Raw genomic sequence first — 60,948 nt, 5'->3', positions numbered from 1 at the left:
AGACGAGATATGTATGCTTATATATGATATGTATGTTTATGTGCATGCTTAATTTTCATTAAAATATTTTAATAAAAATGTTAATATAATAATTGTTTTATTTATTCAAATATATATTTGCTATATAGGTTTTTTTTTTTTTTGGCCTGTTTTGGTTTCTCCTAGTAAGTTACAATAAAAGTAGAGTAATTTTAGTTTAATAGAACCTGTTTTTACTATAATATTTAATTAAATTGTTTTACATTTTCATTTTAGATTCATCTTTTTTTGTAGTTTGTTTTTTTTATATGCATTTATTTAGCATTTATTCATTTTTATTTCAGTTGTAGTTGTTAAAGCACATAAAGTTAAACTAAAAATAAAATTAGAAATGTTTGCTTTGACAACTACCTGAAAAAAAGATTTTATCTTATTTAAATTTAACATTTATTTAAATTACCTAAAAAAATATTTTTAATGCTTTTAATTTTAGTCTGTTTTAGATAACTAGTCTAAAATAACCCTAATAATGAGGGATATAAACATGTTAATGCTAGAGAGAAAAACAATGGATAACTAACATTTATACATGTAACAACTGAATGTGTTGCAAACTGTCAGGCACATTTTAATAATTAAATCTCACTGTTGTCAGAACGTACTAGTGTTATAGTCATGTAACTACAACTGATGAGCTAATCCTGATTACAATTGCAGACCGTTTGTGACTTTACTGCTGAATACCGCTGCTGTCCTTTTAATATGCGTGTAATGAAACTAAATTTGAAATTGTTCAAAGGAGAACCACTCTACTGGTCTTTTTGGAAACATCAGAGCGTAAAGAGGACACACACATTCATTTGCCAATTTATGCATGCATTCATTGATCCTCTCTGACCCCCTCCTCACCTGTAGAGATGAAGCCTGGTGAAAAGGGATGCTTATGGAGGGACACGGACAGGCAGGCAGACCTCCAGGGATCAGCGCTCCGGAGAGTGGGAGGACAAGATGAGACGATGGTGTGCAAGACGTGCATCTGAACACGTGTGCATATGGTACATGTTTATCTGTGATCATCAGACCACCCCGGCCACAGTAAGAAAACCGTAATTGTGTGTATATTTGTGTGCACACATGATGGCAATATTCCTCCCTTTGAGTGACTATGTGTATAACCTCCTCCCCTCTTCCAGCAGAGGCACACCGGGGTTTCTAATTGTGTTGGTGGTTCTTCATTAGAGCCTGTGTGTGTGTGTGTGTGTTGGGGGTTGGGGCGTGGGTGGCTGGTTGAGGAGCTGAGGCTCTTAGGACTATGAGCTGCGTCATTAACGAAGGCTGGGCCTCTCTGCATGCAGCCAGAATGTCAGCCGTACCTCGGTCATTTGAAACATAATAAGCACAAGTACAATGAGTGCAATGCAAGCCTGCAGGGGGAGGGGGGAAGTGGAGGGAACACAGCCTGTCTCTTCAATTGGACTGTTTTTTTTTTTTCTTAAGAGGATTGATTAGAAGATATAATAACCTAGCGAATAATAACTGGTAAAGATGATCTCCCCCAAGACTGATGGAGACCAAATTAATGTGGTGATTTTGATTTAATTGTTATTTTTCTATTAGGGTGCATAAAGACATAGGAGATGTCCGTCTAGAGCGGGAGCTGTGCTTGCAGCTATTGATTTTTTTTTTCCCCTCCTCTTTTCTTTCTCACCCCTCTCTCTTTCTCTCTCCAACACAGATTTTAATCATCTCCGAACACCACATTCCCTAATACCATTAACAGCACTAACCTTCCTGCGCCACAAAAGCGTTTAATTTCCAATGACACAATTTTTTCTCCAAGAGACTCAAATAGTGTCTTTACGCAATTTGGTGGCCTTAAGGTTTTGCTTTCTGGAATAATTGAATTGCGATCCTCTCACTTAGTCTTGCATAAAATCGCAAGGCAAAGAGCAAATCGGTGCAAAAGAGACAATAGTTTATTCACTTTGCCTTATTAGCCAGTTTTAAAAAGAGTAAAGAGCGTTTTTTCTCCCGACTGACTTTGCAGGAACTGACGCTCACGTCAGAATCTGATAATTAGACTAGAATCGCTTCGAACACCGATGCGACCAGAAATGTTTCTGTTAGGTATTCAAGCTGTTTGTTCCTCTGTTAGCGCCGCTGTTTGTATCCATAAATAAAAGATGACCTTTAAATGTTTACATAATTTATACAGCCATAAATTCTTAATATATCTGACTCCAAATGAGAGAGCGAGCTGCTTGATTATGGTTCATAGTCGAGTTAAAATACAGGCTGTCTGGTGTGATATATACACACACCTGTATGTGAGTCAGCAATGAAAACCATTTTTATATTTAACTAGGGGAAGAGGCTGTCTCTTCTGCCTACTCGATGATTAAGCATATATATATAGAGAGAGAGAGAGCAGTTTTAACACTGGGAAAGTGTTTAGTTATATTTAGAAGACATAAAAACTAATCTTGGCTTTTAAAATGAACATTAATGTTACAGTGGAGCTTAGCAGGTTACAGCGTATTACATCATTCATTACTAGGATATAAAATGAAAACAAATTACTCTGTAGTTAGCTGGTAAATTTATCAGAAACTGCAACATTACGTGGTTTAAATTGACTGGTTGAATGTTAGTCTGACCTTGCTGATGTAAGTGTGTGATTCAAATCAAACGCTTCAATCTCCTTAAGAAAATAACTCGAGAGTCTATACATTGGTGGAAAATGTATTTAGGATTGAAGAAGGTTTTTCCTGTCTCTATCCCATGTGGAATATTCCCTGCATTAGTCGCTCAGAACAACGAACATGTCAAGATAATCACTTTTGTGACAGGTGCAGCTGACAGCTGCAACACAATAACCTGCATTGAAAAGGGAAAAAAGAAGCCACATATTTGTATCATGAAAAAATAAATAAATAATGCAAGACGCAGTTTCAGTGTCAGCCAAGAAATATTATCTATTACTTTTGCACCCCGGTCATGATTATTAGTGCGTTTAGCATCATTATCATAATGGCTGCACATGCGCTGACCTTTGACCTATGGATGTAATGTTTCTGCAAAGGAATGCGAACAGATGCTAACCTAATTTTTTCCGTTGTTTACTGTAGGTGCATCATTTCTATGTGGGGAAAGTCTTAATATGGCGGCGATGAGGTAAACAGATAGGAAGTGATGGAGTGGCAGACCCACGGGGGATAACCACATGAGGGGCGACAGACCACTGACATCAGCCCTTGTTCTCTCGCTCGCTCGCTCTCTCCATCTCTCTCTTCCCCACACACACTCATTTCCAGTAAGGGGTCATTAATGTGAGGGAAAAAAACGAATCCAGTCATGGCTTTAAAATGGAGTATCTTCTCATAGAGATGCAATCATTCCTAACAGGTCTGAGTCAGGCTGGAGAGAACAGCACAAAGAAGCTTTTAATTCCTCCGTTTAGGAAACAAAATACATCATTTTATCATTAAAGCACTGTTTGGAGGGGAAAATGGTACTTTTTAGATTTTATTTGAGAGTAGCTCCCTTATGTGGTAGCAGGGTTCAACTTAACCCGACCAATAAACCGAGAAAATTATCCGCTTTTCGTTCTCTTCTACGCATCAGCCCTCTGATAAAACTACAGCAGCGGTTCCAACATCCATACAGTAGTTAAATGTTCACATTTAACAGTCGTAATTGACATTTTCCCTCGCTCCCTTCAGAAATGATATATCAAAGAGTGCATCAGCCGCCGGAGGAGGAGAGAAAACATTAGGAGGATTAATAAAGGGTGGGGGGGGGGATTGAGCATTCACCAAGATCGGTAAAATAGGATCTGTCAAGCAACCCTGCAACATCCATCCTGAAGGGGAAAAAAGGCAGAGGTACATTTTCATGGATGGAAGGAAGGAAAAACAGAGGACAGCTGTGCGGCTGATCAATTTCCCTAGATTAGCTTTCAGCGACTGTGCCCGCTTCCATTTGTAAAGATAATATTATTTAATAACCCTTTTGGGTGACTATTTAAATGATCATACTGCCTTCAGTGCAAGGCGCTAATGGAAATATTTTACATAAATTCCCTTTAAAAAATGACGCCTTAAACAACAGTTGTAAGAATTATTCTGAAATTAAAGGAGTGTGCATAAATGATTCTCCCTGGCCTTGACTCGCTGTTCTCAATTACATTCTGCTCAACTGGAACAATGGAACGATGCTAGCATGCCGCTTTATCGCGCATATATATGCACTGTTATGAATGTCATGTGGAAGCTATTTATGGCCACGAGCATCGGTGCCAAGGGCATAGAAAACAGGGATGTTATTGAATCAATTCAGAATGTGCAAAGGAGCAGTGCGGCGATAGATCACTTGAAAAACGATAGCTTGGCTTTTGTTGTGCGCCTTCAAAGACAGACATCTGAAAACCCCAAAAGAAGAGACAAAGCTGTAAGCGTTCCCCAGTCTTCTTCACCTTCTACAAACTCTTTAATGATCTCATTTCAAAACACCTTCCTGCGGACCTCCCCTTTCCTGTCTGGCTAACGCCAAATTGCATAATGCCAACTGAACGCTTGCATTTGTTCTCCCTTTCCCTTCTCAGGAAATCTATTTAAATTTTCAAGCCAACTGTCAGTCCGAATCAAACCTTGATTTATGCAAAAACAACGTCTGCTTTAATTAGTCATTCCGCCTCACTGCTGTCTGTGCTCTAGGCGGCAAGCAGGGTCAGACATTCAGAGGAACCTCCTTTTTGTATGATCGAAACTAGGCCATCAGCAACACCATGATAATAGCCACGTCTCAACACCCCAGCAACATGCAAGAGTGTGTGTTCGAGTGTGTTTTTATCCCCCATGAGCCATCCATCCCCACTCAACAGGGTGGTTTTGGGTGGAGCACGGATAATCACAGCAGTCACTATACACCTGGAGGACTGGAAAATAATAAACAACTACCAGGTAGTTTTTTCCCGTCAGCTCTCTATACTCTCCCAGGCACTCAAGAAAGAGAGAAAAAAGGAAAAGGAGAAATGTTTACGCAGAAATGTTGCATTAATCAAGAGACAATTAGCTGGAACACACCACATTATGCACTTGTGCTGGATTAACGTCCGTGATCTTCAAAACGAAAGTAAACTACACCATGTGTTTTTGCTCGTTTTGGATTGCGACACTTCTTGATTATCCCAATTGCAATCACGTAGAGCAAACAAAAGTGGCTGAAACCTCATGCTAATTTCACAGACTGACATTTCAGATGGAAAATGCACTAAACAGATGCTCAGAAGAGAGCGACTCTCTTGTCAGATGTTTGGGGAAGTGTGTGTGAGTAACGACAATCACATGAATGGGAGGGCAGACAAACTTATTCTCACGACCATTTCTATTTTGGGGTCTGTGCGCTGCTTTGCTGACTGAAGTGACATTGTGTTTTTTGTTAAAGCATGACCCTCTGAGGTGCGTTCATGTGCTGTGAACCTTGGCCAGGGAGAAAAAGCAAGAGGTTTGGAGACCAGGGGAAGGCGTGGGAAAGCGACTAGAGACGAGCAAACGGAGGCTGGTGGAAAAGCAGAGCGGTCTGCAGGCATTCCTTTGTGATTACACATCTGAGGAGAAAGAGGCCAGACATTCTTTCAGCCATGTCTGAAGCTGCTGACTTCGATCGCTTCACTGTTGTTTTTTTCTTATCAGTAAAAAAAGAAACTCAGCTGTGAACGTTTTATTTGGTGACTACAGACTCTGTTTCCTAATACAGAAGCATGACGTAGTCTGAATCAGCCCCCTTCAACTTTTGTGCTATGATTAAAAGTACCAAAAACTTTAGCAGGGAGTTGAAACTTATGTCCTTGCTCTGAAAAAAAAAAAGAGATTTCAACGCCGGGCACCAATGTGCAGTGCTCCCTTCCTCTTTTGCAAACATAAACCTCAGAACCCTTCCTTAATCCAGTCATCCACTGGTGGGAGGCCGAACATGACAGCAGACAGACAAGGCAAACACTGGTGGGGGTGGTGCTTGTGTTCCGTCTTTGTTCTTATGGTGACCTCTTCATTAATAGGGCCTTTGTCACCATGTAAGGATTAAGAGTGAAAGAGAGCGCTTCCTCTGTTAGGCCGGGGTAAAATCTGTCTCCTAATAAAATGCTCTTCCATATGTGTATATCAGGTCATGTGGCAGTGATCTTTTATATTTGTTTTAAAGATCTCATCCTGCTCTTTTAAAACTGGATTTGAGTACACAGTGGTGGACTTCTGTAAAGTAAACCAGTTATTAAATAAAGTAGTTCTTAAGTAGCTTATCTCTGGCTATGATCAATGACCCAATTATAAAGAATTAATTGAATATTCCCAAGAAATGAAGTCAAAAAGCCTGCTGTTTAATTAATTTAACTGTTCAATCAAAAAATGGATGCAATTGAAAACGCATTTTGTATCAGCTATCAGTCTTCCCAGACTCATAAATTGATTTTTTTTCTTCTTTCTAAGCTTGTGTGCATAATGACAAAGTGTTTGCCGCAGTTAATCAAATAGCTTTATGAATATAGTTAGTGTATTTTAAGACATTGTAACTCTTAAGGCAACGTTTTTTGTTTGCGCTGTTCAAATTAATGTCGTATAATCACACTTCGCGATATTTTAATTACCACATTGATAGAACAAATGCCATGTGGCTGTGAGCAAACACAAGTGAGACAGTGCGGTTATTACTGTATCAGATGCATTATGCCGCCCTCTACTGGAGAATTAAACAAATAGCCGGAAAAGCGGATATAAAAACCAAAATAAATCACAAATGCCATTTTGTTCAAATTGTTCAGGTTAGTGTTTTATTTACTGGCTAGATATTTTACTTTTACTTACATTTGAATGCTACAAGACCACAAGAACTTATTTCACATTGCTGACTTTGTATGCCATCTGCATAAAAAAAAAAAAAAAAAAATTATGGTTTATATTTCTTGTGGAAGTTGTTTACTTTGCACTGAGGACATAATAAAATTGAATGCATATATCAATGAAAAGGTGTGTAAAATACAAAATAGTATTTATAATTTATATTATCCCTGTTTAAGTGATAAAGAAGACCTAAATATACAATTTAAGCCATATCTTATAAATATGTGACTCACTCATTTTAGAAAAAAATATGGTTAAATAAATCATTGGGACATAAAAAAAATCACTGTATAACAGGAATGACCCATATATATATATATATATATATATATATATATATATATATATATATATATATATATATATATATATATATATAGTATCCGTTTTGATGTAAGTTTAAATGTTATTTATAAAATTATAAAAAGAATACACCTAATTAACCAAAACGTGATAAGAGTTAACTAAAACGTAAAAATAAATGTAAACGGTTTCAGGGAATTTACTTAGTATTTATATATTTGCCATCATCTGTAAATGCTAACTTGCTGGATAGAAACAGTGGAGATGTTTTAGAGGCACCTCTAATTTTAACAACCTGTAATTTACCATGGACAGTATCTATGTAGTTTACCTGCAGCATAGTAAATGTTAAAGCCAAAAGAGGGCGGGGCGTATCTCGCAACACTGTCATTCATTGGCTGGAGCAGCTGACAATCAGCCGCCGTGAGTAACGTACACGTTTCATGCGGGTGTCCGATTACACTTTGTACCACGTGACCCTCCCTATATCAACACACGGACGCCATTAATATTAAAAGCAGAGAGACGGAAAATCAGAGGTGAGTTCGCACGGAAGTGATGCCGATAGGAGCATTTTAACACGCAGAAATGGTTGCGTTTTAACGGGTAGCGTTTGCTAAGTGTTAATATAAACGCTTACGATTTAGCTGCATTCTCATACCCAGCGAACTTTATTCTTATTGTAGAAACGAAGTGTCCTGGCTAACAAAAACAAGGCCTAGACATCTGGCAGAGTGCTGGTTTATTAATGCGACTGACTCCTGGGATCACATGCAACCAAGAGCGTCTAGTTTAACGGGTCAGTGGCGCGTGTCATGAACATGGCCTTTTTTTTGAATGCATTGAGTTAAATCCGTCTGATTTATTATAGCAAAAGCTTTTGTAAAGGATAAATACTCCCTGTTTACTTCCTCTGTGAGCCATTTGTTTTTGAATGTTCTTGTAACCCGAGAGCTATGCTGAGCTAATGCAAATCACTGACATCTCACCCGTCTGATGTGCATCAGCTGTGGTTTACAATCGAAATTTAGCTGTTTGTGTCCTGTCAAGTTCAACAAGAAGGACTTGAACGTTGTGCCCTGGAGGCCAGAGAGACATTTATTAGGTCATTGTTATTATAAAAAATTTGGACCATAAATGTAATCTCGAATCTATTTCAAAATAGTCAAAATTTGCATCCTTTTACACTTAAAATATTGGAAGTACTAACAGATGCACATGGATCATGGAAGAGTGCTAAACCCATTTAAGATGAGGAAGCTGCATAGACATTAAAATGTCTCATTTTATCAGTGTGCTGTTTTGTGTGATTTTTGTTGAGTCTACAAGCCTGGGTTTAACAAAATGTTCCAGCACTGGTTGCATAATCTGCAAACAAAGCCACAGGGTTTCACACGGGTGTTTTTGTTCTGCTTCTTGTTACACACACGTCCTGATGTTAATGTATTTCTAATTCTGCTTGCTTGTCATTCACCTTTTGTACCTTTTTCAAATGTTTAGCTATGAAAAATACCCTGAAAGAAAAGGGACTCTCATTTCCTCGGTCACGTCTTTCGAAACCCAAGAGTTTATTACTTGTGTCAAACAGAAAAGGAGAAGTTCACTAGCCTGTCTTCGCTTTTCGTTTTCATAAAATGCATGTGAATAGTGGCCATGGCACATTTCGGTCTGGTCCTCAAACAAAGCTGTCATATATTTTGGAGCCATAATGCAGAAGTTGTTAGTTTGTGCTGCTCTTTTTTTTTTTTTTCTCTCTCTCACTTGTTGTATGGAAAAGAGCAGCACAGATATTCAGACGAAAGTTTAAAATGGTGCAAGAGATGGAGCAAGTCACTTCATATGATATGATGTAATAAAATTGTTGCTTTAAGTGTCTTAATTGTTGCTTTAATATATATTAATTGTTGCTTTAATATATATGTTCTCAACAACATTCTGTATCTAGACTAGCATGTATTTCAAGTACAGGCAATAGCCCCTCTCTCACTTTTTCTGTCTGACACGTGACTGAAGCAGTGCTTTGGTGCCTTCAGGTTAAGTTTAGCAGTGTTCTCACTGGCAAAAGCTTGACATACAGCAGAGAGCTTTCATTGCAGCAAGGTGCTATTTTAATACTCCGCTGTAGAGCGGTGGGTATTTCTAGAAGGCTTGATGAAGGGTGCTGTAGAAAGATGTTTACTGATATAAAACTACAGGCTGAGGTTGTCCATATTGTCTGTGTGCCGATGCCAGTGGATTTGTATGCCAAGGTTTACCTATTATTGGTAATGTCAGGCATTTAAGACTGTGCACTGGGCCAATAGACTGATAACCAGTTTTGTTTGTTTCTTCAGTGTATTTCTACTCTTGATGGCATTAAAAAAACAGTTCAGATTCACAATTTTGGCATTTTCATTTATACTTGTAGTATTTTGAAGGTTTAGTCATTGAAAAAAGTAGACCTTTACTCATCCTTATGATGTGGACCCATGACTTTTTCTTCTTAGAAACTAAAGCTTCTTATTTAAATGGGATCATTCACCCAAAAATTAAAATGTTGTCATTTACTCACCACCATTTCATTAAACCCATAAGACTTTGGAATATAAATGATTAAATTATTTATAATGGATACATAATTGTTATCCATCCATTTTAAAGCCTGCAACCAAAATATGCTCAATTAATAAAGTACATAGAGATTGTAGAACTAATCCAAATTAATTGAGCGGTGGGAGTCTTAGGAAAAGACCCAATCATTTTGAAGAACATGCATAATTCTGTTTTTTTTTTTTTTTTTTTTTTTCCTTCCAGACATTGCTTCATGCACATCAAATACAGTAAACTGAAGCTCAATCACAGCGGCTTGCTTGTGTGATGCACAAGAACAAATTTGATTGGTTTTCACATTTGAAAACCAAAAATGTTTGAGCTTGTTTATTGTTTACCATATTTGACGTGTGCTTAAAGCGTTAATCAATGTATATATGTAAATAAACGCCTAAATTAAATCAAAATATTAAAGTGCTGTAAGCTATTTGTATGGTCTACTTTTTTTGAAGCATACAAATTTTGGTTGCATGGACTTTGAGGGCAAAAACTGCTTGGAGAATATTAAAAATATATTTTAATAATCTATGAAAGGTGAACAGAAGGTTTACAGGCTTTGGGAGCATCATTCGTGTGAGTAAATGATGACAGAATGTTCATTGCTGCATGAAATCAACCTTTAATAATGTGCTAATAGTTCTTTAACATGTAATTATGATGAACGCGTCTGAAGCAGTAAGGAAGTAAGTCATAAATTGGAACAATGCGATGTTGAGTACATGACACAATCTTTCATTCTTTTGGTGAACAGTGTCTCTAAAACCATCATACTGCTGGAGGCAACTTATAATGCTTGACTAAAGACACACCTGAAACATCTCATTAGCAGTCCTGATTTAAATGGAATTTTGCTGTGACTGCTGTCATGGGTGTGCGAATGTAACGTGTGTCTTTCTGTCTCTCAGGGTGCGCTTCAGAGATGGATTCGAAGTCTCGGCGGTTTCCGTTTGCTGTCTCCAGCTCTTCCTCGCTGTCATCGCCGTCCTCCCTCTCCTCCTCATCTTCAGCGCTCAGTGCAAGTCGGCTCTATGGCAGAGGGAGCGTCTTGGGAAGAGATTGCTTTAGCAGAGAAGCGTCTGTCAAATTAGACTCCGACTATCAGGTATTACAGAGACGCATTAATTTCTGTAGTCCACAGCTAGGGCAGCTTAAGTCTCTCTCGGTAGAGGACTACCATCAGTGAATCGTCAGCCCCTTTATTGTTGAACCTATCACCCAGAAATCCATATTTTTCTATACAACGCAGCATAGTTGAAGGAGTGTTTCGGGTTCAGTACAGGTTTCGTAGTTCTGTCGACCAACATCTTTGGTTTAATATTGATTACCGCAGAAAATAACTTGGACTCTTTCGTTTAGAAATGGAAGCATGTGGGGCAATGATATGTACCCCTAAGAACCCAAGGATCGATTATTCATGTCTGTATGAAGCCATTAGTTCTAAAAAAACTGTTAAGACAAAATTTGGATACACAGTTTAAAAAACATTGCAAAATACAATAATATGCAGTTAGGGTTGTCTAGTTGCAATAATTTAAAACGCGCTTATATTAGAAAAATGTAATGTTTCAGCCAGTAATAGTCATGAAAAATAATAAAGATTTGTTATTTGAGCTTAATCAAATACTGTAATTTTTATAACAAGGATATATTATAATTTGGTGTGTGTGTGTTTTATTTTTGTTGAATGGGGAAAAAAATATTAATGAGAGCTTGACAAAACGGTCAGAAAACAGCTGGAAAAGATTCTGATTATTTTTGTACAAATTGAGGTTGGCTTTTTGCCCAATATCAGGGTTGCCAGATGGTCAAGCAAAAAAGCTAGTAGCAAATCTCTGAATTCTGCTCTTGCACTCAGATGCATATTTTACAGTCACTTATGTATTATTCTTTCTATTTTTATACATTTGTCTGTTTTTATAAAGGTTATATTATTTTTGTAATATTTTAAACGTTTAACCCACTCCAAAATGTTGTCGTTTTGTTTTTGCCTTGTTTTTTTTCCCCAGATTGAGATTTAATATTTGACTAGTTTTTTTTGTTTATAGACATGTATATGTTATAATAGAAAAGTTAGATAAAACTTGGAAGCTAAAATTTGTAAAAGATGCAATTTCTTTTTTTTTTTTTTTTTTTTTTTTTTTTTTTATTACCAGAAGTGCAGATACATTTCAGAGTGTCAGCTGCTGTTACGTGTGGCTTTTACCCATATTTAGTGAAAATTAGGTGTTTGATTGCTTTATGGTCTCTGGGGGTTATCAATAATAATATTGATTTTAATATTTAGTGTAATTAACGGTTTTAATAGTTTCTAAGCTTTTTTTTGGTCTCTCTCCAATATGTAGCAAAATATTTACAAACTTTTTTTTTTCTTTCCTCTCTCTCTTCCTCCCATAACGGTGTAAGTTGATTTTGTTTTCTCCAGCCCTTCATTCAGTAAAACTTCATGAAGATTCTTGAAGCACGAGAGCGGCACTATGGAGATCAGTGTTCGGTCTCTGTTAGCACCACATATTCCACATCACTGCTGGGGCTCTGGAAAGGTCTTCGTGTTACACTGCTTTGGTTCACTGGGCTTTTTATAGTGCACACTAGAGTCCTGGCCCTGGTTTAACCCGTCAACATATCAAGGTCTGCCTCGCTAGATAAAATGACTGAAACTTCCAGAGTTGTTTTTGACTCCCATAGTGTGTTTTGAAGATCACATCTAAGAACTTGGCTACATCACCACATTAGTCATTGTTGAAGTGCACATTAAACGGCATTAGCCGCCATCAGCTCTGTATATAGTTTTCCGTGGGGGATTTCTCAAGATGATAAAGCAAACCACCCATATGCTTTAGGAAGAAAACTATTTGCAGAGGCTTTGTGCTTGGCTGTTAAAGTCTGAATATTTTCCCATGTTTCTCTTTAATGATGTAGAACAAACCGTTGAAAGACTCCATAATTCTTGCATCTCTTCCTGTCACATATTTTAAAGTTCAGAGGTTTTGTTCATTTCTCATGTTTCCTGTCTTTTCTAGAGCTCCCGTCTGCTGAGCTCACAAAGAGGTTACAATTCAACTGAAAGCCGTCACTCCAACTGGAAGCTCTCTACTCCTGTCTCTCTGTCTTCATCATCTTCCTCTGATCGAACGTGGACAGAATCTGCCAGTGGGGATCGAGGCAGACTTGTAAATATTCGGTGTATAAATTTTATGTGTATGCAAGTTATATAATGGGGTTTTATTATAATAATAATAATTATTAAATTAATTGCTTAACATATTTTTTAAACCATGAGAAAATGTCTAATGCTACGGCATTGATATAAGATTGGATGTCCAGTTCTCTTTTAGTTTTATAAAGTAGAACAACATAATTGTGTTAAGTATGACATTTGTTGTGATGTTTACATACGTTCATATTTCTGTAACCATTTTATCAAAAAATCTGATTTGGAGTCCCTTTGCGACGTGAACGGTCCATGAATCTTGGAGTCCGTTTAGTAACCATCACAGACCTGCGTGACCTCTGACTTCCTGTTTTTGCATTTTAGACGGACTCCGAGAGAAGACCGGGAACCTACTGTGGACTTCTTGGCACATCCCAAGACACCGAGTCTAAACGAGCAAAACTTTCCTACACAAATAGAGCAGCGTATTCTCAATCTCCTTCCACATCTAAACCTGCCAGCTCTTACTCAACTTTAGGAAGTACGTCACGGTAACAAGTAGTTGCAAAAATATTGCTGTTGCCATAGTTAATATTGGGTGCCTGTATGGATATATGGTGGAATAACGCATTGATCTTGTTTAGATTCTTCATGGAAATCCTCCATCAATCCTTTATCTAGATCATCCTCTTCATCCTCCTCTTCATCTTTGACAACTCCATCAGAGTGTGTTTGGGCCCGCAGAGATTTGGAGAAGAGGGGGGATTCAGGCCGGACCTCACTGGGGGACTCTAGTTACCGGCCTAGTGGGCTGACCTCTTCACGGTGTATGTGCGCACACATATTCACATTTAGACAATCATCCACTACCAGTCTAGTCCTGCTGTTGTAGTCCGTTTTCTGTACTGGTTCTAGGCAGGATTGTACGTCTTCAACACACTTTTTCAAAGTATTTTTATAAAAATGTTTGTATATTGCCTAAGAATTGCATTAAAAGTTAATAAAATGCTTGCTTGAACTTTATAGTTTATTAGTTTGTTCATATTGTAATATGTTATGTAAAACTCCGTACAAAGACAAAAAAAAGTGATTTGAAGTGAACACATGGGAAGTTAATGCTTTATTGCAAACTTGTTGCAGAATTCACTTTTTTTTTTATTGCTGATATCTTGGCACTTCTTCTAACATTATTATATTACATTGTTATAATGAGCACTTTTTGGAAATTGTTTAAAAATGCTAGTGTGATCTGAGGCGTTTTGAAACAAATATTTTTTTCGGGATGTATCCAAATGAATGTGGACTCAGCCTATTACAGTGGCTTTCAGCCCTTTACCTGGAGAGGAGTTAAAAATCTCCTTAAAGGGATAGTTCACCCAAAAAAGAAAATTTGATGTTTATCTGCTTACCCCCAGGGCATCCAAGATGTAGGTGACTGTTTCTTCAGCAGAACCGAAACTGTTGCAGTCTATCAGTCTTATAAAGTAAGTGAATTGGAATCATGGCTAAAACGGACACAAGAAAACGAAAAAAAAAAAAAATGCACAAACAAAACCAAACTGAACCCTTTGGCTCGTGATGATACATTGATTGTTCAGTGTCTTTACAAAAATGTTTTTTTTCACGAGCTGCAGGGTTTTGGTTTTGTGTGTGTGTGTGTGTGTGTGTGTGTGTGTGTGTGTGTGTGTGTGTGTGTTTTTTTTTTTTTTTTTTTTTTTTTATGTTTTAGCCGTGATTCCTATCCACTTACCATATTTTTCGTACTATAAGTCGCACCTAAGTAGAAGTTGCATCAGTCCAAAAATACGTCATGACGAGGAAAAAAAACATAAGTCACACTGGACTATCAGTCGCATTTATTTAGAAAGAGAACCAAGAGAAATCCTTACCACGGTAATGTTTTCTGTTGGTTCATTTCTCTTGGTTCATGTCAAATTAATTTTGATAAGTTGCACCTGACTATAAGTCGCAGGACCAGCCAAACTATGAAAAAAGTGCAACTTATAGTCCGGAAGATACGGTACATTATAAGAGTGATAGACTGCAATCTCAGTTTGTGTTGTACTGAAGAAACAAAGTTACCTACATCTTTGATGCCTTGGGGGTAAGCAGATAAGCATTAAGTTTTCATTTTTGGGTGAATAACCTGATCAGCTCATTAGTAGGGACTGTGGTCTAATGGTCTCTGGTCCAAAACCACTGGTTTAATGCATTATTGTAGGCCATCATGGTAACGCTATCTTTCTTTTTGTCCTGCAGACCGTTCGGAGCATGTTACCTCCAGCTATGCACAAGGTGCTCGACCCAAAGAGAGTCAGTATTCATCCCACAGAGAGAATGGTTCATCTAGTCGGCGTATCTCAGCCGATTACCTTCCTTCTCTGGAGCGCAGCTCCTACAGGCTGACCTCAGATTACCAGTCTGGTCCGTTCTCTCTTGATACACCCCGTTCCAGCTCTAGTTCCACCAGAACCTCCGCCTCCGTCTCGGATTCATCCCAGCGCTCATCCTGGAGCTCCACCCCTTACACACCCCTTACTGGCTGTAACTCCAGCCCACCGTCCTCTAGCCCCACCCCCACTCCGCTTCCTGCTCAGAATGGCGGTGACTCGGATGGCAGGCGAACAACCAGGCGTCTACTATCCCGGCTTTTCTCCCGACGCTCCAGTCAGGAGTCAAACTCTACCGTCAGCTCTGCCTCTGATTCTCGGTCATATGACTCCAGTCCAGATGAAGCCCCACCCTCTGAAGTCCCTCCTTTAGTCAGCAGAGGAAATTTGGAAGCAGAGTTGAGGAACTCTGACCCTGTTCAGCCGTTTTCATTCTTGCGCAGACGTGGACCATCTCTCGCTCCCGTCCAGGAAAGAGCTGATGTAGTAGAGCACGAACAAGAACCACTCAGATCTCCGACAGGCCTGTCCTGGCTGAACTGGAACCGCTGTACCCCACTGTTCTCTCGTCGCAGGAGGCAAGGGCGTGATGAAAGTGCCCGCATGGACCCTCATCGTTCACCCCAATTCCCTCTTGGTGAGCGTGATGGCCATAAAACACCTGACCAGGGAACTGATTGTGAAGATGATGATGACGATGATGATTATGAGTCCTCAGAGGGTGCCACAGCATCACCCTCTGCTGGAGCCTCTGGTCTCTCCGTGTCTTTACTGCAGGACGGAGCCCGTCTAGCAGGATGGAGCCAAGGCATGGGAAGGGTGATGACCAGCCCACTCTTCCGTATGCCTGAGAATATTATGATTGGTGTGGGAGTGGGATCAGATGGGAGGAGTCAAACTAATGAGCAGGTGAAAGACAAGCCTGCCCCCTCCAGAGACCCAGAGAGACTGCGAAAGATTCAGGAGAGGTCAGAGGGTTATTTTTTTTTTTACTTATTTAAAAAAATGTATATAGCACTACTAAAAGAACCCCAAGGGTTACTCGCAGTGCTTTAGATAAAAGCAAACAACCAAAACACCATCACACACATATTGACCAATCTAACAAACACAAATAACCTACGGTATAATTTAAGTAACATAAACTGCCACCCCAAAGTGAGTTGTCAGCAGTTTTTTTTAAACACTGACTGAGATTTTCCACGATCTCTGGGCCATTACTGCAAAAGCCCTATCGCCTTTTTGATGATGAATTGTCCTCTGCACTACCAGAAGTTTAGTTTTCTGAGCGCAAGGCTCTAGGGGGGTTATAAGGTATCAAGAGGTTTGTGAAGTACAAGTTGCTGGTTGTTTAATAATTTTATATACAAAAGTTTAAATCTTATTAATTCTAAGACAAATGGAGCCAGTGCAAGTTTGCGAGTACCGGCGAAATAGAATCCTATTTCTTTACCCTTTTTAGAAGCCTCTCCACCTCATTCAGAACAGATCGTAATTGAGGCAAGGCTGCAACAGAGATGCCCTTGTACAGCGAGTTACAAAAATCTAATCGAAAGTGATCGTGATCGAAAGTTATTCATACATTTGTTCTAAGTCATCATTTGACTCAGTTTTTTTCTTTAAAGGCGCAGATTATAAAAGAATGCACGTACCAAAGAATTTATTTCCATTTTTTAATTATCATCAATTTGACCGATGTTTTAAAATATGGTGCCAATGGGATTATATTTAAAAGCGATTTAATATAATCTTTTGGCTGGTCAAAAACAATAACTTAAGTCTTTTCTTCATTTTGCATTAAAAAATTTGCCATCCAGTTTTTTTTTTTATATTGTTTAAACACGAATTTCATGATCTATCATATCGGAAGCTGCACTAAGATCCAAAAGTACTGCAATAACACGGTCTCCCTTATCTAGCATTAAAAAGATGTTGTTGAAAACTTTCAGTGGTGCAGACTCTGTAAGGTGTGAGCCACCTTAAACCCAGATTGAAGCATTTCTAAAATAGAAATTTCAAAGAAAAATTTAAAGGGGGGGTGAAATGCTTGTTTTTTAACTCAATATCCTGTTAATCTTGAGTACCTATAGAGTAGTACTGCATCCTTCATAACTCCAAAAAGTCTTTATTTTTATTATATTTATAAGAGAAAGATAGTCTGTACCAATTTTTACCGGAAAAACACGAGCGCCTAGAAGCGTGACGCGTGGGTGGAGCTAAAGAATCACGAGCGCCAGTAGGCTTTTGCGTTGAGAGCGTTTGGAAGCTGTGACACAGATCCAGAGGCTGAAATTTAACGAGAGCAGTATCAGCAAAGGCGTCTCTGTGGTATCTACTGAAACTGTATATATTTGCTTAGCGGTTTGGAAAATGACTAAGTTCCACTTTATGTCGTCTTTTTTTTTTTTTAAGCTGTACATGTGGAAAGTGCAGTTTGATGACAACATCGCATGTTGTTTACTTGATGTGCTTACGCGCTGATAGCTAAGTTAACAACACAGAGATATTTGAAGCAGTTTTACTCACCGCCTGCGGTTCCAACACACGATCGTGACCCTTTTTCGTTGGGACTGCATTATCCTTAAGAAATAAACGATGTGCAAATCCGTCGTCAAACTGGGCCTTGTTTGTAAAACAAGCATCTTCGAAATGCAGGGAACAAACAAAAACACTTGCACAACTCCGTTGATGCTCTGTAAAAATAAACTCCATCCACTGGTCCCTTAATGCTGTTTCTCTTTTGGTAATCTGTGCAGGGTTGTCTTGCCCTGGCAACCAAAAACACACTTCTGTGACATTTCGCGATGCTCTCGCTCTGATCAGTGATTTTCTGTGCTCAGCCTCTCAGTGCACTGCTATACGGGAGCGCACGTTCTTCCGGCAGAAGTGCCTTAGGACCCATATAAGGAAATTCCACTCCATCTAACGTCACACAGAGCCATACTCGAAAAATAACTTTTCGAAACTTGTGACAAACCGGAAGAGGTATTTTTGGAACAGAAATACTCCTTCAAACGTACAACTTAATTTTTGAAACTTTGTCCATGTTTAGCATGGGAATCCAACTCTTTAACAGTGTAAAAAACTCAGTATGCATGAAATAGCATTTCACCCCCCCTTTAAGTAATTGCTACAAAACCACTTTTCAAAAACTTTTCATACAAAAGGCAGCTGTGAGAGAGGTCTGTAGTTCATCTCGTCCGGGTCCAAATTTGGCTGTTTAAGCCGAGGTGATTTAACAGCATACTTTAAACCTACACTGTAAAATGTAATAAGATGACTTTACTTAGAAAAACTTAGGAAACCGATTGCCTTAAAATTAAGTGTTAATTTTTAAGTTTTCATAACTTTAAAACGGTTTGTCCAGAAAACTTGTAAATTAAGTATACTTGAGTACAGTTGACAGTTAACTTCTTATTAGTGTTTATTGTTGTAAAACATTTTTTTTAAATTATTTTTTTTATTGTCTACAGGTAGTACAGGGTACCAAACAAATTCAATTTCTTTTTTTTCATAGGATTAATACTTTTTGAAGCCCAAAAATGTGCAATGCTATGTGCAAATATATAAATGAAACTCTCTCAAGGTTCCGGACTATTTGACAGTCTTTGAACTGAAACTAAAATTTAACACAAGCTTAAAGGGATATTTCACCCAAAACTGTTTAAAGTTTAGCTTCTTCCTGCTCTTACATACCTGCTTGAAAGTTTCTAGTAATCCTAAAGATCCTGAGCTAGCTGCTTCAGTTGTGGTCAAGTAGAAATGGGTCCAAATTCTGAATTATTGGGCACCCCCTAGTGTAGTAGGAACAGATGTTCATAACTTTAATTTGCTGATTGTAACTACACCTTCTTTCTACTTTTAGTCTGTTGTTGGAGGACTCTGATGAGGAGGAAGGTGATCTGTGCCGAATCTGTCAGATGGGGGAGCAGTCGAGTTCCAACCCTCTGATCGAACCCTGCAAGTGCACCGGCAGCTTGCAATATGTGCACCAGGACTGCATTAAGAAATGGCTCCACTCCAAAATCAGCTCTGGTATGGATGTCTTTTCCTTAGGGCATGAGTAAATTAGGTGTTTATATATTGTATTCTTCATTTGTTTGATGTGCACTGAGAAAGGAACCGCTTTCAGTTTCAGTCGGACAAGGAGGATTTAGGGTTCATTTCCTGCAATTCAGGACTACTGACGCATAACACCATGTGAAAGCTGACTGATAAAAAGCACGTTTGAAATGTCAAGTTGTGAAGAATCTCATTTGTTAACCGTCTTATGAACTTTTCTGAAGAACTTTTGACATTGAGGAAGGAGGCTACAAGCCATTATGGAAGACTGCTGTGGTAGTGCATTGTAGAGCTCAGAATGACTAGCATAATTATGTACCAAAGTATTTACTTTGAGAATACTATAGTTCTACTGTTTCCCAAGAGCAGCATGGTATTACCAAGGTACAGATAAACTGGAGTTAAATAACTTGAGGGCTACATTTGCTAATGAGATGAATGCAGCTATTTTTCATTCATATTGAGTACATGTGCACTTTCATACACAGGTTCTAACTTGGAAGCCATCACTACCTGTGAACTTTGTAAGGAAAAACTGCACTTGAACATTGAGAACTTTGACATCAATGAGCTCTACAGATCTCATGAAAGGGTAAGTGTCAACCCAATATGTATACAATAAAGCACATTGTTTAGATTTCCTTCTTATTTTTGAGGTCAGAACATACTTGCCTTTACACAAATTTGTGTGGTTATGGTTTTTAAAGAATCTCCGAAGAAAAATAATTAAATGTATGCATTTAGCAGACGCTTTTACCCAAAGCGACTTACATTGTATTCAGTCTATCAATTTTTACCTATCATGTGTTCCCAGGGAATTGAACCCCCAACCTTGCGCAATGCTCTACCAATTTTGCTACAGGAACACCTATACAGGATATATATGATCTAACTATGTGCGTGTATTGTATTATGTAATTATTACATGGAATTAAGGACGGTTCACACCAAAAAGCAGCACTTCTGACACTTACCCTCACTTTTCACAAAGAAAGGAAGTCAAACAGACCTTTTTGTATTTGCTATGGCATTTATCAAACAATGCTGTATACAGCAGTTCAGAGGCACAAGAATCCGTGTTGGATTCTTCCTCTTCTATGTACTGTCGCTTGGCAAAATGCTCTTTTTATAAACCACCTAGTCTCGAGTAGCTGTAACTGAAGGTCTGGAATCTATTGTAGCTTTCATTTGCCAAGGCCCACCCATGAGGCCGTTTGGCCTACATGTCAAACAACCAATCACAGTTAGTTTCGCTCATCATTGTGGAAATGTCGCCACAATAACAGACAGTGTAAAACTCTCGGGACCTATTTTAAAGATTCTATGCCGCAAACTTTTGGAAATCCAGCATTTAGTTGATCCTTATAAGTGCTCATCACCGTTGTAAACACAATGGCTTTCTTCTTTCATGAGGGGGTTTGGCTCCACAGTATTTTTGTTTCCAGGTGGAAGCAACACACACGTGTCATGGAAATCCTATAGAATTCAACCAATCTCATGACTTCGACACTCCTGAAGTTTCCACTTTTGTGTCCCATATACATCAGACGTTTAGCCAACGTGACGTCTGAGGCTGAGACTATAAACCACCAAGTCACCATAGTTTTAATTGCGACTTTATCTTGCGTTTTGTTTTTCTTCTCCTAATCGCATGATATAAACTCACAATTATGTGACCCTGAACGTTTGTCTTTGTGTAAACGGACTTACTAAGAGACATTCACAAAGAATGCATTCTTGCATTTAAAAAAATGTGAGACATGGGGTCAAGGAATGAGGAGAAAAATTGCTAATCTAGTGTGGTTTTTTTATCTATCTATCTATGTATCTATCTATCTATCTATCCATCTATCCATCTATCCATCCATATCCCTGTCTAGCACATTTATATAGGAAAACAATGAATCGGAACTAGTATTTGCTAAAAATGCCATCACTGTTAATCCTTACTGAGTCTCAAGAATAAGGAACATCTTCAAAGATTTTAAGCCACTAATGTCACATCTATCAGTTACATTAATTTATATTTTAAATGTTATCTTTAGTTTCATATTTGTGTTTGATTCCTCAGTCAGAGTATGAGTTCATCAGCTGTGGGCTGTATCTGGTGGTGCTCCTTCACCTGTGTGAGCAGAGGTTTTCTGATGTCCTGGGTGCAGTAAATGATGCTGGGGTAAGACTTCTACATCCTTTCCTCTTGCTTGGTTCATTGTCCTTTAGTTCATGTCCAAGTTCAGTGCATTGACTCGTGTGGTGCCACTCAATATGGAAGTGTTCATTATAAACTGTTCAAAACGTTCTCCCCTCTCTCGCTTAGTTTTTCAACTTGGCGAGAACTCTACACGAGCACATGGACAATCTTGAAAGTATGTTATGAATTCTATTTATTTTGGTACTGCATCATTAAAACCCCTAAATCTTGTCAGTTAATGTATATTAATGTTGATGTAATTGATTAAACTTATTTTAAATGCATAGGTAAGTATAGATAATAACCTAATGTTTGTTCTGGTGCTTGAATTACTTAAGCAAAAATTTGCATTTGTTTAAAAAATAAAAATAAATAGTTAAGTGTAAGCAAATGTTAAGATTTACTTGCATGGCATTTATTACATGTTTTTATTTCTTGGACTTACATAGTGAGTCATAATTGGCTGTTGAATGCATAGAAGGAATAACCAGTGTCTCCTTGGTGTTAAAAATGCTTGCTTATGTTTATTTCTTCACCAGAAGGTGACATCTGTTTTTTTTTTTTTTTTTTTTTCTCCCTGTTCCCCATCTGGTTTTTAACGTTTCTGCATATCTCATGTTTGGACTCAAAGGTTCATACGCCGAATCTGATGAAGATGAGGTGGAGAACAGCAGACCATCCATCGACTTCTGTGACTTGGAGGATGATGATGAAGAGGAGGAGGTTTAATGTGTTGGCAGGGATGAAGGGGGCGTGGCTTAGCAGTCTGTCTCAGTCTCCTCCCACTTGCTGTTCTTGACCTGCATCCTCCTGCTTGAAGTGACTTTAGCCAATGTGTGATTGGCAGTGTAACCAATATTCTTAGCCTATCACAAGGCTTTCACAATATGCAGATAATTACAAAGTTTATGGGAGCTGTTTGGTTCCTGTTATGATTTGAATATTATTTTTTTTATTTTATTTTTTGCATCCGGTTGGTGAGCATTCTAAAGCTTTATTCAGTAAAAAAAAAAATTTGGTGAACTGATGACCACCATGAGTGCTTCAGCTATGCTTAGAAGCTGGTTTGGGGATAGAGAGGATCTTGGAAGATTCATACTCTTAACATGGTGCAGTTGAGAAATGTTAATCCACTCATTTATAGGGCTGCTTAAACCGGAGATGATGTTTGTTTTCAGTATCATTGATTTTAAAAAGATAAGATCCTTCATTTCCTGGTTTTATGTTATTAATCCACTTGTTGTTTTTTTGTTTGTTTTTGGAAATGGGTGAGTGAGAAAATGTGGTCACTTTTCTTTCAAGACTCTCTTTACAGAAGACCTTTTCCACAGTCTGTTTGTATGTTGTCCGTTATAACAGTGTAATTCGCTTGAATTATTACAATAAAATGGAGGTATTTAAGTACCTCAAAGAAAGTCTATTTTGTCCTTCAGATGTCTCGTTAAAGCTAACGAACAATGATTCGATTCATGAAAGTGGCTATGAAATGGCTTTTATATATTTGTTTTAAGGTAAATGTTATTCATTTTTGTCATTAAATAATTCCTTAACTTCCATTTGTGGTATTTCTTCAGTTTGGTGGCTTTAGAGGTGTGTGTGTGTCATGCAGTAATTGTTCGACTACACTTGTGAGGACCAAATGTGACTCTGGCCTGGACAACAAAACCAGTCTTGAGAAGCACGGGGTATATTTGTAGCAATAGCCAACAATACATTGTATAGGTCAAAATTATCGATTTATCGAAAAACATTTAAATATGGTTGTATCTCATCCGAATGTTGTCCTATCCTAACAAACCATACATATAGAAAGCTTGTTTATTCAGGTTTTCAACAAAGGAAAAAAATAATTACCATATGTCTGGTTTTGTGGTCCAGTGTCACAAATGTCCTCACTTTGACAACCCACAGGACATTATACTGGTAATTTTACCTCACTAGTTAAAAAGGCTTATAAATCAGTTAAAATTTGTTTTTGTTAATCTAATGTTCTGCACGTGTTTCTGTGATGGGTAAGTTTAAGAGTAGGAGTTAGGTAAGGTGACCGAAAACATTAAACTGATAAAAAAAATAGTTTAAGTCTATGCAGTGTCAGTGTCCACACCAATGTGCAAAACAAACATGAGTGTAGGCTATGTATTAACGATAACTATTTTTTCGAGACATGTATTTTGCTCACATTTTAAAATATATTATATAAACCAATTAAAATACTCTGGTAAAATTTTTTACCTAGGCCTGAAAAGAGCACTGCGTAATTGCGTGCGCTTAAACAAAGAGAAAAAAACATTTGAGCCAGCAGATGGCATCGCGTGAGCTATGACGCAACACGCGCACCCGTCAGACTCCCAACAGCTACCTCAGATATCCATCGGTCCATCCGAGAAGCATGATGTGACCGTGACATACACAGCCACTTAAAGACAGAAAGGCAACAACATTCTCCTTTTCCGTGCCACTGAGTGCAGTTATGTCTGAGACGCCATGTCAGTTCTTTTGGGCTGTGTGCTCCTCGCCGCGCTACTGATTTTCTGCGAGGATGGGTACGTGAGGAGAGCGGAGGGTGGGGTGCTGGCCTCTCTGTCGGAGGAGGACAATGCCAGAAACACACAGACGACCCCGCTCAAGGGACGGGGGGATGCGACGGTGCCGCCATCAGGTAACGACCCAGCATCTAACTGGGTTCATCCTCAGCATCAGCTCCGCATGCGGCGTGCTTGCGAATAATAGGGATTTTTAATGATGGGGAACATGACAACAAAGGACAGGGGTGCGCTGTTGACCGCTGTGCTTGCTGTCTCATAACATTGGTCTATAGCGTTCATTATGTGTCTATTATTTTTGAGCCTGCGGAGCGCTTCTACAGGCCCATTTGTAGTGAAGTCACCTATTTCAGACAGCCATGCCTACATTAAAGGTGAATAGATGATATGGTTTAACAACATTACGATGGTTATCTTGAATGTGCAGATTCATTATGCATTTAAGGTGGGATTAATTTAGAGCTACAATCATCCTAGACCTCTCTATTTGAGATGCTCTTTAATGTCAGAGGTTTCAAACTTTTTGATGCCAATTACCCCAAAATTACTAAAATGTGGGGCCACTATATATATATATGCATTTGAGAAAAAAAGAAAAAGAAAATAGTATACACAGTTTAAAAATATACACAGTTTCCATTTACATTGCACACATAGATCAAAATAAATTATAGATCATTCAATACAATTCAAAATAAATGTTAGTAATTCAGATTATTTTTATACTTTTTTCCCCCTCTAAATTTCCTGCCGACCCTTGGGGAATCAGCTTGAAAGCACCTTCCATTGCCTTTCACAGATGGGTCTAGAACAGCACTAAGTAACACCTAATTTCATAACATCAGTATTACTGTGTGCTATAGTAGCAGATTTCCTATTACACATTTTAAGTGCCAGGTCATGGTTGTATTATAGTAATCTAGTTATATGTAATAGTAATCTACTAGCTGCGTTGTTTTATTTGACTAACTTCTAGTGTCTGTCATTGTGTAATCCTGGTTATATTGTTGTTTTGAGGATCTGCACATGAGAAAAGAATGAGGGATTGACTTTTCTTTTTTTGCATTGAGAGACATTTCTAAGATGATTTTCAAGGTTTCTCAAGCCTCAGCTTTTCACTGATGTGTTCGTCCGACATTTGCCACTTTGCTCTATTTTTAAGTCGCTCTGCCTGAGCCGTGGGTCCAATGGTCATTACTATTTCAAGGCAAAGATTTTACTGTCACCAACCAATTTCTTTTTCAGTGTTGGCTGCATTGGTTTTTAGCAATTGTGTTTAGCAATAGCAAATGTGTTTAGCAATTATAGTTCAGTTACTTAAATGAACTTATAAACATTGGTGAAAGGGGTTAACCTTAAACTCCATTTAATTTGTTTAATAAAAAAAAAAAAAAATCTTATCTTTGAATCATAGTACATGGCCTCGAGGCAAAATTTTGAACTCAAGCAACCAGAATATCCTATGCTCATTTTTATGCACAATATTATTTTTTTATTTATTAATTTCCACAAAAACCTGACATTAGCTCTGTCTCCAGAGTCGCTCCTGACCCTGAAGATTTGGGTTAAAGATGCATCTAGCCAGAGGTTCCTGAAAGGGGCTCTGGTGGGGGTGTTTTTGAATGGATCCCAGATTCACTCCAGCCAGACTCTGGAGAATGGAGAGGTCACGGTCACTGTCCCATACCACCTTGGCCTGACCCTCACTCTAGTGGCCAGCATGGAGGGTTACGTACTCACCCAGCTGCCTTGGAAAACCACCAAGATACCCAGTAAGTTCATAACCTCAGTTTATTATTTGTTATGTTATTAGGATATTGTGTATTTTTATGATTTGATGACATCAGGCTATGGTTTTTGTTATGATGTATTTAATAGACATGTAATAATTATATGTATTATTTTATTGTATTTTTGAGTTTCCTCTTAATATCTGCATATTTGAGCAAATTATGCTCAATAAATACCTCAGTAAAATTAATAAATAAATAGTGAGAAAAAGATGACAGCAGCAAGAAAGCTGTGAACCATGTGACCTCACCCTGGCTCTTGCTTGTTTTATAGCACCCAGCTAGAGCTCTAAAAAAATTACGGACAAAATCAATTAATGTCACTTTATTGTGAGAAACTTGGCTGCTGAAATGAAGTCTGAGTGGTTTTTTTTATGCTATTTCCTAGTTTTTTCTGTTATTACAATGTCCCTGCGCCCTCAAACTCAAGGGAACATCTGGCTGTTTGATGATACTGTGCTGATAACTCGAAAAGCATCTGGTATGTCAGATAAAACATCCTTATTACTTATTATTTTATCCAATTATCCGTACTGCTATTTTTAAATTGAGCAGTTTTAAAAATGTTATAATCTATAATTTAATGCAGTACCTGTATACATCTGTTGCATGGAGCCCTACTCTGAATGTAATACTACTGTTGTAATTATCTACATATTTTCACATTACAGATCTGTCATTTCAACCAAGTGTACAGTTTCCCAAAAGTCTCCTCAAACTGTCTGAGAACACTACCATCTCCATGTTGTCAGCCTATCTGACAGTTCCAACCCTGCCTGCAGAAAAAGACTCACATTTCTTTACTCTAAACCTGAGTGGGAAAGGAGGTAAGATGAATAAAAAAAAAGCATAAATTATCTTTTGCATCTGACTACATGGCGGTGCAGGCAAATTTAAACAGTTGTCCTGTGTGTGTTTCACTGAATGATCTGTAAGTGAAGGGGAGCATATTGTAGGGCAGCTTTAGTCAATGAAAGCTACAAACTCCATTACTGTTTAGAATCGATAATGCATTCACTGGTTAATGTTATAGATTACTTGTTATTGATTATGCAATATAAGGCTGCTAGGATAAACAGGAGCTAACATGATGGCACATTGTACACATAATATCGATCCTCTAGAGTCTAGACCAAACGCCTTCACACAGTTTTCTAATGTATTTTTCTGCAGATTGTAAAATTAATCTCAGTTATCATTGTATCCCCAATTACAGGTTATAGGAATGTCAAGTTAAACCCATTGGCTATGATCAGTGCCCAGTTAGTGTCTAATGGAAAAGAGGTTGACATCGAAGGACCCATTCAGCTCAAAATACCCCTTCCCTACAACACCCACATTCGACCGTCTGACTCGCTGACTGCGTGGACCTTCGACATGACCATAGGTGATTAAAAAAAAAATTCATCATTTAAAGACTGCAAACTTACCCATTCAGAAGAAGCTTGTCAACTCTTCCACTGTTTTCTTGAAGTATGAACTAACATCATTACAGTCCTTAAGCAACACTTAACAATTTATGGACCCTAGTGGGGGCTAGTGGCATATAAATGACATTGAATGGAAGTGTGTTTGTTGGGTACCAACCTTAGTGTTAGGCAAAACTACTTGATTTGAGACATCAATGAAGTTTTAGTGTATACTGAATGTAAAATTAACTGTTATGCCGAGCTTAAAGAAACAGTGTGAAGAGTTTTGAAAAAGTGACCTAAATATTGAGAAATGGGTCCTAGCGATTGTTTAAAAAAAAAAAAAAAACACCTTTAGGTAGAAGCTTCCTGATTTACACAGTACCATGTACGGTCATGGCCAAAAGTTTTGCCAGCGACATAAATTTTGTGTCTTGCAAAGTTTGCTGTTCAGTATCTGTAGATTATTTTTCCAAATGTTTCAATGGTATACTGAAAAAAAGCTAACCATATCATAAGTTTTAAAGGCTTTGATTGGCAAAAAAAAAAAGAAGTAAAAAGTCAGTATTTACAGTGCTGACCCTTGTTCTTCATAACCGCTGCAATTCGCTCTGGAATGCTGAATATTAGCTTCTGGGCCAAATCCTGACTGATGGCGATCCATTCTTCCTTTATTAGTTCCCAGAGTTGATCACAATTTGTGGGCTTCTGCTTGTCCATTCTCCTTTTGAGGACTGACCAAAGGTTCCCTATCTGGGGAGTTGCCTGGCCTCGGATCCCGTGTTAAAATGTCCTTGTTAAGTTTTCATATGTAGTCAACCTTTTCCTATTTAGTTTAAGTCAAGTTTTAGTCAACTAAAAGTCTCAACATTTTAGTCTAGTTTTAGTCCAAAAAAGTGTAAAGTATTTTAGTCTAGTTTTATTCAATGATAACTTAACATTTTAGCAATAAGATTATTATTAATTAACCGTACAGCAGTATTAATTTTGGCAGCCAAAAGTATGAGCATTTTAACCAGGTTTTAGTCAATTAAATCTTAGTCACATTTTCATTATTCTGTATAATGGTTAAGCTGATAAAAAAAAAAATTCACAGAACTATTATCGTAATGATATTTTTTTTGGATTTCAGGTATTGCACTTTCTCCAGTAAGCACAGGTCAATGGAATGTGGACACACACGTGTATTTTACCTAATATAGTGTACTGATTTATTATAGGCTTTTTATTATATTAATCAAAACCAAAGATTTATCTCTTTGCCACATCATGAAAACAGCTAAAACAAATGAAAAATATTAAAACAGTAAAACTCCTATTAATTCCAAAATTGCAGTAGTCAATTTCTCTATTAAAACAACAGCGATTGAGTGCATTTATTTATTTATTTATCACAATTCAATTAAATTCTATTCAAGTTTGTTTGTATAAGCGCTTTTTACAATACAAATCTTTACAAAGAAACTGTTGGGAACTCAGAAACGAAGACCAGGAGACTCTTGGGTAATCTTCAGCAGGATTCTTTTTTGAGAACGCTCTGCGTGGTGCTGCAGTCATCAACAGTCTAACTTGTCCTTAAGACATTGTAGTTTTTATATACATTCAAGTGGGAGGGATCCATACAGTAGAGGTGGAGACCATTTTAACAAAGCATGCAAATGCAATCAGGAAAGTACCAGGCACTGGCATATTCCCAGCCTTGATCTTATCAGCATAACAGTGTCATTTAAATACAGAGGTGCCTGACAGTATCACTGATACCTTCACATTATCATAGAGACAAAAGGCACAGCTGTACCTTGAGCTTCAAGGAAGAACACAAAGACAAAAGGTTAATGTCTCAGACACTTGATTTTCCTGATTTGAGCTTCTTGGATGTCAGCTTTATTACCCCAAAAAGTCTACTATTATATTGGAACATAGATTTAACATTTTATAAATTTGTAATCCCACACAACTTTACAGAAATGTATGTTTCTACAATATTTAGTAAAAGCTTATAAGTGGTGACTGTCAGTTTGTGCACGTATGACAGGATTTTTAGAAAAATTAATACAAGACGTAGTCAGCCAGACGATGAACATTATTAATATTATTAATAATTAATAATTATTATATGATCCAGTTCTCAAACAATTCAGCCGAGATCTCATGACAGAACACTGACCGGCTAAGTGACACTTTCATTTAGATTGCTAAACTCCAGCTTGTTTGTTGGTGTATTCAGATCATCGGTGACGGCGTCAACAAACATTTTTCGCAATGGTCTTTGTAAACGAAATTAACACTATTTCTTTATCACTCTTGCTTTGTGACATTGTGCTCCATCATGCTGGAAAATGAACGGATCATCACCAAATTGCCACTCTTGCAGGACATTTTTGATACCGTTCTTTATTCATGGCAGTGTTTTGGGGAAGAATTATGAGAGAGCCTACACCCTTGGTTAAAAAGCAACCCCATACATGGTAGGTCTCAGGATGCTTCACTGTTGGCACAACACCAGACTCATGGTAGCGTTCACCTTTTCTTCTCTGAACAATCGATTTTCCAGATGTTCCAAACAGTCGGATGGGAGCTTCATCAGAGAAAATAACTGCACCAGTCTTCTGCTGTCCAGTCCAGAATTTCAGTCTGTCTTTCACGTTTTTCTTGGAGAGAAGTGTCTTTTTTGCTGCCCTTCTTGACACCAGGCCGTTGTCAAAAAAAAGCCTTGGCCTCACAATGCGTGCAGATGCTCTCACACCAACCTGCTGCCCTTCATGAGCAAGCTCTGCACTGGGAGTGACACGATTCCGTAACTGACTCCTCAGGAGGAGACGGTCCTGCCGCTTGCTGGACACTCTGGGATGTCCTGAAGACTTCTCCACTGCAGTCAAACCTCTCTCCTTGAAGTTCTTAATGATCTGGTAAATTTTTCTTTCAGGTGCAATATACTTTGTAGCAATTTCCTTGCATGTGAGGCCATTTTGATGCAAAGCGATGACGTGTTTCTTTGGAGTTAACCATTTCTAACAAGGAACACAATGACTGGAAGCACTTCTTCCCTCCTTTTATAGCAATCAGTCTGCTCTTACAGTCAAATTAGTATGATAGTGATTTTACCTGACTAGTACTCGTTCACACTTTCTCATGTGCTGCTGATATGATTAGTCAATTAATGTTAGCTGTTAATTTGGTGTCAGGATCTAAAAGCAGTGAAAAAAAAATTGTGTGTGTGTGTGTGTGTAAAGTTCATTTTTTTGGCCGATTAAGCTTTTAGCAATTATTTAAAATGCATCTGATCACTCTACAAAGTAACCTAGAAACAATGTGAATGAACACCACAACTGCAAAACACAAATTTATGTCACTGCCAAAACTTTTGGCCCTGTCTGGATATCAAGGTTAGGAGATCTTTGTGATTGTGTCCAAAAGAAGCACTTAATGATATATTTTATCACAGGTACCTGGGTAAATAAAGGTATAGGCACTGTTCAGATGGAGACAAACGGTCTTGTCTGGAATTACATAGCACCTAAACTTGGCAACTGGATTGCTGCTCCACCACCATCGTCAGGTAGGAATAAGTTGTATTTAAGATGTCACTCATCCGCCCATCATACTATTTATCAATCCAAAAGCATTTCATTTAGTTTAACACTGAAATCCATATCTTCTTATGGTCATGTGCAGCACTCTAACCAGATTTATGTTTGTGTAAATCTAGGTTATATGATGTTTGCAAACTCAATGGATTTCATTTCCTACCACACATACCTTCTTGTGGGTATCTTAGGAGGAACTCTTGTGATGGCCATTGGATTTTTATCTGTGATTGTATTTCACTGCAGGTAAGAGCTTATTCAGCCATACAAACATCATTGTACAAAAATAAGCAAGACTGAATTGCATGACTTTAATTGAATATTTAATCTTAACCTTATTTTCATATCAATGGCAATTATAAAAATATGTAGCAAAAAATATGTCCTTCCTATCTTGTTTTACAGAAATTTAAATTATGAGGCTGGAAGAAAGCGATGGAATTCCACAAGGCTCACTGTTCTGAAGAAAGACCAGACCACTTCCACCAGCTCTGATGAGGCTCAAGGACTTTTCTTTCGTAATGGGGATTGGTCCTTCTCTTTGGCTGCAAGTGGCATTGGCCATGATGCATCAGACTCTCCACGACACCAAGCCAACTACAACATTTATGTGGAAAATGTTGGCCGGCCAGTGGGCAATCTGTATGAAAATATTGGAGCTGTGGGATTAGAAAGCTTCAGAGCCACAGTGTCTAATCTATATGTTAATAGTGAAGAAGTTGCAAAGCTACAGGAAAAATCTGAACAGAATGGCTCATGCCAGAATGGTGCAGAGAATGTCGTTTTCAGAGACAAGCTGTTCCACATCTATAACCAGTCAGTGGCAATTGTACCAGCCCCAGAGTTGTTCACTTCCCAAGGACAAGCTGACTCATCTGGAAGTAGATCTGCCACTTTCCCACGGAATGGCATGGAGCATGGAGCTCAGACGGAGCGTAACTTAAAGGACAGTTTCACTCAGACATTACCTAAAGGTCCCCAGCAGGACAGCGATGAGCAGAAGGCTCTGGAAGGAGTGCAAGGCGCTGCTGCAAACCCAGGGTTATGGGGCCGCTACAGTCATCTCCTGGAATCTGTATCTGTCCCAGGAACTTTGAACGAAGCAGCTGGAATGGGGCCTTTCCGGGGGGAACTCCAGGGAATATCAGAGCAAACCTTGCTGGAGCTCTCCAAGGGTAAGCCGTCCATTCACCCACCCCGGGCCTGGTTTGTGTCTCTTGATGGTAAACCAGCAGCCCAGGTTCGTCACTCTGTGATTGAGCTTCAGGGAAGACATCGTCCAGGCAGCAGCAATGATACAAGCTTGGACTCTGGTGTGGACATGAACGAGCTGCAGCAGCCTCTGCGGAAAAGCGAGGAACCTTCAAGCTCTAGCACGGCTAAAATAAGTGGAAATCAAGAGCAGGACCTGAGCAGCAGTGAAATTGGGAGTCCCGAAGACACATCCCTGAGGAACACCCTGGAAGGCAGTAGTGCAGCCATTCCCAACATCCCGGAGGACAGGGATGCGGGGGACACCTCTAGTGAGTCCAAATCTACCCCTCCACCACGGAGACTGCGAAAGGTTCGAGACAAGAAGCCTGACAAAAAAACATCTCGACACATAAGGGAGGAGAGACCCCAAACAAAACACTAATTGAGTAACCTGCGTGTAGCCGTAGCTTTTTGGTGAAAATGGTTTTGATCAAATTGCCTTATAAACATCAGGAAGAATGGAGAAAACAAAAATGCCTGTCTTACCTGCCGTAGCTCAAAGTCAATCTGGCTTTGCCGTATCCAGCGTCTTGTCAGCAGTTGATTTGTACATAATTCCCAACTACACTGTACAATGTTTTCTTTGAAAGAACATATTTGTTTACCTTCAAAAGTACATTGTAAAAGTATATACATAGAAGTATTTTTAAACATTTGTTGCCCTGTGAGCACAATGCTTGTACCCACAATGCTCTTCTTGTGAGTCTTAAAAACTGTTAAAATGCTATCAATTTGGATCTCTTGACTTGCGTGGAATTTTTTGTTCATCAGTTCAGTTCTACAGACATTCAAATGTAACGCAAGGAACTGCCACACAGTGCTATAAACAATTCTAAAATAAATTGTGGGAAAGAATTAGCACTGTTAAGCTAAGCACTATATATCCTCCCATTCAGAAAGAGCACCAGTGTGTTGCAAAGAGTTTTCTGAGGGAGCAACTAAGGCCTTTGAGGTCATATGCCATTTTAATGCACTGTACTTATTTAATGTATTATTGCTAGTCACATTTGCATGCCGTCCATTGTGATGCTTTTATCATTCAATGTTTTCATGTGTAAGAATGTAGTACCCAAAAACATCTACGATATGCTTCAGGTTATGGTTTACCTTACCAAGGCCAGTGCTGGACGCACAGCTGTACAGGTCATAAACCTAGCATATTAAGATGTTTATTGCGCTAATGTGTTTTTTGTGTAAAATATTTCTTCACAAACTGACAACAAATCATTATCAACTAGTGTTTTTAATGTGTTTATTATTTTGGACAATTAATTGTAACAGTTTAATTTTTATTGACAGTTACAATGAAACACTAGCTTCTTGTTGTCAGGCAGCAAATTTGAACTAAGAAGGCTAACTGAGTTTGACATTTTAAATGAAGTATGACAGAGGAGAGATTGCATTGTGTCAGCTGAATGTTTTTAACATAATTTATGTCATATTGTAGCATTTATTATTTAATTAATTGTAATATATTTGAATGATTTCTCAACTCAGTTTTAAATGGCTCATGAGCCATTCCTGGATGCTTTAAAGTACAGCTTGTAATCTGCCTTTTTGTGCACATTTAATAAAGGCACTTGACCAAAAACAAAAATTCTCATGAGTTTTATGTACTTAGAATTAATGAAAGCATAATTTTTTTAACCATTCAAATAAACATTAAATACTTAAATGCAAAAGACAATAATAAAAGTAGTCTCTTATACCATCACCCGGCACCAGGAAAACACGTTATAATCTTTTTCATCTAAAGCTTATGCCTGAAGTCTCGTTCCCTTCTCAGGTCAGGTGTCTAAAAACCAAACTAAACCAGATTAGCTACGGCCAGTTCCGAATTAACCAAAAAACTGACTTGACAGATCTTTGGTAGGAACACCCTGCTCAGAAATGTATCAACAGAGATACATAAGTTGAGTGGAGCCCAAGGCAAGGACCAGGGCCTACACCAACTCAGAGAAAGGAAACGAGGCTGACAGCACATATACTAAGTAGACATCGAAAACGCCTCTTTTAACGCTGCGGGTTTCACGGAAAATGAAAGAAAAAAACTATAGTTTAAATATTTAATATTCACAGATGAAAGTTTGGTATTTTGAAGTTATGTGCATTACTTAGAAAGAGAAAGAGTCTGTGATTATATTTTCTAAGCTACATGGTATCCATATTTTAGATTGGACACATTTAAAAGGTGTGCAGTGTTATTTATGTTATATTAATTATGCGTTATATTATTCCGAAATTGAGAAATTAAGATTAAGAAATTGTTGCATGTTTAAATGTGAAGCACTGTATAATTTCGTTCCCATTATTTAGGCCTAATTTGCCTAAAACAAGAAACGAATAAAATTAAACCGGCACGATTAAATCTTTGAAACTCTAAAGAATTAATAAAGCGTCCTCACGATTAAACACATGCTACTCAATGGAGCTCAAATGAGTGGAGGACTCGATGAGAGAAGTCCACAGACACTCAATTGGGAGTGGCAGGCTCAAAGACAACCCTCCGAGGTGAGGGGAGCACTGCCTTGTCTTGAACCAAATAGAGGTACCTTATCTGGAAAGCAGCAAGCAGTCCAACTACCTGATGTAACTGCCCAGAGCTCAAGAGCAGAGTGTTCAACCCATAGCGAGGAGAGAGAGTTACCCTGCTCGACCGAACAATCAACAGCCCAGGGTCAGAGGACCTAACTTTCAGATCGAGAGGAGGACTCACCCAGTCTGCCCAGGACCAGTGAGCTCAAAAGGGGCCATCCCGCAGTGAAGGAAGCACAGCCATGTCAGAGGAGCTGATAGATTGCAAATGAGACATCAAAAATGGGATCCTGCTAGAAGTGGATCACACATTTCTACAGGAAACAACAGGGTCCTTAAAATAAATGCAACTGACCAAGAAGGTGACAGAGACGGGCCTAACACTCAGTCTGTTGCAAATGCGGGATTTTCGGCCTCTCAAGCAAATGTGGCCTCTCAAGCTGAGGCGGGCCCTTATAGCACATACTGGGAAGGACTCATAGCTAAGCCTCACATTGAGGTGAGCACTTCTCAGCTCAACCAGAAGGAGGCGCTAGATTAGAAGGGGTAACCCAGCAGGGCCCAATTACAGACAGTCCACTGGTGCAACTGGAAACAGTCTCATGCTCTCTACCTCGACAGAGAGCTTGGGTCCTATATACTCAGACCCGATAGAATTTGAAGAGATATCAGGACCCAATTACCATTCATGTGTACAGAGGTTACTGCTCCTCAGAGCAGAAGCATACAAGAGGGGTTTCCGCAGAAACACAAATCCCTCGTACCTCAGGGAACACTGTGTAACCAAAGCCCACTCCGCAGAGGGGCTATTACTGGCTCGACCTTAAGGGCAGTGTGACAGAGAGGACCCGCAGGCCTGACCATCTATGGAGTGTTATGCCGCATTTCCACCGAAATTACCCGGAACATTTGTACCAGGAACTTTTTTCCCCAGGAACTTTTTCCCCCCAGACCTGTTGCTTTCTGCGTTTCCACCACAGTGTAAAGTACCAGGAAGATTAGGCAAATAGACTGGTGACGTAGGTCTGTGCGTGTTTCTCAATACTATAGTATGCTGTTTTTGGACGTGCATCCTCGGTAGTTCAGACTTTGCACATTCGACTCGGGAGTGTGATGTCTGCAACAGCGCAAATCCGGTAAATCTGCAAACAGCAGCGTACTTGATGATTTCAGTCAGCTCGCCTTGGCTACTGCTATTTTCCTCACTGTACATTTACAATACAACGAAATAGGATATCAAATACCACCCCTTTCGTTTTCATTTAAGCATAATAACAGCTGCGGAAATTTACTTAGGTTCAGGCATATGTGTATATATACAGCCATTACAATGAAACAAAATATTATATAAATTTGCCTTTTTAATTTTGATTTTAACATATAGAAAAATTTAATACAGACCAAAGATAACCTGTTAGATTTACCCAAAACGAATTATATCTTATGTTTAACCACTAAAGAGACATCAGAGCCAGCGGCACATATCAGAAGGGCTAGCCGAGTTGAGAGTGCTCTTGGCGGATACATGAGGACTGAACTCCCGCTGATCGCGTGGAGCTCACAGTCTCCGAGATCGGCGAAAAACATTTTTAAATAGGCACTGTCTTTTTAAATAAACCACAGATTTGAGTTTTAAACAACTACATTCTCGCCTGAAATACTTTTAAAATTAAATTTCATGACACAATAACAGTAATATTTTGAAAATGATCCGAATAAATGGTGGTTGAACTCAACCAATCAGGATGTTTAGCGCCCAAGTCTCGCCCCCAAAAGTTCAGGAACTTTGAAAAAGTACCACCTCGCCAGCAGGGACTTTCTGAGGGGCATTTATTTTACCCAGAACTTTATTTAGTTCCTGGTTCCTGCGGTGGAAACACACCAAGTACCAGGCCAAAGTCCCTAGTCCCTGGGTAAAGTTCCTGCGGTGGAAACGGGGCATTATTCTTCTCAATGCCTCAGCGAGAGGAGCTCTAGTTCAGAGAATGTGCATGATGGTTAAGGAAAGACTCAAATCTCAGGAGACCTCTCAGGGTGAGAGATGAGTACTGCACCCTGGCCAAAGGATAGGGAGCATCTCAGGTCAGCCTGCGAGAAGGACCCACAGGTCCTGAGGTTGTAGTGTTATACTGGGGACCTGATGCTGTGAGTCTTCCACAGAAGCCCAGGCTGTGTGCCCAAGGCGAAGATGAGGGCTATCGCCAGCCTGGATGCACAACCGATGAGTGAAACCATCAATATAATCGTTCAACAGCAGAAGTCCCTGACTTAGCAAGGGGGATCAAACCTAAAAAGTCAGAAAATAGAATAGGTCCGAGTAGCACTGCAGAAAAAGGCTAGTACTGAATACACAAAAACTAGCAGTAGAGTAGATGAAATGGACTGTCTGGATCACCTCCCTTAAATCTTGCCTGTCACCCTTAGACCCACTCCCCTTTTGAGTCCTACCCGCAGGCGGGGAAGTGGTACGAGTCGCGACACTAGTCTTCAAACCCCACCTTTCATTCTAAGATTGAGACGGGCCAAGACCCTTTTGTTGATTGGGCACAGACAGCATATGCCCTACCATTCAAACAAGATGTATCCTGAAGAGGTTTGGACGGCAGGGAGGGCATCTTCAATGGGGAATCATCTCATTACCATTCTCACACATCCTCTCAATGTTGGCATAACTAGTATGCTGGAATCTATTGATTTCCAAGCCTTCTCAATCTCCACATGGAGATCTGGAAGAAATGAAAGGCTCACCTGAGCTCGAAGGCTATGCCTTTAAAGAAATTGCTTGTTGAGGAGGCCTCAAGGCGTCACTTTCTTGGCGCGATTCATAACCTCAAGCAGCTCATCATATGTGGGGCAGGAGGATTGGGAGGGCTCAGTCTCGACTTCTTACTCCTCATCTGACATCTCCTGCTCATCTGGCTTTGAGCCAACAGAGCACTAGCTGCAGGATCAGACGATGTAAGAGAGATAGCATTGTTGTCCAGCAGCTCACTCTCGCCTGTGACAAATAAGCATGAAAGGAAAAGACCCTTTTTCAACTCATCAGCCATCTTCAATCCCCACAAGCTCATTTTCCTCCATGCCTCAGCAGCAGAGGGTCCAGAACCATGGGAATCTTATGGGTGTCCCACTTTCCTTGGAAAGAGAGACAAACAAGAGCGGAGCTTTTTCAAAAAACAAAAAACCTGTGCTGGTATCAGATTGGATCAGTATCGGCAGATACTGAGAATTTTCAGTATCGGATCGTTTCTGAAAAAATGGTATCGTTGCATCCCTAGATTGGACGTTCAAACTAGTTAGACTAACTGTTGAGGGCCTATTTGGGAAGGACTCTCTCCTCTGTGCAACTTTTGCCTTACCAACTGATAAGCTCCTGTATAATTCTGCTTTATGTTGGACATTATGGTATATTGTTCTATGTGGGAACTACTGATGCAGAGATCCCGAAAACCCTGACGGAGTGAATACACAGAGGAAGGACTGGAATAACCTGGTTCAGGTTCAGGAAATAAAGACAATACATGATAAAAAAGATATAAAAGATATTAATTATCAGTATTCAACACCCCTTGAATGAGCTGAACTTGAGATGTTACCTTGTGTTTGCGGGAAGGGTTCTGACATGCTGACCAAGTTGAAATCTTGAGAGGCAGATTCTACACTGAACATCTGAATGCGGTCTAGACTCTCTCTTACCATCACCAACTCTTCATTACACAGTTAGGGATGATATCACACGTCACCCCAGACAAGCTGCTGGAGCTGTAATGTAGAATAAAATAGAGTAATATGACCCAATAACCTTTTTTATTTTTCTATTACAGATATTAATACTTTGAAAAGTTTTATCAATACTAATAGTGCATCCCATTTAAAATCCTGTCTCCCTGCTACACTAGACCCATTCCAATTTGCCTTTTGCCGCAATAGGTCAACAGAGGACGCCATCTCTACGGCACTTCACTCTGCCCTCACCCACCTGGACAGCCAAAATACATGTGGGAAGGCAGTTCATTGATTTCAGTTCCGCATTTTATACTGTGATCCCCTCCAAGCTGATCTCCAAGCTCAGCCATTTTGGAATTAGCACATCCATCTGCAACTGGATTCTAGATATTCTTACTAACAGACCTCCGTCTGTTAAGTTATATAACCTCTCTTCATCCATCATCACCCTGAACCCCGGTGTTCCACAGGGCTGCGTACTGAGCCCTCTTCTCTACTCCTTATTCACCCATGCTGTGTTTCTGTTTATAGCTCCAACACCATAATCAAGTTCACCTGAGTCCCAGGATCCTTGTGGAATTCTACCACTGTTCCATTGAGAGTATACTCACAAACTGTATTTCAGTATGGTACAGCAATTGCTCCGCGTCTGACCACAAATAACTCCAGCGGGTAGTGAAAACTGCTCAACGGATCACCGGCACTCAGTTAACAACCACTGAGAACATTTATCACAAGCACTGCCTAAGCAGGCCAAAAAACATCATCAAGGATGCCTCTCACCCTAACTATGGCCTTTTTACCTTCCTTTCATCCGGCAGGCGTTAAAATATTATTGCACTACTAATTACTTGCATAGAATACATTGTTTAATAATACTATTGCACACTCCAACTGAATTTATTACCACTGTTCTTACGTTGCTGCTGTTAATAATGCACATATGATATAACCCAACATTGCTGCTGTTCATAATGTACATATAATCCCTACATTGCATTGTACATTCTGTAAATCATAGCTTCACTTACTCCGCACTTATATGTATATAAAACTATATTCTCGCACTTCTGATTAGATGCTAACTGCATTTCCTTAGCTCTGTACTTGTACTCTGCATAATGACAATAAAGTTGAATCTAATCTAATCTAAAAAATACTTTTTTTCAGCAAAGAAGAACTGACCAAAACAAAGAGTTTTACAATTACAAATTTGTTACAAATACCAAATTATACTTAAAATAAATTATATTATTTTGAACATTCTATTAATAAAAGAATTCTGTAAAAATGCATCACAGTTTTCACCGGACTAATAAGCATTGCTTATTTTTTTTTTTACTGTTTTCAACTTTGATAATTATATGATAAAAAAGCTTGTCATGACAGAAATAAATAGCATTTTTAAATATATTAGGTAGAAAATCATACATTTTTTTTAAATAATATTCCCCAATACAACTGCTTTTACTGTATTTTTGATCAAGTAAAACTGGACAAACCCTGCAACTGTTGCACATAACACCCAAATGTTTGTCCAGACAGTCCTTCTCATAGCAGTTTACCAGTTCACCTGAATTTTTCACCTGTCAAACATAACACATTTAAACCCGAAATGATTTAGAGGGGTCCTATTATGCTTTTTCACTTTACAATTTACACTCAATTTACACTTACATAAGTTAATATTGTATACTGTTTTACAATGTACTACAATAGTGAGATGCAGATAATTGCCTCCATTTGCAATAAGTAGTAAAATTTTAACATAGTGTAAATAGAATCTATAGCTATTTGCACTTAGTGTAAATAGCATATCACTAAAATATGCTGCTATTTGCACTTAGTGTAAATGTTTGTAATAATGTTTTCGAACAGCCTAGTATGAGAGCCTGTTCTAGTACACCACCAAAACAAAATCAAGACTTTTTTAAAAAAGCCCATACCTTCATGCAGGAAATGTGGATGTTGTTTCCATAACTGAACCTGACAAATTATGCATAATTACAATGCAACCAATTTCATGTCACTGAGTATTAATAATAGTTTACATTTTTAGTTCAATTTTGAGTTTAAATGGAAACTTGGGAGAGTGAGTATGATGCATTTGATTTCAAAGAAGGAGAAAAGGCATAATTAAGACATTTCTATGTTTAAAAATGTATTGATTTCAAATGTTTCAGCTATGGAACACATTCACTTGCTTTTTAATACAATATGTATCATTAAGTTCTGCATATATTTACATATTTAGAGAGTTTCCATTTAATTTCCTAAATAAGATTAATTCTGAATAAGTGTTCTTACTTGCAATAGGTTACAGGCCATTTTTTCAGCAAAAGTTCTTCTTGACAGATTGGACATATAACATCTTTTTCAATGTCTTTCTGTCTGATGCTTCCGTCTTCTTATAGGCTCAGGACATGATGGCTCTGAGCTCCTTCTGTCATTAGGAGACGTAGTTTTGGTCACAAGAAGCCTTTGTAACAGCTGTAGGATCTGTCTCTCCACAAGCCTGTACTGAAAACAGTCTGAAGCAGAACAGATGACCAGAAAGACACTTGTTGCTCAAACATTAATGTACAGGTGATATGTGCCTTTATGTGCATCTGTTTGCAAGGTAACAATGGAATGGATTGTTTGATGATGTCTACACCTTAGAAAGAAAAGTTTGTGTAATTACATTGAGGATCTCAAGGCAGTCGAATATAGTGGGGAAGTAAGGTATGAGATAAAGTTAGATGATATCTCAACATGCAAAATGTATATATGTTTCTTTAACTATGTGCACTTGCCTGTCCCAGGGGTTATTTATTAAAACAGATGAGGTAACATTAAAACTTTGAATTGTTATACAATGCCTAGATCATTTATTTATGCTACTTTTCATATGTCTGTCATGCCGATTTTATTTTTCTACTCTTAACTTAACCCAGGTGGCAAGAGCTACACTTTAAGATAAAAAAGGTGCTCAACAAGTGCCCATTGTTGAAGAAACACCCAACTAGGGTTTAACCCAAAGCATGTATTTGCCAGCAGATGTGTGTACTAAAAAGATCCTTCTCTTTGTGAAAGGTAGGGCTAACTCTTTTGAGAATAAAAATGGTGGTATTCAGGGATCGATGCTAATGTGAGATGACCGTATCACTCACTGCCTTCCTCCACGTTGTTGAAACATTCTGTCTCGAATCAGGTGTTGCTTTTGTATCTGGTGTTTCTATAAAAAACAAGCTACGCTTAAAAACAGTAGATGCTCCTCACCGCTAGATGGCGGTATTGGGTTTCTGTTGTCTCCTGCGCCTAACTGCACGAAACATCGTGTGTTCTTTTTCAGTAAACTTTTTAAAGATTAATACTATGTTTAATCAACATTTGACAGTTGAGAGCGTTAAAAGTACATAGGCCTATTCAAGAACTTATTCCTAAGCTTATTGTTAAAAGACTGGCCTTTCCTGGACACTATTTAGACAATTTATAACAACTATTGATGTCATGTTGAAAGAATATTAAAAACATGTTAAACTGTTCCTAAATATGTTCAGTATCATTCTAGTCTATATAAAAGGTAAAGGTATTAATTGCAGATCAATACAATAACTGCAGGGGCATTTCTTGCCATTCATCAGTAGTCAATCTCCTAAAAAGTGTCCTCATGTTTTGATGCTCTTTTTTGATACTGTTATGAATATCTGGATATAAACGGTCTTCACCTGCAGAAGTGGATCGGTTACAATGTGCACGCTTCAAGAGCTGCTTCTTGACCCTGGACCACAAAACATAAGTAGCACAGGTATATTTGTTACAATAGCCAAAAATACATTGTATGGGTTAAAATGACAGATTTTCTAGATATTTATTAGGATATTAAGTGAAGATCATATTCCATGAAGATATTTTGTAAATGTCCTACCGTTAATATAACAAAACTTAATTTCTGATTAATACACATTGCTAAAAACTTAATTCGGACAAATCTAAAGGAAATATCTAAATATTTTGATTTTCTTTTTTTTTTTTCTTTTTTTTTTTTTTTTTGACACCCTCAGATTCCAGATATTAAAATAGTTGTCTCTCAGTCAAATATTGTCCTAGCCCAACAAACCATACATCATTAGAAATTATTAATAAATCAATATTTAGGGCCCGAGCACCGAGGTGCGAGGACCCTCTTGTATCTGCTTTGTTTTTTATTAGGGCTCAAGCCCGAAGGGGCGAAGAGCCCTATTGTTCTTCTAAGGATTATTCTTATTATTATTTTTTTTATTTTTTATTAAACCTTCCGGGGGTTTTTGGGGGCCTTAACATGCTCAAAAACTCTTGAAAATTGGCACACACATTGGAATCTGCGGCCATCAGGACGCCGCAGAGGCTGGGACCCGGGCGTGGCACAGGGGCTCTACAGCGCCCCCTGGAACACAGTCAGAAATCTTGAACCATAGCTCACACACACTTGCATATATTTATATGAAACTCAGTACACTTGTAGATCTCATTGAGCTGAACAACTTTCGCGCTTTATGTCATAGGCTCCGCCCAACAGGAAGTCAGCTATTCAGGGCTGTTTAAAAAAAGCATGCTCTGGAATTTGAAATACTCCTCTGAGGTTTTCAAGCCGTTCGCCACGAAACTCGGTGAACATGATCTCAAGACATTGTGGATGAAAAATTGCGAGGGGATTTTTGATATCTCGAACGGTTTGCCCGTGGCGAGGCGTGGAACTTATGGCGAGAAATGAGGAACAGGAAATGTCTAATAACATCTACATACATTTCCTGAATTTGATCAAACTTCATGGGTTTGTTCGTTGTATGATACTGATTGTATATATGTGACTATTAAGAGTCAACGTTATAGCGCCACCAACTGGCAGCAGGAAGTGTGTCATTTTCCAAATGCTTTGAATTCAGCATCTTATTTTTACTCGATTTACTTAAAACTTCATCAGAATAATGACAAAACACGGCCGATGTAAATCTGTTGTGGGGATATTGATATCTGATATAGTGTTGCCATGGCAACGTGTCAAACTTGAATGTTCTGTTATGGTGAGTTTGAGGCAGACAACAACCTCAGATTTACATGAAACTCAAAACACATATCAGTATTAGTGATAGCTAGACAATGGCAAAAGCTTTTAAAAGGGCGTGAAGGAGGCACTCTATAGCGCCACCATTTGTCAAAAGTGGGGGGGTTAGTTTTGGCTACAGACACAAAACTTGGTACATAAATTGTTCTTATCAAGACGGACAACTTTCTAATTCACAGTCATCAGCTACGATCAACAGGAAGTCAGCTATTTTGATTTGAATGTGGATTTTTTTTTTACATTTAGCTGTGAATTAATGCATACTGCTCAGAGGAGAGCAACACTATACACACCAAACTTTGTCTACATGATGCCAAAACATTTTAAACAACTTAAATTGCCAATGGATTTTGGATAGCTTGAACGGTTTTGTCTTGGTGATTTTTTTAAATGACAGTAAAAATGGAATTATTAATTGTCCTGCATTTTTAAATTCCAAACACTTCAAAACCTTTTTTCATACAGAAAAAAAGTCATTCTGAGTAAATATGGATAGTTTCACAACTTTACAACACTGTATGGATAACAGAAAATTAAAAAACTGTCAGACATCTCATCTCACTCTGTCCCTCTGTTTGAGTATATGTGCTTCAGACTTCCATTGTCTGAGAGAAATAGCGCCCCTACAGGTTCAATTCCCGGACTTTTACTTTCACTTTTAAATTGGTTAAAATACAAATAAATACTTAGATTTAATTCACACTGACAAGCTAAACCAACATATCTGATTATTACCGGGTCAGGGCTCATTAATAATTGATATATGGTCAGTGATACGTGAGAAACACGAGAGATGAATCACCGCTCTGAGCATGAGCGTGTGGAATGACGAGCTCAGAAAAAACGAGTTTATTCTTGTTTTATAGCTTTTACAAATAAAATATTGCAGCGATATTACACAATTCACCAATTAAAACACACCAAGAGCTAAATTCAGATGTTTTTGAACTGTTTGTGTAAAAATTAAATATTTGCGGCTGCCTATCTGAAATCACAGCTCCGATCAGCGCATAGTGTTACGAGCTGAAAACAAACGAATTTATTCTTGTATAAGAGCTTTTTTAAATAAAATATTGCCACCAATGCACACAATACACCGATTATAACACAACAAGAGCTAAATGCAGGTGTTTGTGACCCGCTTAAGTGTGCAAGACTATTTGAAAGCGCGACTGGCAGAATAACATTTCTCTTGAGCTGCAGGTTTCTGCCTTTCGTCGTACGAACGAACACATCACGGACAAGATTATTTCAAAATAGCTTGGCGAATATAAACGAAAACAGCCACGTGAACATAAACTGTTGAGAAATAAATCTGAAGTGGATCTACTGGATTTGAATATTAAAGTGACCACATTTACCACTTGCTTCTGTCTTCAATTTTAATCTATATAAAAAAGGAAACTCATTCGACTTGGCTGCTTTTTTAATGTGTGCGTATTTATTTATTTACCTTTTTATACATTTTGTATAATTTCATAGTTTGTGTATTACAATTATAAAAACAAAAATAAATTTAGCCACTCACATATAAATAGCTTAGGCCTTATCCTTTTTCTGACAGTTTTAGGGATTTTTAAAAATCCTAAAAAAAACCTTATTTGTGCTGCAAATAATAATTTCAAACTCATTTGATACTGACCTATGACATCCTGTAACATTATATTTATTTGAATTTACAAAATCTCATGGATGTAACAGTAAATCTGTTCAGCTCACAGATCAATACTAAGCTGTAATGCAAGCAGAACTTTCACAAATGCTTATGAGTCATTTAAGGATTTGATAACTGTAAAATAATGTCTAATTTGTTAACATTAGCAAATGCATTGATAACATTTTATAATAACTGCACTCATTAGTAAATAGTCAGTTCATGCTTTATAAAGCCTTGTCCCAATATTAATAGTCAGTAGTAAGCAGTTTATAAATACAGCTATAAATAGCTTGTCCTTGGTTTATAAGCACATTTATTAAAAAGGAGAGTAAAGGGTCAGTTATCTTCCTATGAAAAATAAAAGATAAAAATAAACAAACAACAACACAGATTGATACAGAAATCAGAAATTTTATTGTGGATTTATGAAAAAATCAGCCTGTAAATGAATTCATACTCCTCCTCATACTACTCCATACTCCTTTTTCAACATGATGCCAATATACTGAAATTGTGAATGGGTTTAGGATAGCTTAAATGGTGTTGCCATAGAGATTTATTAAAGTAACATAAAAAATACAATAGTTATTTTACTATATCTTTAAAATGTTTCATTCTAACTCTTCATAATTTTTTATATAAGTAGAAGTCATCATTTGAAGGAAGCACAGTAAGTTTCATAGCTTTATCATTTTCAAGAGCCAGCATAAAATTAAAACTATCATAACTTATAAATCAAGCTTGCAATTCTTAGTACCAATAATGGCCACCAGAGGGAGCTATAGGATTACTTTTAAATAATTATTGTAGAAACGAGTATAATTTAAATCATTTATAGAAATCTTTCAAAAAAATAATATGAATTGTATGTATTTTACTGATAAAGTGACCCTCACTTAATTAGAATAACAAGCTGAAGTATTGTGAACTGTATATTAAGAATAATTCTTTATAGGCTTTATGGACAGATAAGTTTTGAGTGACTCTTGAAGGTTCAGCACCACATCCTCTTTTACCACTGTTTAAAGAATTAATCTTACACAACAGGTGTGAATGAATTTTGGATAGCTTGAATGGTTTTGACGTGGTGATTTTTTGAAATAATAGTAAAAAAGGAACCAGTAAATGTCTTTTTATTTTTTTAAAGTGCAGCTTCTAAACACTTCAAAAAAAATGTACACATAGAAGACAAGTTATTCTGAGGAAATATGCATAGTTTCATGACTATACAACACTATATGGATGATAGAAAATTAAAAAACTATCATACATCTGATGTCACTCAGTCCCACTGTCACTGTGGGTAATGTGTGTGTGTGTGTGTGTGTGTTGTCAGTTCTTCTTGACCTGCTTTTTTCTTCTTCTTTTCTGACCTCATGACCCAGTCAGCATTTTTTGTACAATGGTCAAGTCTTAACTTATCAATTTCTGTATTGCATTTGTGTTTGATATTTCTCATGGGTATTTCATAATTTTCGACCTTACAGTTTGAGTTAAAACTCTATTTTAGCGCATTTCATCTGTAAAAGAAAACATGCCTAATAATTCTGCACACATGAATATAAGGGCCCTATTTAAACGATCTGAAACGCAAGTGTCAAAGCGCGAAGCGCAAGTAACTTTGTGGGCGGGTCTCGGCGCTGTTGCTATTTTCCCGGCGGGATAAATGGCTCTTGCGCCCGGCGCAAATCTAAAATGGGTTGGTCTGAAGTAGCTTCATTATTCATAGGTGTGGTTTGGGCGTAACGTGAAATAAACCAATCAGAGCGTCATCCAACATTCCCTTTAAAAGCAGGTGCGCAAGTTCCATTATGGATTGCTATTATGGCGTATTTACCAGGTGCTCGCCAGGAGCGGTTCACAGCTGAGGAGACTGATGTTCTTGTAAGAGCAGTGAAAGACAGAGAAGTTGTGTTGTATGAGGATGGGAGAAACCCACCCAAAATAGCGTCATGATTTCCGTCATCTCATGTGTTAATATTTTTTTAGTGTAACAATTTATGATTTGCAAAAATAACTGTTGCATCTGTGTAGATTACATGAGCAAAGTGTATGCGCGTTGTGCACGCTATACATTATGGTCAAGCATGCGCCCTTAAAACAGCATAATGAACAACGCGTTTGACTTTAGACTAGGTTTTTTCTGGTCAGTGGCGCAATTGTTTAATGGAACAGCAAAATAGCACCAGGGATTGTTTGCGCCGGAACAAGCCTCCTTTTTTGCGCTGAACCGCCCAGGGAGCGCAAGTTCATTCACTAGTTTAGCGACGTTCTTCTGTGGAGGGAAAAGCGCGCTTTGCGCAGGTGCAAAATAGGAATGACACATGCGTCGGTGTACAAAGTCAATTGCGCTGGGTGCAAGATAGGGCCCAAGGAGTTTTTCTCTTCCAGCTTTCCTGGACTATTGTATAGCACTCATAAATGATTAAATAAAAAATAATGGTAGTTATTAAGATTGATATGGTTTGGAATTGGTAAAATGTACTTGGAAAAAAATCACAATAAAACAATGTTTTCATGTTTAAGTTTGGAATATTAACTGACATGAATGAATGCTATATAAATATTGTTCATGTTAACATAATGTTTATAAATAAAATCTTATTGTACAGTGTTACTAAAGTTATATATATATATATATATATATATATATACATATATTTACATATACATATACATATACATATATATATATATATATATATATATATATATATTGTTCTGTGAATGTGATTTTAAAGTCTAGATGATTCGGATTAACCCTTTAACTGCCGTATCCTTTAAAACCTCACTGCCAGAGGGATATTGTGAATGCATGTGCCCGCTGGGCACAGTTTACCTGATGCCACGGGGGGGTTATGGCATTGGTGGCTTGAGCCCGCCATCGCTGCTTGCAGCTATATTTATTATTATTCTTCTTCTTCTTCTTCTCCCGAATGAATCGCATTTTTGAGGGCTTTAACATGCTCAAAAAGTCATGAAACTTTGCACACTCGTCAAACCTGGTGAAAATTTTCGTCTGATATAGGATTCAGAAGAGGGTGTGGCAAAATGGCTCGACAGCGCCACCTATACCAAGAAAATCAACAGCCTTCCAGCTATGTTTCACGTACATGCACGAAAATTGGCACACATATGTAACACACCAATACCTACAAAAAAGACTCTTGGAGCGAAATTCTAAACCCAACAGGAAGTCGGTTATTTTTAATATTATGAGCATATTTTGTGTAATTTTGGTCATTTCCATGTGTTGTATTTTAACGAACTCCTCCTAGAGAGTTCTTCAAATCAACACCAAATTTGGTATGCCTAATCTAAAGGCCTTTGCGATGTTAAATTGCGAAGATCCTGACTTTTCGTTGAAGGGCGTGTCCGTGGCGGCCTGGCGAATTTCGATGATTCGCCATAAAAAATGAAGTTGCTATGACTCACACATACAATGACCAATCTGCCCCAAACTTCACATGTTTGATGAGACCCCGAACCTGAACAGATTGACATGCCCATATTCAGTTATAGTCATAGCGCCACCTATTGGCAACAGGAAGTGACATATTTTATGCTGCGACGAACTACTCCTAGAAATTTTATGACATCAATGTCTTTTTTGTGGTCAGTCTAATCTAAAGGCCTGTGCGATGTTCAGTTGTGAAGATCTTGAGTTTTCGTTAAAAGGCTTGTTCATGGCGCCGCGACGAAGTTCGATGTCTCGCCATGTGAATAAAAGATGTTATAACTCAGGCATAAGATGTCCGATCTTCCCCAAACTTCACATGTGTGATAAGAGTCCTGGCCTGAACAGATCTTCAGGCCAATATTCCACCGGGTGTGGCAGAATGGCTCTATAGCGCCACCTATACACTTTCAACGGAGTGCGCCTCGAGCTATGTTTCACGTACATGTACAAAAATTGGTACACACATGTAACACTCCAATACCTACAACAAAGTCTCTTGGTACGAAATCCGGATCCCAACAGGAAGTCGGTTATTTTGAATTTTCCCTTCAAAATTGCTGTTGTTTTTGCCATTTTCAGGGGTTGTACTTTAACGAACTCCTCCTAGAGATTTATTCAGATCAACATCAAACTTGGTCAGTGTAATCTAAAGCCCTTTGCGATAATAAATTGCGAAGGACTTGAGGTTTCGTTAAAGGGCGGGTCCATGGCGGCCTGAAAAATTTCGATGTTTCGCCATGAAAAAGGAAGTTGCTGTAACTCAGACATACAATGTCCAATCTGCCCCAAACTTCACATGTTGGATAAGACTCTTGACCTGAACAGATCTACATGCCAATATTCAGTTATAGTCATAGCGCCACCTATTGGCAACAGGAAGTTACATATTTTACACTGCGACAAACTACTCCTAGAAATTTTATGAAATCAATGTCTTTTTTGTGGTCAGTCTAATCTAAAGACTTGTGTGATGTTTAGTTGTGAATATCTTGAGTTTTTGTTAAAAGGTGTGTCCATGGCGCCGTGATGAAGTTCAATGTCTCGCCATGGGAATAAAAGATGTTATAACTCAGGCATAAAATGTCCGATCTTGCCCAAACTTCACTTGTGTGATAAGGGTCCTGGCCTGAACAGATCTGAAGGCCAATATTCCATCGAGTGTGGCAAAATGGCTCAATAGCGCCACCTATACACTTTCAACGGAGTGCGTATACACTTTAAACGGAGTGCGCCTTGAGCTATGTTTCACGTACATGTACAAGAATCGGTACACACATGTAACACACCAATATCTACGAAAAAGTCTCTTGGTACGAAGTCCGAATCCCAACAGGAAGTCAGTTATTTGGAATTTTCTCTGCAAAATTAGTGTTGTTTTGGCCATTTTCAGGGGTTGTACTTTAACGAACTCCTCCTAGATATTTATTCAGATCAACACCAAACTTGGTCAGTGTAATCTAAAGCCTTTTGCGATCTTAAATTGCGAAGATCTTGAGGTTTCGTTAAAGGGCGTGTCCATGGCGGCCTGACAAATTTCATTGTTTCGCCATGAAATAGGATGTTGTTGTAACGCAGGCATAAAGTGTCCAATCCTCCCCAAACCTCACATGTTCGATAAAAGTCCTGCCCTGAACACATCTGAAGGCCAATATTCCATTATAATGATAGCGCCACCTGCTGGCAACAGGAAGATTGGCACATATATGGAATAAACATTGATATATTCTACTTATATTTATGAGTTTAAACGCATATTTCTCACCGTTCACCTATTAACTAAAGCCACTCGCTGCCGGTGAGCCCGGGTGCGAGGGCCCGTTCATCGCTGCTTGCAGCTTTAATCAGCTTTGTTGCTGCAGGGTCACAAATGATAAGACATTTACAAAAGACATTTACTAGTTTTGTTTCCCACAGTTTTGTGTTTTATAAAATATCCCATTACAATTACGGTGTGACAACTGTTCAAATGAATGAAAAAAAATCGAAAGTTATGAAAAGAGTGATTTATTTGCATCACTGCAATCTGGCATCACTAGTTCTGATTCTAAACATTTGATAGAAAACATACAACATGATTACCTGAATTTTAAAGAAAATGATTTTCAGGTTGGTATATACACAATAATCTCTGTCTTCATGCAGGCATTTATCAGTAATATTTTACTAGGCACTGGGGCTCGAGCCTTAATAAAAATGTATTATTTGTCAAAAATACCAATTGACTTCTTGTGACAGCAGAATGTTGAGATCCAGCAATCATAATCAAGGATTCAAGACATCTGTGTAATAATAACAGTAATCACTCTCAATTGGTCAAGTTTTGATCTGTGGGAACTGGCCTCAATACATGACTCTTATCATTAGTATCATGCAGTGAACTCCCTTTTTAAACAGCAAACAGATTATTTCAATTTCAATTTCAGTTCCAGACACAGATGATGCTCATTAAAGTATGTGACTGTCTGAACACTATATCTACTGCCATCTAAAGACCCTCTGAGTGCTCATAGTAAGAGTGATGCCTTGCACATTTTTGAAGCACTATGGCCTTCCTTGGCCTTGCATCCCACATCACCACTGGTTCATATTAGACTCTTGCAGTGGGAGGTCATGATTTGTGTGCAGAACATTCAGTTTATTGTGTGAGCTTCTGCATGTGCAATATGTGTTGATATGGTACAAAAGATCTGATATTGCACAAAAGCTGCTATTCTGTTGCACAATCATAAATCATAAGACAATTCACATGTGACACAAGACTAAAGCTGCATCCACACACATGCAAACCATGTATTATCCTCCCATTTATCAGTAAATGTATGCAAAAACAGATATTGCATGCGATTTTGTAAGGATTGCAAACACGTATGAACTCACTGTATTTCCAGGGTGATATATTTTACAGTGCCTGTATACAATCATAAAGTAAATCTTACAAAACAAACTGCACAGTGCTGATGCATCATTGTTCTGGAGCATGACAAACTGCTCTCCAATCACTCTGCAGATTCCACCCCTACGTGAAGTAGTTTGTAATGGATTACATCACCAAAACATCTGTTGGCCCATGCATGCTTCATAATGCACATATCACTTCAGGCATTTCAGTTTGACAACGCCTGTTTTTATTGCCCGTGAGATTCCCATCCATTTCAATCAATGTACCCCTTTGTCCTTTCATCTGTCCACTGATTTCATGTGTCTTCATTTATGTGACATGGAATTTATTGTATAGTAAATTAAACGTGACGTGGGAAGCTTAAATTTGTGTGTACAACAGAAAATTGAGGCGCCTACGTACATTTGGTACTTGTGCTGTAAATACCCAATGGCTACAGGACAGAGTGTTTTTGGCATGTACCAGGAGATCTCCTTTGGTCTTTTGCATGGCAAAGGCAGTCGAAAAACATGCTGTTTTTGTAGAGCCTGTCAGAAAAATTATTGGCTATGCCAAGAATTATCATCTCAAATGGGTTGGTCATGTATAGTTATCAATCTAATTACAGCATGTAAACACTTTTTGTAAGCATGGTAATGTAAAGTACATAAACATCTTTGCTCACTAATTTTGAATCAATCCCCTGAACCATAAATGCCATGTGATTACGCTGACATCATGACAATTCTAATTGGTTGATGGCACCTCAAGAATACAAACAGTCCTAAACCCAGTGTTGCCAACTCCATGATTTTATACTGTTTTGATACTGTTGCCACTCACTGGTTTTTAATCTGCAGGTTGAAATGAAACAGCTTGCTCCCCAGAACATGATTTCAACCAAAGTAGAACCCCCGAGAAGGAGGTTTTAACCAACAGAGCACCGTTTTGGAGCAATTTTGATATTAGCAATTTATACTGAGTGGCAATTAGGCTGGTTTTGTTACACAGACATTACAACCCTGTCTAAACCCTTTACTCTCCTGAGCTGTGACATGAAGAGGAAGGGAAAAATATATAATCCCCCTCCCCTCCACCCACAAATAATCTATCGTGAAACATTTACTACAATAAAACAAAGCATGCTTTTCAATGTCTGTCTTTGGAGAAAGATATTTATCTGCAGACCGCCATGTCAACCAGCCAAACCCTGAATCGGTTGCCTGTTCCCAAACTGTAAGTACAGTCTTTTCATCACCTCTGACGTAGCTTGCATACATAAAAAGTGTTGACATCACATTATTTCCTCTGAGGAACCAGACACTGGATGATTTCAATAAACTTTCCCAAGACTGGTTTACAAATGCACATCGACACTTTGTGGTTAGATGACTTGTTTAAATATTAGTTGGAATATTAAACTTGCTGACACACTTGGGAAATTTGAAAGGATATTGAAATGGACTGTGCTCAATGCTTCTGAGAGCTTTCTGGGTCTACTTGGAGACTTGGGTGTAACAGTGGATGGTTTGATCATTGGGGGTGGTATTGCTAACCCAGAGTAAAAAGTGTTAAAACTGTGGACACTCTTGGCCCTGACGGGTTTTAGAAAATATACTCCCTTTAAAGCACACTTTCTAGAGTAGTTTATTTGTCTACCTACTAATAATCTCCAACCTTGCATTGACATATTGATGTATGGACAATAAGGTAAACCTAAACCCTCTACGTAAGTCGAGCAAGTGTTTGTCTTGAAATATTTCTGTTTACCTTGATTTCTGTTTGTTATATATCATATATGTATATCATATTACATCTGAAGCATCTTCACACTGTAAAGAGGGACTGTTTAGAGGGACATTTTGGTCATGATAGAACTGAAGGCTAGTTTCAAAACTGATGTAAATAATTTCCATTTAATATTTATTTAAAATGAATCGCTTATTTCACTTGTGCTTAATACTAATGGTGTGCTTAATCATATTTTTGAAAAATGTACTGCAGCTTCATCATGCCACTATTAGAATGGTGGGAGGTTGTGAGCAGGAAAGAGAGGACAAGAGCAACAGAGCAAGAGAGAGAGAGAGAGAGAGAGAGAGAGCGTACTGAAAGAGTTAAGAGAGGAGGGTCAGGAAGTGAGCTGTGATCCTTGATTCCTGTTTGTGTCAGCCATGCTGTAAGTGAACACTAAATCAATGCCTCTAAATCATGCGGGTCATAATGGAGCTTTCCGCACAGCCATGTCACCCCATCCGATCACACACACTCAGCTCGACGCAATTTTTATACAGAAGTGTTTAAAATACAGGATGGAAATGGAAAATGTGTGTGACTGAGACGCTCCCTGGTCCCTCTACTTTTTGATATACTCAGTCAAGTGGAATATTGATAATATTTCTTATAAGTTGGTTCTGGAAAAACCAACACAAAAGGGGATACAGCTCATCCTATAAAACAGCAGCATATAGACTCGGTGGTTACACCCACCTTTTGGGGCTTTATGTTTATTTCTTTTTCTTCTCCTCACCTTTCATTTCTTATATGGTGTGATCTCTGTTTTTTTAGAGGAAGAACCAGCACAGGAAGAGAAAGGGGTAAGGGTTCATTCAGCACATGTTACGGGGTCACCACCCCATTTAGCACTAACAAAAATCTCAGTTTCTGCTTTGCTTTCTCCTGGGCTCTGGTACAGGCACACACACATTTTTAGAATCCTGGTCTATTTAAAAATGTTGGCAAAGTGCACCATTAACATTAGGGACATGAGAACAGATCAGTGTATCGATCTTTGGAATATCTCCAGTAACACAGAGATCGCGCTGCACAATAATGCTTCGTTTTGTTGTTAGCGTGTTGACTGAGGTGCAGACAAGCATTAGAGCTTGAAAACGTATTCCAGGGATACAAAAATATTTCATAAAAAAAAAATGGTTACTTTGGATTACGACTAATCGTATACAAAAGAATTATTGAATTATTACAAACCATTACATTCTATATATTAAGTGAATCATTAACTGAAGTCTGCAGCCTTTACATTTATTAAAACTATTTAATAAAAATTGAAGTAGCTAAATACTGCTATTTATTTTCTGCTGTTATATTGGTGCATATAAATAATAAATGCATAAATATTCTTTGTGATCATTTAGTGAAAAGCAGCTGTAGATCACATGCCTTGATTCTTTTTATAAAAATCTAATCTACTTAGTTAAAAAGCTTTGCTTTAAAAAATATGCCATTTTAGAAAAACATAAAATATTTAAATAATGTCAAAAATATATGGTAAGAAAATGTTAAAAGTGATTAAAAACAAGCTCTTTAATGTTTTACAAGTTCGCAGCAAAAAATAAATAAAAAACTTGGGTAAAATCCCAATGGTGCAAGATTTCTATCTGGGATCTAAAGAAGTGGCTGTTCGTGTTAATGTTTGACGCACGCTGATGGATCGTCAAGTGCTCGTGTGTCGTGGGTTTCCATCTGGAATGCTTCTACTTCCTGAGTGCTCCCTCAAGAGCAGTGGAGTGTGTGAACAAGCTTTTGAACAAACGCCCGCTGCAAGGTGCCATTTCGCCCAGAGCAAACACAAGAGGATAGTATCATTGAATCAAAGGAAGCAGCTCTGCCCTACTGCGCTGCTCAGAGTTTTCATTGCCTGTTTTCGTTTTCTTTGGCCTCTTTCAAATGAAGCGGCGATCTAATGCAGATATGTGCCCATAGAATCACAGAGAGCAGCTGTATCAATATACCTGTTACACTGGAGGTTTGAAAGAGAATTCTTCATATGGACTAAATCAAGGTGGAAATTTCCACTGAACTGAACTTGTCTTGAACCTTCTTCATCCTGAACAGGCCAGCGAGTGAATTATCAGCTCATCTTTTTATTCTTCTGCTCCTATTGTTTCCTGGCCACAATTTTTCCGCAAGAATGGACTTCCTCAGTTTATGCTTCACAAAAAAGTTTTTTGGATGTCCATCTTTGTCACAATGAATTGAATAAATGGTACATTAAGAAAGGCTTGGCAACTAATCCTTCAATTTATTGTTTTCATTTAATGATATCATCCCTTTGATTCAGAATCAACTCTCCATTCACAGAGCAACATTTCTTACAATGTCTTGACTTCAGATGGTTGGTCTTATCTGAAGAGGTGAGAGAGGAGGACCAGAGACAAGCGGGAACATCTGGACATCTGGCTCAGACACTCCAAGTCATCTGGCCCCCTTCCATCCTCCCGGTCCCGGAGCCGAGCACAGGCGCTGCTCAGGTCACGTAAACTCAGCAGCCGCACACCCACTCAACCACACGGTGACACAGACGGCTCGCGAGCCAGCCTTCAGCCCGAGGCACTGCTGCCTGTGGCTTCTGTCACAAGACACTGATATGATATAGCCCGCGGCAGGTGTTTAGAGGGGAACAATGGAGTGCTTAGGGGTCTGTAGAAAACTTGGGAGAAAATAAAAACATTTACAGAATTAAAAAAAACAAACAAATGTTTTTTTGGTCTGTATTAGGTCTGACAAATTTTATGTGGGAAGATACTGTTTTAATTAAAATTATTATTTTTTCCAATTCATATACACAATTCATATACACATTTCTTGTTATTTAAAAATGTAAAACAAATAAATGTTTTTTACTTTAAAGAATGGTCAGACATATTATGCAAGTCAGTAAAAAGAATAATATGCATTATAATTTTGTGATTTTTATTTTATTTTTGAATGCTTTATATATAATTGAGTGCTATACAAATAAATTTGAAATGAAAATGTTTGGGTGGGTTGTGGGTAGAAAATAAAAAAATACAATATCAGTACAATGACAATTTAAAACATTAATATTTTGCCACATTGCAAAGGGGTGAAAAAACGTGAAAATATATATAACTGTCTTTTATTTTAGGACAGGGTTCCCTTGGAATGGAATCAAATTTTTGGCATTAAAAATGTATCTTCATTTTTGTATTATTTGTTTGTTGGCTTTTTGCCTTTATTATTTAGAATAACGTAGAACTAAAAGAATCAAGTACATAGTTAACCAAGCTAAATTTCCCATTAAATTATGAATACATTATTTCTGAATGTTGTCTGAACATTTATTATTCTTTTAAAAACATTACATTTTTTATACATTTTATCATTTTGCAAAAAAATATGAAAACATTACTTTTGATTGTACTCTGAATATTCTGAAACACATAGTAACATTTAAAAGAAAACATTAGATTGATGTCCAAATAAAAGTGTTTCATTTGGCATGAATGTAAATGACATGACCCAGGCCAGGCTTCATGCATAAACACAAAATGTTGGGAACAGTGTGCCACAGCTCTGTGATATGTATGAAAAATGTAAGGAAAAACCACTGTTTTTTATAACGTACATTAAGGAAAAATAAAAAAAAGAAACCTAAAATGGTTGAAGGGACAAATATACATCACAGACATTCACAGACCATCATATGCTGTTTTTTTAGACATGGAAGATAAAGTTACTGCATGAAATGCAGCTTAATTACAGTTACTTTTTCATTCCGTTGCATTGTCTAAATTCAGTCTTTTGGACGAACAATTACACTGTTTATGTTCATGTAATCAACGAGCATTACACTAATTAGAATATAGGATTTCAGTACATGACAATATCAATGTTAAAGGCAGCTGTTTTTCTATCACCCCCTCTTTAATTCTTAAAGGGATAATTCACCAAAAAATACTCACCCCCTCATGCTGTTCAAAATCTATTAGTTGTCAGCTGAAAGACATTGTGAAATAAATCAACTGAGCAATTTACAATCTCATTACTAACTTTTTTGAAGCACAAATATTTTTGGGAGATGCATGGAAATCAGGTTTCATTAAAATATCTTGAAATAAAATATAATGTGCGTTTTAAAGATGAACGAAAGTCTTATGGATTTGAAATGACACAAGGGTGATTTTCCTTTTTTGGGAACTAACTCTTTAATTACACTACAAGCTGTCACTGTGGCGGTACTAATATGTACACTTTAGGTACTAATATGGACTCTTTAGATACAAAGTTGTGCCTTTTGAATATGTACCGCCCCAGTGAAAGCTTTTGTCCTTTTTTTCTGAGATTGTGACTCTGGAAGAAAGAGGTGGGTGGGTGTTCCTTTGTTTCAGGTTGGTTAGTAAAATGCTGCACTGTAAACTGCAGTGGAATAAAGCCCAAGCTAAATAATAAATTAGTGGTTCGTGTTCTGTGTATTGTGGACAGTTTAGATCACTGTGCAGTGCAGAAATGAAAGATCCCAGCGACGTGGGAGACTGAACTTTCCACTTTTTTGTCCAATACGGCTCAACCAGTGTTTCTCGTTAAATAAATCAAAGTAGGCCATTGAAAAGGCCTGCAAATAACAATGACTGCTGGGATACCATAAAAGCGCAGCATGAAGCGACATATGGTAAGCGCAGTGAGAGATGGAGATAATTATTCCTGAAGGATCTGGGAGAATGACGACCTGCTCGAGATAGCGGCGACTTCAGCATACACGCCAGTCTGTGGGTCAGGGAGTCCGTCTCCAGTGAAAACCCCACCCAGACCCCTCTCTACCCCACTCCCAACTGCCCTACAGGGAGGTAAATATTTCTTGTTTCCTGGGGAAGTGAATATAGCCTCGGCTAAATCTGTTCAATCTCCGCCTGATTCCCAGGGTAGACTTTACAGGCCGTCCAGTGCGGGTTGAGCCACCCCACCAGGCCTGTGACCTTCCTCACGCCTCGCCCACAGTGACGACAACACGCTGGCAGGAGGCTCCTTCATCATGTTACGCCGTGCTTGTGTATGCGTGCAAGTGTGTGTGTCTGTAGCTTCTCAACCTTTCCCAGCCACCCTCCTTATCCTTCCTGACTCCGAATGCCCTGAAGGACTCTGGGAAGGATTTATTCCCACCCTTTCAAGGAGTTTACCTTGCGCTGTGTGTGTTTTGATGCTGGCAGGGCTCAAAACGTTGAACATGTTGTGTTGTAAGAGTTCTGAACGCAAGCCAGTTCGAAACATCTGTCTTCTCTTAACCGACGAAAACAAATAATGCGTCAGGGTTGTCGAATCTTACATAATTTGGTGACTTATTACCACCCAGTGTCTTGAAAGAACAGCGGTGCTAAAGACAAAGAGCAGACAGCATAATGTTAACTGTACTTGTTTGAAAAAACCAAACTGTTATGGGAGGATAGTTGTGCATGTTACGCTCCTCCAAAGGCAGTGCTGGGAATTCTCAGACAGTGAGTAAAGCTTTAGTTAATTACAGAAAAAAAAGAAACTGGATGGCTTAGTGTGGTGTTCTTGATATTAACCAACCATAAATGTGTGTGCGCGAAAGAATCACGTGTAAACGTATTACAGCCGCTTTCCATCGCTGCAGCTGTTTGTAAACTGCCCGCACACAACGCTAGAGAATTCCTCTCTCACCAGATGGCGTTTGTATGTCCAATTGAAAAAAAAAGAAAAAAAAAAGAAGACAATTAATATTATTTATGACCGCAGCGTTTGCCACAAACAACGCAACCAGTTTGACCTAAAAAAGGATGCGCGGTTGGGTCCATTGCGCATCTGCGAATCCCTCAAGAAATGATTCCATTGGCTCTTTTCTCCGTCTTCTGTCCTGGTTGAAGAATTATTAAGAGCTGCGGATTATTGCGGCCTGCGATGCAAACGCACCAGCCTCTTCCCCCGGGCTTCATTCTGAAGGTCAGAGTTCATGGGCGGCCCTGTCTATGGCTGTGGTGTTTGGCTGGGGTTCCCGCTGACAGACAGGAAAGGCTGTGATTTAACATTCCACCTTTTTCCCAGATAACGCCACGGCCCTGGTGGAGCTCTGCTAGCCCAGTGGAGAACAATCACAGGAAACTGCAAATGATGAAAACGTGCTCTCTCTAGAAGACACTTCGGGCGTACATATGAGAGAGCAAGGGGATGAAAAGCAAAGAGAGAGAGAGACTAGTACAGAAAAAGGGGTGAGTGGAGAAAATGAGAACTAAAGGAGAGGAAAAAGACACTTTCATCAGAGCTGAAGGGAGGTGCATCATGGGCTTCTGACAGCATGTGCCTAAACTGGCCCGTTCGCTCACTGGGACAAAGACTTCCTGCTCTGAAGATTCCATTTCCTGTGCTGCTGAAGAGCAGAACATGCATAAAAGTACTACTGTACAATTTTTTACTACAAGTACTACAGTTTTTGTTCTCAGAAATGTATTGTACATTTTTACTGATCCTAATTAGGTCATTGTGTTTTATGGTCATGAAATATGGATTTATTAATCTATTTTAATTAATTAATTTATTTATTTGACATCTCTGTGAAGCCGCTTTTATCCGTTTATGGGCATTATGTAAGTCTCTTCTCTGTTCCAAGGCATCATTTTTTGCAAGCAGCATGTGAAGCCAACTGTAGAATCTGTTCAGGGATTCTCCTGCAGTAAATGGAGTAATATTCCTGGAAAGAACGAAATTAGAAATGTCCATCAGGAACTGACAAGTCCAGCAGGAGTCTTTGAGCTGTCCTCATCCGTGAGCCAGATGTGGCCTGTCCCTGGTCTTGGAATTCGGTTCATTGTTCTTTAGTGCTGGAATGCCATTCCTTTCCTGCAGTGGGTTTTCCAGATGTGTGGTTGTTTGGTACAGTCCATTGGCATCAGTGTATGTTGTTTGCGACTGATGTTCGTGATGTTCACAGATTTTGTTATATAAAGAGACTGGGTCAAAAGAAAAAGAAAAAAAAAATGCCTATTGCACTTTTCCACTGTTAATGCCCCCCCAAAAAATGTTTCACAAACTCTGGGGTAAGTTGACACAATGAAATCCTTTTCAATTAAATTGAATCAATAAAGCACAAAACAATTAATGCAACAATTATAAACACAACATTGAAAACCACCTTTAATTGGGACAAGCTGTCACTAGTTTTCACTTTGTTGAATTTATTTGATAAATATATTATTTTGTAAATATTCTACAGCACAAATTTTTAAACAATCAAGGAAAGAAATACTGAAAAAGAACAACAATTTAAAAGTTTAATATATAATAATAAGATATATTAATTATATATGAATGTAAATTGCAGTATAGCATAAAACTATGCTTGTGTAATTGGTTTTATGTACACATATATATATAAAAAAATAATAATTTTGTAAATAATTATGTATTGATAAATAAATAATTGTATGAACTCATTTGGCTAAAATATATTAAGTCTATAACACACACACACACACACACACACACACACATATATATATATATATATATATATATATATATATATATATATATATATATATATATATAATACAAACACATATTTTGTCCCAATTTAAGATGGTTTTCAACCATATATATACATTTGTATTATTTGGCTGTTCACTCACTGAGATAAAGCCCTTGTGACAAATTGCCCCGGTTTCCAATATATCATACATATAAAATCAGATA

At 38.2% G+C, this 60,948-nt stretch overlaps 2 protein-coding genes across 4 annotated transcripts; both read left to right on the top strand.

Annotated features, from left to right (window-relative positions):
- Positions 1–1,053: 1,053 nt before the first annotated feature.
- On the top strand, positions 1,054–22,979 carry LOC113093055 (E3 ubiquitin-protein ligase MARCH7-like). Of its 3 annotated transcripts, none has more exons than XM_026258904.1 (11): positions 1,054–1,074; positions 10,673–10,869; positions 12,788–12,937; positions 13,303–13,459; positions 13,563–13,745; positions 15,178–16,276; positions 19,174–19,343; positions 19,859–19,962; positions 21,442–21,543; positions 21,688–21,736; positions 22,193–22,979. In XM_026258904.1, exons 2-11 carry the CDS (start codon positions 10,687–10,689, stop codon positions 22,288–22,290), a joined length of 2,295 nt encoding a protein of 764 aa, XP_026114689.1. In that variant the 5' UTR covers positions 1,054–1,074; positions 10,673–10,686; the 3' UTR covers positions 22,291–22,979. The 3 variants fall into 3 exon arrangements, with proteins under 3 accessions (XP_026114689.1, XP_026114682.1, XP_026114672.1); XM_026258897.1 differs by lacking the exon at positions 1,054–1,074 and adding an exon at positions 7,634–7,717; XM_026258887.1 differs by lacking the exon at positions 1,054–1,074 and adding an exon at positions 7,756–7,977.
- An 861-nt stretch (positions 22,980–23,840) lies between these two features.
- On the top strand, positions 23,841–33,753 carry LOC113092953 (protein FAM171B-like). The gene is made up of 8 exons (XM_026258755.1): positions 23,841–24,220; positions 25,643–25,876; positions 26,283–26,375; positions 26,566–26,721; positions 27,111–27,281; positions 30,749–30,862; positions 31,013–31,136; positions 31,296–33,753. The coding sequence occupies exons 1-8, from the start codon at positions 24,046–24,048 to the stop codon at positions 32,524–32,526; spliced, it is 2,298 nt and encodes a 765-aa protein (XP_026114540.1). The 5' UTR covers positions 23,841–24,045; the 3' UTR covers positions 32,527–33,753.
- The last annotated feature ends 27,195 nt before the right edge of the window (positions 33,754–60,948 follow it).

This window comes from Carassius auratus, chromosome 6 (assembly GCF_003368295.1).
Source record: "Carassius auratus strain Wakin chromosome 6, ASM336829v1, whole genome shotgun sequence".
Classification (NCBI taxonomy): domain Eukaryota; kingdom Metazoa; phylum Chordata; class Actinopteri; order Cypriniformes; family Cyprinidae; genus Carassius; species Carassius auratus.
This window is presented reverse-complemented; position numbering and strand designations above follow the sequence as displayed.

Bases quoted from the DNA above. Each gene is read 5' to 3' on its own strand.
- LOC113093055 (XM_026258887.1), top strand. From the start codon at position 7,950: ATGCAACCAAGAGCGTCTAGTTTAACGG. The intron at 21,544-21,687 runs GTAAGACTTCTA...TCTCTCGCTTAG, and splicing joins GTGCAGTAAATGATGCTGGG to TTTTTCAACTTGGCGAGAAC. The intron at 21,737-22,192 runs GTATGTTATGAA...TTGGACTCAAAG, and splicing joins GCACATGGACAATCTTGAAA to GTTCATACGCCGAATCTGAT.
- LOC113092953 (XM_026258755.1), top strand. From the start codon at position 24,046: ATGTCAGTTCTTTTGGGCTGTGTGCTCCTCGCCGCGCTACTGATTTTC. The intron at 24,221-25,642 runs GTAACGACCCAG...CTCTGTCTCCAG, and splicing joins TGCGACGGTGCCGCCATCAG to AGTCGCTCCTGACCCTGAAG. The intron at 26,722-27,110 runs GTAAGATGAATA...CCCCAATTACAG, and splicing joins AAACCTGAGTGGGAAAGGAG to GTTATAGGAATGTCAAGTTA.